Source organism: Lithobates pipiens, unplaced genomic scaffold (genome assembly GCF_037356315.1).
Source record: "Lithobates pipiens isolate NorthernLeopardFrog02 unplaced genomic scaffold, aLitPip1_a1.2 Scaffold_19, whole genome shotgun sequence".
Taxonomy (NCBI): Eukaryota; Metazoa; Chordata; class Amphibia; order Anura; family Ranidae; genus Lithobates; species Lithobates pipiens.
Genome location: NW_027507764.1, coordinates 323,476,192 through 323,548,280, shown reverse-complemented (window position 1 = coordinate 323,548,280; position 72,089 = coordinate 323,476,192).

Here is a 72,089-nt window from a genome sequence, read left to right as displayed (position 1 = left end):
GTCCCGTTGGAAGTTCGTCCATCACTACTGCAGACCATTCCTGTTGTTCTGTTCCTAATATACTACAGGCAGGCAGTTTATTCAGTTAGCTGCAGTACGTATTGAATACTGTATCCTGTGCAGCTAAATCTCACTACAGACTGTTCCTGTTGTTCTCTTCCTAATATACTACAAGCAGGCAGTTCATTCAGTTAGCTGCAGTATATTCAGAATCAGTATATATACATCCCAGCTTTGTGCAGCTACATCTCACTGCAGGCCATTCCTGGTGCACCTATTCAAATACATTACAAATAAATAAAATATAGTATGTCTGGAAGGCCAACAAGGAGAGGCAGACACTCACAGGCCATTAAAGAGGGCAAGCAGGCTCTGTGTCTACAGCCAACATTGCTGGTCATGGACACGGTGCACCCTCAGCACGTGGCCGTGGGGCACACTTGTCCTTTTTTTCAGCATGGGTCAGTATTGAGCCACAGCATGCAGAATAGTTGGTAGAGTAGATGACCAAGCTGTCCTCATCCTCCTCATCCTCTGTCACCCAGGCCCAGAGTACTTTGGCTGCCAATGCAGCTGCCAAAACGGCCTCTTCCATCGGCTCAATGTCATGAGTCACTACTTCCCTAGCCCCACCATCATTCCCTGAGGAGTTCCTCGAACTGTTTGATCACAGTGTAGGGCACATGCTGCAGGAGGATGTGTAGCATTTTGAAGGCTCCGATGATGGTACCCAGATTGAGGAAGGCAGTAACGTGAGCCCAGAGAGAGGGGGTGTCCAGGAAGGACTTCAAACTAGCAGTCATGTTCCCCCAGCTGCAGCTTACTGCCAGGTTTTCTCCAGTGATGAAGAGGGAGGAGATGATGAGCTCCACATGTGCAGAGCACGTTTTTCGAAAAGTTCTTTGGTGTGGGCCTTTTTTGACAAGTGTGCATTAGATTGCACCATTGTTGTTTGCAACATATGTCTGAAGCGTATCAAGCATGGCCAAAACAGCAGCCTCTTGGGCACCACATGCTTGACAAGACATATGTCGAACTCCCATGCAGTCCATTGGCAAGCGTACTTAAAAGACCCACACCAAAAAACAAGGTAGACCTCTCCTTGCTCAACATCAGCTGGGATCTCCAACCCCACTATACCTTCAGTTCTCTCAGAAACCTGCACTGAGAGGAATGAAGGTGTAGAATTAGGTGTGCCAAGTACATGCGGGCAATCTACTATCACTACACCTACGTCCAATTGTAGCAGGCAAATTTCCCTACCACAGTTGTTAAACTGACAAAAGAAATTTGGTCCCAGCCATCCACATGCCCAGCTGCTGAATGCAAGCTTGGCTAAATTGCTAGCACTCCAACTGCTGCCTTTTCAGCTGGTAGACTCTGCCCCCTTTCGTGAATTTGGGTAATGTGCAGTACCTCAGTGGCAGGTTCCCAAATGCGATTCCGGCTCTCTACTGGCATGTGGAAGGCAATGTCTTGGCCTCGCTGGACAGGGCGGTCAGAGGTAAGGTGCATATTACCACTGGCTCACAGTCCAGCAGGCATAGACAGGGATGTTGCCTATCTTTCACTGCACACTGGGTGACAATGCTGGGAAGGATGCAGGACAGGGTGCAGTATTGTTGGATCTTGTTCCACCACCATGCCTCCAAAATGCTACTAGTGGTGATTCTGACACACCTCTCTCCTCCACTCCCTCCTCTTCATCCTCCATGGCCTCTTCCTCTGTAGATTTGTCCTCTGGACCAGCGGTCCTCTATAAGCGTTCAAGGGGCTACGCAAGAACTCAGGCAAAAAGATGCCATGTGGTGGTTGAGCTGGTGTGCTTAGGGAACAAGAGTCACACTGGGGCAGAGATTCTGTAAGCTCTGAAGGAGCAGGATCAGAGGTGGCTGACGCCACGCCAGCTTCCGGCAGGAATGGTGGATTGCGACAATGTCACCAACCTCCTCTCCGCCCTCCGATAGGGACACTTCCCCCCATTCCCTGTTTGGTTCACATCCTTAATTTGGTGGTGCAGTGGTTCTTGTGCAGGTACCTGGGCTTACAGGATCTCCAGAGGCAGACCAGGAAAGTCTGTGTGCATTTCTGCCAGCCATATAATGCCAGTTCTCGGCTGGCTGACCTCCAAAAGGAATACAACCTGCCCAAGAACTGTCTAATCAGTGACATGCCCACCAGATGGAACTCAACGTTGGCCATACCGCAGCGGCTGCACATGCAGCAGAGGGCCATCAATGAGTATCTGTGTGACTATGACACCAGAACAGGGTCAGGGGAGCTTGGTTTTTTTCACCATGCAGTGGCTCATGATTAAGGATGATCATGGATGCTCCTGTCACCATTTAAGGAGGTCATGAGGATGGTGAGCAGTGACAGTGCATGCATCAATGATACTGTCCCTCTTGTCTACCTGTTGGAGCACACACTGCATGGAATAATGGACAGGGAACTTTAGGCAAAACAGAGGGAGGAAGAGGAGAACTTCCTTACCTCTCAAGTCCCCCTTTATCCAGACAGTGTTCCTGCGGGCCCGCCAATCACACAGGAAGAGGAGGAGGATTGTGTCAGCATGGAGGTGGAGCCTAGCACTCAGCATCAGCAGCATTCTTCAATGGATTATTTACAGTCCCCAGAAACCCATGGACTTGTACGTGGCTGGGAGGATGTAGCTGCAGATCAGGTTGTCCTTAGTGACCTAGAGGACTCCGGAGTGAATGCTTCAGCAAATCTATACTGCATGGCCTCCCTGATCCTGCAAAACCTGTGAAAGGACCCTCGGATTTGTGGTATCAAGTAGAGGGATCAGTGCTGGCTGGCAACCCTCCTTGATCCATGTTACAAGGGTAAGGTAGTGGAACTTATCCAGCCATCACAGAGGGAGCAGAGGATGAAACATCTTCGGGAGAACTGCAGTAAGGTTTGTGCAACACGTTTCCAGAGCCTGGGAGGTTACATATTACTGGTCCTGGACAACGTGTTGCTGAGGCTTCAGTAAGTCACAGAAGGAGTGGTAGAGAAGGTGGCCATCTGACAGATGCGTTCAGACAATTTTTTAGTCCGCAGCCCCAAAGTCTGATCAGTTCCAGCAACCATCGCCAGCGTCTGATTTATATGGTGCAGGAATACCTAGGGGCAAGATCAGATTTGGAGACCTTTCCAACCCCAAATCCTCTGGATTACTGGGTCTTGAGGATGGATCACTGGCCAGAGCTTTCACGGAATGCAGTTGAGCTACTGGCCTGTCCTGCATCCAGCACTCTTTCAGAATGCACATTCAGTGCTGCTGGAGGCTTTGTAACCAATCACAGAGTGCGCCTATCCACTGACTTGGTTGATCGGCTCACCTTCATAAAAATGTATCAGTCTTGGATCACCAGCTACCAAGCACCTGATGCTGATGCAACCAAATATTTTTTTTTATGAATGTGAGATCCCTTCAAGGCTGCCTATGCTGATGCTGAGTGACTATCATATTCCTCCTCAATGTTCATGTTGATTAGCTTTTAAGAACATTTTTGGTTCTGGGCACCACCACCAGTGGCTAAGGCCCAATTTTTCTGCCCATGTTTAACAGGGGCATGTAATTGCAATTGTTGCTGTAATATTTTGTAGCAGGGCTTTTTCCTGTGTTTAACTAGAGTATCTGTGAGGGGTTGCAGTGTTGTGGCACAAGCAGCAGTGCCTAAAGCCCAATTTTTCTGGCCCTGTTCAACGGGGGGGTGTAATTACAATTTTTCCTGTAATATTTTGCAGCAGGGCTTGTTCCTGCGCTCAACTAGAGTATCTGTGAGGGGTTGCAGTGTTGTGGCACCAGCACCAGTGCCTAACGCCCAATTTTTCTGCCCCTGTTTAACAGGGGTATGTAATTTAAATTTTTTTCTTAATATTTTGCAGCAGAGCTTGTTCCTGCGCTCAACTAGAGTATCTGTGAGGGGTTGCAGTGTTGTGGCACCAGCACCAGTGCCTAAAGCCCAATTTTTCTGCCCCTGTTCAACGGGGCGTGTAATTATAATTTTTGATCTAATATTCCACAGCAGGGCCCATTCCTGTGCCCACCAAGAGTAACTGTGAGGGCTTACAGTGTTTTAGCAACACCACCACACCACCACCAAAGGCCCAATGTTTCTGACCTTGTTCAACAGGGGCACGTAATTGCAACTCTTGATATAATATTTCACAGCAAGGCCTGTTCCAGCACCCACCAAGAGTAATTATGAGGGCTTACAGTGTTCTGGTACCACCTAAAGCCCACATTTCTGCAGAGTATATAGGACAGACCCCTACTTTCAAACATCTGACTTACAAATGAATCCTACTTACAGAGGGAGACAACAGAAAGTGAGAGGAAATCTACCCCTAGGAAGGAAAATTCTCTCCTGTAGGAGTTACAGGTAATATGGGAAAAAGGTGTCTCCTCCACTGATGCTTTATCACCAATCCTTGTTTCCCTAAAAACCCCAAATTTTCAAAATCCATTTGTCATTGGGACAGAAAGTGAGATGAAATCTTCTGAATAGGGGCCCAGACAGCAAAACAAATGTTACAGGGGTGATGATAACTCTTCCCTATGTTTTCCAAAAAGCTTAAAAATAGAATTCTTTGGCTGGAGCTCCACTTACAAAATGTACCTGTTCCAAATTACAAACAGATTCAACAAGAACAAACCTACAGTCCCTGTCTTTCTAGGAACTGCCCGTATACTGCTGTTCAGATTATATAGGGCCTGGAGGCCCCACGCCTTTTCTTTTTTTTTTTGGTTGTGGGGTTCCCCTTAATATCCCTACAAGACCCAAAGGGGCTGGTAATGGGCTGGGGGGTTACCCATGCCATTTTCTCAATAATTTTCATCCATATTGCTGGGACCAGACATTACATTACAGCAGCAAGCAGTTTTAAATTACTTTTATTCCTTTAGAAATGTAATTTTGTGCAGGTACTGTTCTAAACACGGAAAACATGCAACACTTTACAGGCAGACTATAGACACCCCACAGGTATGATGTTTAAAGGAATATTTCACTTTTATTTTTTCAGTTTAAGCATCATTAAAATCACTGCTCCCGAAAAAATGGCAGTTTTTAAAACTTTTTTTGCATTGATACATGTCCCCTGGGGCAGGACCCTGGTCCCCAAACCCTTTTTAGGACAATAACTTGCATATTAGCCTTTAAAATTCACATTTTTGATATCTCATGTTCGAGTCCCATAGACTTTAACGGTGTTCGAGAGTTTGCCAAACTTTCGGTCTGTTCGCATGTTCTGCATGCGAACTGAACCAAGGAGTGTTCGGCTCATCCTTATTCTGCAATAAGCTAGACTGTATATGGAAGTTTAAAAGAAAAAAAAAATAGTAGAATGAAACTGGGGGTGGGGAAAGCACAAAGGCAGGAAGCATAAAAACACATAGTAAGAACATTACCAGCAAACTATCACTAAGAGGAAATGAAGTTCTACTCCACAGGTGGTCCAGGATAATTGCTAGAATCCCTAGGCTGTTTCTATTATATTCTCTTCTTGTGAGTAGGGAAGTTCATGGGAAGTATGCAACACTGTAAGGGCCAAACACATTAGAGGGAGACCAAAAAAAGCCAATATTAATGACATCAAACAACATTTAGAACCTATGCTAAATGCATAATATCTATTAAAATTATCTAAAGTCTCTGCTATTTTCTATTAATTTGATCTGTCCCAATAATATTCTCCAGATCTAGCCCTTATTCAGTAAATATGTATTATATTTCTTTTAGGTTTTCTTCATTCTGTGATGTTTACTGTAATACCTACAGTATATGTTATTTACATAGATATCTTTAATTAACACATATGCTAGTCTACTGATAGATGGGGTTTGCATATTTCATTAAATGAGATGGAATTGGCTTTCATATTAAGTGGAAGATGAGTTATAATTCATCTGCGTGACACATTGTTCATCATTGTAATGAATGTATACAATTAAATTCAAAGATATATTTTATTTATAGGCAGAGCCTGGTGATTGAGTCACCCACTGACATTGCACATCTCTTGATTTGTTTAGTGAACTCATAGTTATAGCCATAGCTCATAGTCATAGTACTGGCTGTTTCCTATCTACTGTGTATCGTTCCCAGACACTTTGGGTGTTCCCCCTTTTCCTGTTACATGTTTTCTAATGTACCATACGTCAAATATTTAACAAGGACATTATCTTGTAGCATGCGTAAAAAAAATACCTATTTTCTGTTCCAGAAAAATAGCTACCCCACACCTCTAATCTACAGTAATTGGTCTCACTTTCGGACATGCAACAAAAATATGTATCCCATTTTCCTGCATTATATACCATGTATTACTATTTATTGGTATTACTAATGATTTTGATTTTTAAACATATTGACTGCAGAAAGTTGGATTAAAGGCCTCCAGCATTTGAGAGCCCATTTCTCTAAATTACAACAGCAAGGCACATTCCTCTGAACAATTACTGCATATTTAATAGGAGTGGCAATCTTCTTCACCTAGGAATGGCACCCACTACGTGAGAAATAACAACTGAAAGTGTGCATTACTTTTTTCCTAAACACGACAGTATATATATTTTTCCAAAATAATACCACTTATAAGGAACCTATGTTAAAGTCTTCCTGCGGTTACAATTAATTTACTAGCAGATTTGTGACTTAACCATCCAGCATCCATCTTGGGTGCTTCCATCAAGATATATAGCTTTCTCCAGTCTAGACCTAGGAACCAGATATTATAGCTGAACATCCAAGACTAGCAGGCAATAGCTTAGATGCAAACTGAAACCCTTTATTGTAAACTCACACAGAATTTATATACTACACAAAAGAGCTTGATCACATTATGCAAACAGTAAGATAATTACCAAAGCTAGGGAATAACCAACATAAACATCAGTCTAATTAACATGAACTAATTAACCAACTAGTTTCCTAAACAAAGGTGCAAGACCATTCAGCACAAAGCCTACCATCCCGGATACAAATGACATTACACATTATCATAAGCATAAATCCATAACATCCCACGATTCAATAACAAGGTACAGTGGTCTCAATAAAAATCACATCTCCAAGAGATGATCAGACAGACAGAAACAATAGTTAAAACAATTAAAAATCATAATGCACACCTTTGAGGCACACTATGGGAGAGACATTCTTAACAGAAAAAATACATAACACCCTAATAAACATACTATAGGAGGAGATACTCACTATCAGGTTGCTTTGAGCTCATCATATTGACATCTGCTCTGAATCCCACAGTCTAAAGCAGTCATTGCTAGTTCGGGCATAGAGGCCCTAAATATGTATATGGGTCCTCTGGTTCATAGAGTCTGTGTTTGGGGAAACATGGACTTGAATCTGAAGCAAGACCACTCTAAGGGTCCCCCAGGCTCACACCTCTCAAAGAGTAGTGTTCCTTAAAATCCAGGGCCCATAGTTAGTAGGCAAGAGGTCACCCTGCAGCAGGGGCGGACTGACAACTCATGGGGCCCCCGGGCAATAGGGGATCATGGGGCCCCCTTTGTCACCACCCACGCACAAGCCACACCCTCACAAAGCCCCACATATATATTGCACTGTTACATTACATGCATTGGTCACAGAATTTCTCTACTGTATGTTCAAAATAAATGTTTAAAGAGTTAAGAAAATAAAGAACAATAAACACACATATAACCACGTACATTTTCTGTGGGGCTGCGTCTCCTGTGAGCAGAATCATGTACAGGTACGGTACTTCTACACTTGCGGGTCTGTGCACTGTTTGACCCACTGCCATCTTGATTGGACACACCGAGCGCTAATTAGTGATTCTGCTGCACCCAATGTCCACTGGGTCCAGGCGATCATTTCCATCAGAGGCAGAACGGTGGTCTGCCGATGTAAACAAGTAAGATCGCCATTCTGTTAGTAGGGAAGACCGAGATACTGTGTGTCTGCTAAACAGGAACACATATATGTTTTCCCACATTTAAAGCACCTCCCCCACACAGTTAGAAAGCACTTCCTAGGAACACATTTAACCCTTTGATTGCCCCCTGGTGTTAACCCCTTCCCTACCAATGTCATTAGTACAGTTAACCATTACTAGTGAAAAATTCTATAAAAATATCCCATAGTATATTGGGATTTTTACCAACATGTAGAAAATACATATTGGCCTAAACTGATGGAGAAATTAGATTCTGAGGCTAGAGCCCATAGCAGCAAAGTAAAGAAAGTATATATAATATCCACACACACACACTGCAAAGGCTGCGGACATGGTACAGGGGTCAGAGGCTGCAGACAGGGTACAGGGGTCAGAGGCTGCGGTCATGGTACAGGGGTCAGAGGCTGCTGTCATGGTACAGGGGTCAGAGGCTGTGGTCATGGTACAGGGGTCAAAGGCTGCGGAGGGGTCTTACTAGGCTGTGATGAGAGGTGCGCGCCACTCCTGAAACCTCACAAAGTGCCACTGCTGCCTTACATTTAAAAATGGTGCCGCCCGGTGCCATTATGTCACTGCGCATGCATGTTTGAAAATGACTGAGCGTGTAAGGGCTTGCCCACGCGGCGGCAGTGCATGTGCAGAGGACACTCCAGCCCCCCTCATCATACCATACAGGGTTAATGTTACTTTATGGTATGTGATGAGGCTGGAGTTTTAGAGGAAGAGAGCAGTGCAGCTGGCTGGAGCATGAAAACAGCAAACACAAACACACTGCAAAAACTGTCTTTATCTTAATTTCCTGGAGATGGGCTGCATTGTGGCACCACATCCTTTGCTGTTATTGCGCAAATTCATGAATATGTTAGAAATATACTGGGACTTTTCAGGTGCTACAGAGATATTCTACATACACATATATTAAAAAGAATTATTTTAATTCTTTTTAAAATAAGATTCCAAATTCTGAGCTTCTCACGGGCCCCTTACTGGCCACGGGGGCCCTCGGTCGGTGCCCGAATGACCTAATGGTCAGTCCGCCCCTGCCCTGCAGTCCCCTCTTACAGCCCCTGTCTTGGTTAAGTCTATCACACAAAAAAGACTAGTATACTACTGCTAAATGTAATATTACTGTGTAGTAATTTATGACAGTAGACATGGACAGCCCCTGCTTTCAGGAAGCTGTCCCTGGATAAAGAGTGGACAAAAACAGCACCTTCTAAGTGTAGCAGGTTAAGTACTTGAATGAATGAAAAATATAGATAACACATACAAACAAGTGTTATCAATATTCGGCCGGATCACACACAGACACGAGCCAGTTACAGCAAGCCATCCACACTTCGCATTAACCTGGGACAGAGTGGATGCCTTATATATAATGCTGTAATATTTTGCTAATTTGTTAGTGTTATCTATATTCTTTGTTCATTCAAGTACCTAACCTGCTATACTTAGAAAGTACTGCTTTTTGACCCCTCTTTTCCTTTCAGAGTCTCTTCTAGCTTGTAATAGCCAACAGCCTCTAAGGATAGCAATATTGTTATCCTTACATGGACTTATGCTTGATTTATTGCCCCTCTCAGTGACCCCATTATAATTATTATATTTTTTAACATCTTTTTAACCACTTTTTTTTTATATATATACTTTATTTAAGGATTGCGGTTTGTACAGAAAGGAAAAAAAAAGAAATCAAACAAATTATTTAACCATTTCCAGTACTAGGCATTAATAACAAATCGTCAATCATATTTTGTTTTCTGCATAGATGAAATAACATCCCAAGTTCCATTAACAAGTTGCTTTAAAGCAGGAAACTATGGTCCAGGGTATCCCCTACCACCTCCGAAGGTCAAACCAGGATGGCAGAGGAAACCCTCACCCAGCAAAATACATAGTTTTGGGACAATGAGTAAGATCATCAAAGAAAGGCCTACTTTAAGGGACTAAGCTTGAACCTTATAGTACATATGGGTTATCATTTTCAGTACTAGAACTACCACGATCCAGGAGGGTTTTCTTATTTCAATAAAAATAGGGTAGACTTCAACGATGGTGTCAGAAAAGGAAAGAAGAGAAAGGAATGAAAGAGGGACAGTGGAGAGGAAGTAAAATATAAGAAGGGGGGATGTGAGATTCCGACAAGGCCGTTGACCCGAGACTCCAGCTTCTCTCAAGACAGGGTATTCTATTCAGATGTAGGACTTATATTCATCCAAAAAGCAGAATAGGTTCCAGTGTGCACATCGGGTGTTGTGTTCCTCCTCCCTTTCCCCTAGGGCAGCTGTCAGTTGTTCCATCCACTGAATATCACAAACCCTGGCAAACCACTGTGACATTGTTGGTGGGGACTGATGCTTCCATGCACTGGGAACACATGCCCTCGCTGCATTCAAGAGGTGCTTCAACAGAGATTTGTAATAATGCCTGCAGGACATGGGAGTTTTAGGAGCACTGCTGCCAGGTTGTCCTGCAGGGTGACATCCGTGAGCTTGTGAATGATCTGTAGCACTTGTCTCCAGAAGATGGTCAAGACTGGGCACTCCCAGAAGATGTGGAGTAATGTGCCAGTCTGTGTACCACATGTCCAACACAGTGGACTATGTCCTGGGAATGTAGATGCAAGTAAAGAGGGGGTCCTGTACCAGCGCATCAAAATCTCATAGGTGATTTCTTGGTACTTACTACACAAAGAGGACTTATGTGCAAAAATAAGTATGCGATTCCCTTGGTCTTCGGTAAACGTGGTGTTAAGATCTCTCTCCCACTTCCTCAGGAATGAGGGGTCCTGTTGGGACGTGAGAGCAAATCAAATGTTATAAGAAAGAGATAGGGATTTCTGCATAGGCTCATCTCCCAGACATAGTTCTTCAAAGGACATTGGCTGTCTGAAGAAACCGCCGACATCCAGGAGGGACCTAAGGAAGTGAGTGAGTTGCAAAATCCTCCACCTGCCCAAAAATGGAGGAACTAAAGCCTGTATATATCCCTGAGGGGTCACGCCACTCTGAGGGTCCTAAGAAAGAGGAGGCTCTGACCAAGCTCTGGTCCGGAAGGAGCCTAAAGTATTTATCAGAGTTGACGGGTAGACCAATTATAAGCATTAAGGGAGAGAGGAAGCTGAGCGTTTCGGCCATTTTGAAGTATATGCCCAACTCCTGCAAAATGGGCTCAATTAGTGGATGTGGGGAGGAGAATCTGGAGAAGCTGGTCCCACTCCAAAGCATACTCTCAACTGGAAATGGCACCATTTCCCTTTTCAAGCAGACACATAGCTTGTGGGATTGGTGTCTGCACCAGTCCACAACTCTATTCATGTGTACTGCCGTATAGTACAAGGCTGGATCGGGGAGGCCAGCCCCTCCTCTGAGTTTTGATCGCTGCAATAAGGATCTTGTAAGTCGTAAAAGGGTTTACCCTGCCATACATAATTAATGAAGATCATACTTAATTTGTGAAAAAAGACCTGTGGTACCCTGAACGGCAGGGCTTGTAAGAGGTAAAGCAGCCTCGGCAAGATGTTCATCTTTAAAACATTAGATCTACCAAACCATGAGACCGCCAGGTTCTTCCATCTATCTAAATCTGAGGAGAAGATGCTCAGGAGGGGTTGGAAATTGAGTTGTTAGATGATATGTAAATTAGAGGGAATCTTAGTGCCTAAGTATTGAATGGCCTGTGGAGACTACCGGAAGGGAAAATTGCCACAAAGGCGGGCCTGTGAGCTAGGAGTAAGAGAGACGTTAAGCGCTTCTGATTTTTGCATATTAATTTTGAAATTTGAAACATCACCATATTGGCGTAGTGCCAATAAGAGACCGGGAGAGAGGTATGCGGTTGTTTATTATTTTGAAGGCGTTGGAAGCCACTCCGTTTACCCTAGCCAATGCAGTAGGGGAAGGGTAAATGGCTGATATCTATGATAGCATAGAGGCCAGCATACCAAGGTGTCGCAGGGTGGCCAGGAGAAAAGTTCTATCCACCCTGTCAAACGCCTTTTCGGCATCTGTGGACAACAGAATGAATGGGATATTGAGGTGTTTAGCCTTTGCCACCACATCTGTCATTCTTATTGTGTTATCCCGTGCCTCTCTGTTGTGGATGAAACCAGCCTGGTCTAAAGGGATTATGCGTTGAAAGACAGGACCTAATCATTCGGCCAGGATTTTTGTGAACAGCTTAGGGTCACAATTGAGTAAAGAGATAGGCCTGTAGCTTGAGCAAAGGAGTGGATCCTTCTCAGATTTAGTGATAACAGGGATGCTGGCCTGTAAAAGATCCGGAGGCATTGCGTGGTTGTCTAATAATGCATTAAAAGTAGAGACAAAATGAGTTGCTGGCTGGGCTTGGAATGTTTTGTAGTATGAAATTGTGAAGCCATCAGGGCCAGGCGCCTTCCCTTTCGGAGATCCCTCAAAGTATTTGTGAATTCTTCTGTTGCTATAGGTTGCGAGAGTAAGTCTACTTCCTCTTCATTAAGAGAAGGCAGATGTGCAGCCGCAAGGTAATTCTCTATTGCTTCCAGTCTATCTTGGGGCCGGTCTCCCGGTGTGTGGGAGTGCAAGTTATAAGGGGCTTCATAGAAACAACAGAAAGATTCCACTTTTTATGTATAGCAGCGCATGCACATTTTTTCAGAATATGCGTAAAAGTTCAGTTCAGTGTTCAGAAGATAGGGTGCTTTGTTCAATCGACTTGCGTTTGTGATTAAAACACAGCTTCCACCATACAGATCACCACTTGTGGTACCAAGGCCGACCCCCTATGGGAATGCACTCACCAAACGTATGAAACCAATAAGCCTTCAGAATGCCATTGCAGTTTTCTCCTTTTACAACCAGTTATCTCCTTTGTGGGAAACGGCTTTCACATATAGGAAACAAAAATGCCCAGACATAGCATAATACTGTATAACAATATTTATTATGTAAAAGCAAAATCCATATATGCGTACCAAGTAAAAAACTGTTTAAGCGTTTAAAAATACTGTGCCTTATTCCGCTGTGTTGAATCCGTCCGAGGAGAACCGACCGTTTACAACGTGCACCTAAAAGTGTGTGCTTCCGTATTTCCTCGGATCGTTGGAACGCAGGGATTGAGGCGCACTTGTCACTTCCGGTATAGTTACGCACTGACGCGTTTCGTCATTTCCGACTTCATCTGAGGGCGTAGCTGTAGATACCGGAAGTGTTCTTTTATTACCATCACTAACCAATCAGAACTCAATGCAACATGATCTGCGGGGCACCCCACCAATCGTCAGCCACCCACAGGACTTAACTATACCTCAGGTGGCCACGAACGGTGCAGACCCATCGCAGAGTGCAGTAATCTGTAGACTCATCTGCACCGTATTTAGAACAATATGCATCAAATACAATGTTACAATCATAAATATACACTGCATAAAATACCGAACCACAAATCGATCGTAATCAAGGATAATTGAGAACAGTTATACCTGAGGTATAGTTAAGTCCTGTGGGTGGCTGACGATTGGTGGGGTGCCCCGCAGATCATGTTGCATTGAGTTCTGATTGGTTAGTGATGGTAATAAAAGAACACTTCCGGTATCTACAGCTACGCCCTCAGATGAAGTCGGAAATGACGAAACGCGTCAGTGCGTAACTATACCGGAAGTGACAAGTGCGCCTCAATCCCTGCGTTCCAACGATCCGAGGAAATACGGAAGCACACACTTTTAGGTGCACGTTGTAAACGGTCGGTTCTCCTCGGACGGATTCAACACAGCGGAATAAGGCACAGTATTTTTAAACGCTTAAACAGTTTTTTACTTGGTACGCATATATGGATTTTGCTTTTACATAATAAATATTGTTATACAGTATTATGCTATGTCTGGGCATTTTTGTTTCCTATATGTGAAAGCCGTTTCCCACAAAGGAGATAACTGGTGATAAAAGGAGAAAACTGCAATGGCATTCTGAAGGCTTATTGGTTTCATACGTTTGGTGAGTGCATTCCCATAGGGGGTCGGCCTTGGTACCACAAGTGGTGATCTGTATGGTGGAAGCTGTGTTTTAATCACAAACGCAAGTCGATTGAACAAAGCACCCTATCTTCTGAACACTGAACTGAACTTTTACGCATATTCTGAAAAAATGTGCATGCGCTGCTATACATAAAAAGTGGACTTTTTAATTTTTGTTTCATGTTTTATGTATTTACGATATATTCTTGGTTTTTTAAAGCAGCAGCTGTTTGAAAGATGACACATTGAGTTAATATTGTAGTTAAACACCCAGGAGCGCAGAGCAGTGTGCTATAGGGGTCGGCGAGAATTAGTGTTTTTAGCACAACTTTTGACAACAGAAAGATTCCGCCATCTCTGCTGAATCATAGATTCTGGTCCCTGTGGGGGTGGACAAGGCTGGAATATACGTTGGATTCTTTGGCGTTAGCCAGCGTTCTGCTGTACTTGTCCCCATATTTGTAAAAAAGGATCTACGGGCCCTTAATAGTCTGTTCTTCAATTGGAATAGGGAGTGTTCCCTGATTTGTTCTTGGAGGTTAATTGCTTCTGCTTCTAATATCCTGACAGGGTGAAGTTTGGGCCTTTTTTTCACAGTTTTGAAGCTTTGCGAGCAGCTCAGACAGCATCTTCGCTCTAGCCACTTTAAGTCTGTGGCCATGTTTGATGAATATTCCTCTAATGTAGCACTTATGTTCTGCCCAAATAGAGAGAGGATTAGAAACGGAATCTTTGGGGGGCGTGGCTACCGCGCTGGTGGATGGCAGCGTAGGTGCAGAGCTCCGCTCCAGCGACGGGATTTCAGACGCACTGTGGACTCCCTGGCCGGCGAAAACACACGTCCACACTCCGGATCACCCTCTCGTCCTCCGGGGATGTCGCCGAAGAGGAGAGGGACCGGGCAGCCCAAAAAACTGCCGGATTTCTTCCCGCCCGCGGCCCGCGAATTCAGCCAAGATGGCGCCGGCGGCAGCACGCGCTCTTCCCCGGGTCCTTCCTCGGCCTCCTCGGGGAGCCCAGCGCCTCTGGACAGACAGGGAAGGCGTTCGCCAGGGACGTCCACGCCGATCAGCAGCAGCCCAGCGAAGTCCAGGCCCAGACTCTCAGGGGAAGCATTGCAGGTGAGCGCTGAGCAAAACTCCTCTGCTGACACTAGAGAACTGCATGACTTTATAGCAGAGTTCCCTGCCACCAACCAGCCTGTATCTGAGTCCACCATGAGGGACATGTTAGTTTCCCTGCGGGCCTCACTTCACAAGGACTTTATGCAATGTGTCAGTAATTTCAAGGCTGAGGTGGGGGCACTGGGAGGCAGACTAGATCATGTGGAGCAAAAGATGGGGGACTTTGTCGTTGCGCATAATACTTTAGTTGATGCACACAATGATCAAGCTGAGGACATTGCGTGGATTAAATCCAAGATGGCCGACCTGGAAGACAGATCCAGGCGCAATAACCTTAAAGTCAGAGGGATCCCGGAGACCATCCTCCCCACCCAGTTGGCCCAATACATTCAGGACCTCATGCGGACCCTGCTGCCTGACCTGTCAGATCAAGATGTGCTTATCGACCGTATTCACAGACTGCCCAAGCCCTCTCACCTACCAGACAATATTCCGCGGGACGTTCTCATGCGGATCCACTTCTTCCATGCCAAAGAGCAACTTCTCTCGGCGTTCAGGAGGGAGACCCAGCTCCCAGAGAAATTTTCCCATTTGCAGCTCTTCGCTGACCTTTCTCAGTTTACCTTACAGAGACGCAAAGCCCTTCTCCCAGTTACTAAAGCGTTACGGAACCATGGAATCCCATACCGCTGGGGATATCCTTTGAAGCTTCTTATTACCCATGAAGGTAAATCCTCGGTGATATCCACGCTACAGGAAGGGCTCGATCTGCTACGTTCTCTGGACATCATCCCTGAGGAGCCAGCAGCACCGCCGGCCTCTTCTCCTCCTGCCCGGCTGGAGAGCCAAGGAGACTGGCAGGTGGTCCATCGTAGACGCCGGAAGAAAACCAAAACCAGAATCCCGTGAGTACCTGGCTGCAACTTACCACCTGATATTGTTTTCCCGGTCGCTGGAGGTCATCCAGCGCTCTTCCTTTCTTACCCCCCAAGTAAATGGGCATACATAGTGCCTTCGGGTCTCGTTTGAGATCCCCTTTTTTATTGACTCCTGTTTTGCTTTTTTGTTTCATGTTTTACCATTTTTACTTACTGCCCTGTTGCAGTTTCTCCCTGGTCCGTCGTGGTCCGAAAATTTCTGCACCGACAAGTTTTGACCCACAAATGTCCTTTCCTGCTTACCCTTGGAAACCTGTCCTTCAGAGATTCCTGGAGTACCACTTTGTATGTGATTGCTTCCTCCCGCATATGCATCTGCTAGTTGTCTTCCATGCCGCTTAAGTTAGTCTCTTTCAATGTCCACGGCCTCAACCATCCAGTTAAGCGAAACTCCCTGTGGACGGAGGCACAGAAATTGGAGGCAGACGTTCTTTGTGTCCAGGAGACCCATTTTCTTAACAAGGCCACTCCGCGTTTCCAGCACAAGAACTATCCACATGTTTTCCTGGCATCTGCCTCCGAGAAGAAAAGAGGAGTAGCCATTGCTATCAGAGACTCAGTGGCTTTCTCCCTTACTGATATTTTTATGGACCCCGATGGGAGGTACTTGATACTACTAGCTGTGCTAAATGATAAACCTTACACCATAGTCAATTTGTATGCACCTAATGTACACCAGTTGAGATTTCTGCATAGACTATTTCGTAGAGTGAATAAATGTCGTAAGGGGTCTCTGGTGGTCTGTGGAGACTTCAACGTAACGGTCGACTACGCACTGGATACCACATCCAGGGCGCGTCGACCTCTGTTGAGGCTCCAGCCACTACTTGCTGCTGAAGATATATTTGATGCATGGAGATGTCAACATGCGAGTGAAAAAGATTTCACGTTCCACTCCGCTAGACACAACACGTACTCTAGGATCGATCTGATCCTGGTAGACAGGTTGTTGCTACAGGCGGTGTCTTCCTCCACCATCCACGCCATCTCTTGGTCAGATCATGCTCCTGTGTCTATAGAGGTGGTGGAGGAACACACTCCGCGCTCAGCCTTTATCTGGAGAGCGAACTCTCAACTCTTTCAAAATTCCTCGCATGTTGCCACCATCTCTAAAAATCTGGTGGAATTCTTTAAAATAAATGCTCACTCTGTGAAGAGTCCCTCTACCCTCTGGTGTGCCCATAAGGCTTTTATGCGGGGTATATTGCTCCAACTCTCCTCTAGAGACAAAAAGGCTAGAACCCAGAAACTGAATGATATCCTGGCCGACATTCGGTCTCTGGAATCCTCCAACAAGTCCGCGCCGAATTTCGACACGGCCCATAAGCTTACTCAGCTTCGTGTTGAACTTCGCCGTTTACTGTTGGCCAGGTATGACAAATATGTATATTCACTGAAACTGTCTCACTACTCCTCTAGTAACCGTGCTGGAAAATATCTTGCCAATAGAGTGAGGGCTGCTAGGATTAAAGCTAAGATCCCCTTTATCTATCACCCACTAGACAAACAGAAAAAGATTAACCCGCAAGAAATTGCGGATGCCTTCGCTGATTACTACTCCTCTTTATATAATTTGAAGCTTGATCCCGAGACCCCCCAACCTACTCCGGAGAGTATACAATCTTTCCTTTCCTCAATTAATCTACCCTCCCTTACAGACGACCAATTGGCATCTCTAAATCTACCGATCTCTCCTGCAGAAATTATGAAATGCATTAAATCCTTACCCTTGGGCAAATCTCCAGGACCGGATGGCCTGACTAATGACTACTTTCGTACATTTGCGGACCTTCTATCTCCGGTACTCTCGGATATCTATGCGGAGGCATTCTCTTCCGCATCATTCCCCCCAGAGATGCTTAGAGCCTACGTAGTTACGATTCCTAAGCCAGGTAAAGAACCTAATACCCCCTCCAATTTTAGGCCTATATCCCTTTTAAACACTGACATCAAAATTTATGCTAAAATTCTTGCCCAAAGACTCCTCCCCTTAATCCCCCAGCTGATTCATCCGGATCAGTCGGGGTTCACACCCGGTAGGCAAGCTTCAGACGCCACTAGACGTGTTATAGGGGTTCTCCAATTTGCAGAAGCCCGTTGAACGCCTTCTCTGCTCCTTTCTTTGGATGCGGAGAAGGCGTTCGACCGGATCCATTGGGGTTACATGGACGGGGTTCTTCGCAAGTTTGGCTTAGGAGGACCGTTCCTCTCGGCCATCCTTGCCCTATACTCGGCCCCCTTGGCACAGGTTTATACTTCCAATATGCTATCCTCTCCCTTCCCCATTTCCAATGGCACCAGGCAAGGGTGCCCACTATCCCCTACGATTTTTAACCTCCTTATCGAACCGCTAGCAGAAAAAGTCCGCTCTCACCCTCTAGTCACAGGTATTCCCATGCAGGAAGGACCACATAAAATCAATCTTTTCGCTGACGATATCATTCTCTTCCTGACTTCCCCAACCTCCTCCCTGCCGCAGGCCCATCAGATACTTCAAGACTTTAGCCAGATCTCCTACTACAAAGTGAATTTTTCCAAGTCAGTAATACTTGATACCGGCCTTAGACCTCATCTTCGGACACAGCTGATGTCCACGTTTCCATACAAATGGTGTGACTCTACCATCCCCTACCTGGGCATAAATTTAAGTGTATCAGCTAGCCAACTAGCGGAGGCTAACTTCCCTTCACTTATTGACAAACTTACGGTAGAGGCTAATAGGCTTGCTAAATATGAGCTTTCATGGTCGGGACGATTGGCCTCTTTCAAGATGCTATTACTCCCTCAAATTTTGTACGTATTTAGAGCCTTACCGATCTCTCCCTCTAGGAAGCATTTCTTAAGCCTCAATCTCCTGCTGAACAAATTCATCTGGAGCTCTAAAAAACCTAGATGTCCCAAAACACTTCTACTGAAGCATAGATTGGCTGGGGGTATGGGCTTGGTGGATCTAAAAGACTACTACCTAGCATCCAGGTTGGCCCAGATCTCTCACTGGTTCAACTCGGACACAGAACCGAAGTGGTGCTGCCTCGAACGAGCCCTTACTCCCACCCGCGATCTAAAACTTCTTCTTCTCACCGACTCGATTAAGCCCTGGCCTCGCCAGTCCCTCCCTCACACAGTTTGGGCTTCCTTGCAAGCATGGCGAGATCTTCTTAGGTCCACACCTCAATCTGACAAATTGATCCCCCTGCCCATTCCCCTAGTGTCCTTAGAATCTTTAATTCCCAATTTCTCTGTTAAAGACTGGACCAAGAAGGGGCTGCAGTCGTTGCAGGATCTCTTCCAGGGCCCCTCCATGATCCCATACCAATCCCTACGAACACAATTCCAATTACAGCCCTCCGACATATACAAACACTCTCAAATATCCCATTTGCTCCGAGGTGGTGGTCTCCCTAGTGTTTCGGTGGCCGAGCCTCTCTGGCAGTTCCTTAATGCTAACCCCCCTTTACCTAAAGGAATTTCCCTATTTTACAACTTCCTACAGCAGAAACGTGTTTTTAACAAATCTCGTCCCTTCCTGCGCTGGGAGGAGGACTTAGGTTGCGCCTTCTCTGAGGCGCAATGGAGTCAGGCATTCAAAGCTAACTACAAGGCCTCCAGGTGCGTTGGGCACTGGGAATTAGCCCAGAAGATTGCCCTGAGATGGTATCTTACCCCCTTTAGGATCTCTAAATTTGGCCTGGCTGAGTCCTCCCCCCTGTGCTGGAGGAACTGTGGAGAGGTTGGTAATCTACTTCATATGTTCTGGTCCTGTAAACACCTCCGGAGCTTTTGGAATACTATTTTTAGAGCTATCTCTGATATTACAGGTCTCCTCTCTACCCCTGAACCAGGTTTGGCAGTCCTGAACCTAGGTATTGAGAGATACCCGCCTAACTTTAGGACTGTTGTTTCCCACATCCTCCTGGTGGCTAGGTCACTGATAGCGAGATTCTGGAAGAACGACCAAGCCCCCAATGTTTCTGAGGTATGGTCGACCACCTCCCTACATTATTCCTATGAGCTAATCTTGGCCCTCAGAATGGGGAAAAAAATTCAGTTTGATAGTCATTGGCGAATTTGGAACGCTTGGTTTAAGAATACTCACCTTCTGTAAAATCTTATTCCTATGTTTCTCTTCACTCTAGCGTCCAATTATTCTTGATATACTATAACGCTCCTTATTGTAATATACACTTGTTTTTATATAGGTCTTCCTTTTCGGACATGTATCGGACCAACCATTCCCTGTTCTTTATTGTTTTGTTTATTGTTATGTCTTTCTTTTTCTTTTGCAGTATGTCTATAACCAAACTCTCTACTTCCCCCTTTTGACTGATTGTACTATGTTATGTACTGTTGGGATAGTTTGGGAGAGTCTTTAACCACTTCAGCCTCGGACCAATAAATACCTTAAGGACCAGAGGTCTTTTTCCAATTTTGCACTGCGCTGCTTTAACTGGTAATTGCGCGGTCATGCAATATTGCACCCAAACGAAATTTGCGTCCTTTTCTTCCCACAAATAGAGCTTTCTTTTGATGGTATTTGATTGCCTCTGCGATTTTTATTTTTTGCGATATAAATGGAAAAAGAGCGAAAATTTTGAAAAAAAATGATATTTTCTTCTTTTTGTTATAAGAAAAATCGAATAAACTAAATTTTAGTCATACATTGAGGGCAAAATTTATTCAGCCACATGTCTTTAGTAAAAAAAATGTCAATAAGCGTATATTTTTTGGTTTGCGGAAAAGTTATAGCGTCTACAAACTAGAGTACATTTTCTGGAATTTACACAGCTTTTAATTTATGACTGCCTATCTCATTTCTTGAGGTGCTAAAATGGCAGGGCAGTACAAACCCCCCCCAAATGACCCCATTTTGGAAAGTAGACACCCCAAGGAAACTGCTGATGGGTATGTTGAGCCCATTGAATATTTATTTTTTTTGTCCTAAGGGATTGAATAATGACAAAAAAAAAAAAAAGTACAAAAAGTTGTCACTAAATGATATATTGCTCACACATGCCATGGTTATATGTGGAATTGCACCCCAAAATATATTCCGCTACTTCTCCCGAGTACGGGGATACCACATGTGTGGGACTTTTTGGGAGTCTAGTCGCGCACGGCATCCCGAAAACCAATCACCACCTTCAGGATTTCTAAGGGTGCAAATTTTTGATTTCACCCCTCACTACCTATCACAGTTTCGAAGGCCATAAAAAGCCAAAATAGCACAAAACCCCCCAAAATGACCCCATTTTGGAAAGTAGACACCCCAAGCTATTTACTGAGAGGCATGTTGAGTCCATGGAATATTTTATATTTTGCCACAAGTTGCGGGAATATTACAAACTTTTTTTTTTTTGCACAAAGTTGTCACTAAATGATATATTGCTCACACATGCTATGGGCATATGTGAAATGACACCCCAAAATACATTCTGCTGCTTCTCCTGAGTACAGGGATACCACATGTGTGGGACTTTTTGGGAGCCTAGCCGCGTACGGGACCCCGAAATCCAAGCACCGCCTTCAGGATTTCTAAGGGCATAATTTTTTTATTTTACTCCTCACTACCTATCACTACCTATCACAGTTTTGACGGCCATAAAATGCCAAGATGGCACAAAACCCCCCCCAAATGACCCCATTTTGGAAAGTAGACACCCCAAGGAAACTGCTGATGGGTATGTTGAGCCCATTGAATATTTATTTTTTTTGTCCTAAGGGATTGAATAATGACTAAAAAAAATAAAAAATAAAAAATGTACAAAAAGTTGTCACTAAATGATATATTGCTCACACATGCCATGGTTATATGTGGAATTGCACCCCAAAATATATTCCGCTACTTCTCCCGAGTACGGGGATACCACATGTGTGGGACTTTTTGGGAGTATAGTCGCGCACGGCATCCCGAAAACCAATCACCACCTTCAGGATTTCTAAGGGTGCAAATTTTTGATTTTACCCCTCACTACCTATCACAGTTTCGAAGGCCATAAAAAGCCAAAATAGCACAAAACCCCCCAAAATGACCCCATTTTGGAAAGTAGACACCCCAAGCTATTTACTGAGAGGCATGTTGAGTCCATGGAATATTTTATATTTTGCCACAAGTTGCGGGAATATTACAAACTTTTTTTTTTTTGCACAAAGTTGTCACTAAATGATATATTGCTCACACATGCTATGGGCATATGTGAAATGACACCCCAAAATACATTCTGCTGCTTCTCCTGAGTACAGGGATACCACATGTGTGGGACTTTTTGGGAGCCTAGCCGCGTACGGGACCCCGAAATCCAAGCACCGCCTTCAGGATTTCTAAGGGCATAATTTTTTTATTTTACTCCTCACTACCTATCATTACCTATCACAGTTTTGACGGCCATAAAATGCCAAGATGGCACAAACCCCCCCAAATGACCCCATTTTGGAAATTAGACACCCCAAGGAAACTGCTGATGGGTATGTTGAGCCCATTGAATAATGACTAAAAAAAAAAAAAAAAAAAAAATGTACAAAAAGTTGTCACTAAATGATATATTGCTCACACATGCCATTGTTATATGTGGAATTGCACCCCAAAATATATTCAGCTACTTCTCCCGAGTATGGGGATACCACATGTGTGGGACTTTTTGGGAGTCTAGTCGCGTACGGCACCCCGAAAACCAATCACCACCTTCAGGATTTCTAAGGGTGCAAAGGCCATAAAATGCCAAAATAGCACAAAACCCCCCCAAATTACCCCATTTTGGAAAGTAGACACCCCAAGCTATTTACTGAGAGTCATGTTGTCTGAACGAAAAAAAAGAGATTGATCGGTGGGTATGCCCACCATTAGATACCTCCCTTCATCCACCCACTTCTAATGATGGACATACATGCACCATTTATATATGCCGAAGCATGGGGGCATCCTCCCGCAAAAAAGTTATGCCGCGTACATACGTTCAAACTTTTCCATGGGCAAGCCCCCTGTCGGAATTTTGACCGTATGTACGCGGCATTAGGAGCAAAATCACTCCTCCACCCCTTATGCCCCCATGCTTCGGCATATATGCTCTTTTTTAACTGTGGTGGTGAAATCACCGCCTACAGCACTGGAGTCACGGCTTTATGTATCGTGGGAGCAAACGCTGTTGCTGTCAAGATAAATAAATCCGCGCTGCAGCTGAATGGCGTACCTGCTAAGCAAATTATGGTTAACGTTAAAACAAAGTAACATCCCAGTAAAACCTTACCATACCATACCTGCAAAGCAATTGCCAAAAAAAACAGTAAAAAATAAAACATTTTTTAACACAACCTGTGCCTAAAATATATATATGCCGAAGCATGGGGGCATCCTCCCGCAAAAAAGTTATGCCGCGTACATACGTTCAAACTTTTCCATGGGCAAGCCCCCTGTCGGAATTTTGACCGTATGTACGCGGCATTAGGAGCAAAATCACTCCTCCACCCCTTATGCCCCCATGCTTCGGCATATATGCTCTTTTTTAACTGTGGTGGTGAAATCACCGCCTACAGCACTGGAGTCACGGCTTTATGTATCGTGGGAGCAAACGCTGTTGCTGTCAAGATAAATAAATCCGCGCTGCAGCTGAATGGCGTACCTGCTAAGCAAATTATGGTTAACGTTAAAACAAAGTAACATCCCAGTAAAACCTTACCATACCATACCTGCAAAGCAATTGCCAAAAAAAACAGTAAAAAATAAAACATTTTTTAACACAACCTGTGCCTAAAATATATATATGCCGAAGCATGGGGGCATCCTCCCGCAAAAAAGTTATGCCGCGTACATACGTTCAAACTTTTCCATGGGCAAGCCCCCTGTCGGAATTTTGACCGTATGTACGCGGCATTAGGAGCAAAATCACTCCTCCACCCCTTATGCCCCCATGCTTCGGCATATATGCTCTTTTTTAACTGTGGTGGTGAAATCACCGCCTACAGCACTGGAGTCACGGCTTTATGTATCGTGGGAGCAAACGCTGTTGCTGTCAAGATAAATAAATCCGCGCTGCAGCTGAATGGCGTACCTGCTAAGCAAATTATGGTTAACGTTAAAACAAAGTAACATCCCAGTAAAACCTTACCATACCATACCTGCAAAGCAATTGCCAAAAAAAACAGTAAAACATAAAACATTTTTTAACACAACCTGTGCCTAAAATATATATATGCCGAAGCATGGGGGCATCCTCCCGCAAAAAAGTTATGCTGCGTACATACGTTCAAACTTTTCCACGGGCAAGCCCTCCGTCGGAATTTTGACCGTATGTACGCGGCATTAGGAGCAAAATCGCTCCTCCACCCCTTATGCCCCCATGCTTCGGCATATATGCTCTTTTTTAACTGTAGTGGTGAAATCACCTCCTACAGCACTGGAGTCGCGGCTTTATGTATCGTGGGAGCAAACGCTGTTGCTGTCAAGATAAATAAATCCACGCTGCAGCTGAATGGCGTACCTGAAAACATGAAAAATGGTTAACAATAACACAGTAAACAGTAAAGTATAAAAAATTTGAGAGAAGAGAGAGAGAGAGAGAGAGAGAGAGAGAGAGAACAATAAAACGACAACTATTTTTGGTTTTTATATTTTATATTTTTTTTGGTTTTTTTATTTTACTTTTTTTTTTTTTTTTTATACACTTTTTTTTGAACTGTAAACTGTAACTGTAACGGTTCGGGTCTCTCAAAATGCGATGGCATCTTGGGAGACCCTGTGTAAGTGTGCCTAGCCTGTGAAATGCTGTACCCTACGCTAATACTTCACTAGTGAATGGTAGCGTTCAAAACACTCACCCTGACAAAGACCAGGATTGCCAGGACAGCGTGGACAATAAGAACGGGTGTCACGCCTATATCCGCGCTTGCTACAGACACGACATCTTTTTTGGGGGGCTCGTTGGGTAGGGGTACTCGGGAGGACATAAGAATAATGCCTCTCATACAGCCGGCTTACTGCATTTGGTTGGGAATGGTGAGGTACAGAACCGTCTGGAAACAGAAGCTCTGTGACAACCTCTCTTTGGAAGAAAAGAAAGGTTAATGTTCCGCCTGAAGCTTTGTATAGCACAAAAGCATTCAGCAAAGCCAATTGAAATAAGTAAGCAGACACTTTTTTGTACCAGCGTCTGGTCTTACGGGAAGTTAGATACGGCGCTAACATCTGGTCATTGAGGTCCACCCCTCCCATATTTTTGTTATATTCGTGGACACAGAGGGGTTTCTCCACAATACCAGTTGCCGTAGAAATTTGGACCGTCGTGTCTGCATGAAGGGAGGTAAGAACGAAAACATTCTTTATGCCTCCACTTCATAGCGAGCAAATTATTACACCGATAGCAGGCTCTCTCCCCCAGCCTAAGACGGGAATCTACAAGCCGCTGGGGAAAGCCCCGGCGATTAGGTCGCACGGTGCCACATGCTCCAATCTGATTATCAAATAAATGACTAAACAGTGGCACGCTGGTGTAATAGTTGTCCACGTACAAGTGGTACCCCTTTCCGAATAAGGGTGACACCAATTTCCACACTATCTTGCCAGCGCTTCCTATGTAATCAGGGCAGTTCTCCGGCTCTACGTAACTATCTTTACCCTCATAAACCATAAAGCTCCATGCATAGCCTGTGGCCCTGTCACAGCACTTATAGAGCTTGACCCCGTATCTGGTACGCTTGTTGGGAATGTACTGTTTGAATGACAAGCGACCAGTAAACTTAACCAGGGACTCATCAACGCAGACAACTTTTTGGGGAGTAAACAAGTCTGCAAAACATTGGTTGAAGTGGTTTATGAGGGGCCGAATTTTGTAGAGCCGATCGTATTCAGGGTCTCCACGTGGACGACAAAGTTCATTGTCACTGAAGTGCAAGAACCGCAAGATCTGCTCGTATCGTGCCCTGGGCATGGAGTTAGAGAACACGGGCATGTGGTCAGCCGGATGTGTGGACCAATAAGCCCGCATCCGCATAAATTTATGTGTGCCCATGTTGAGGGAAAGGCCCAGAAACGACTTAAATTCGGAAACCGTAACTGGTTTCCAATCTCTGGCAAGAGACGGCAACTGGGGATTAGCGGCGATGCGTTGACCAGCATATAAATTGGTTTGGTCCACAATAGATCTATAGAGATCTTCCGTGAGATACAGAGAATAAAAATCGAGTGGCGTAAAATCATCTGTATCCACCTGAATACCGGGTTGGGCAGTGAATGGGGGAAGTACGGGTTCTGCAGAAGTGGTGGGCACCCAATTGGGATAGGCGAATTCTGCAGGAAGGGCACTATGGGTACGACGGGCCTGTCTTTGTCTTCTTCTTCTTGGTGGCAGCGGGACACTACTTGTGCTTGCCACCTCGCCAGCTTGAACTGCACTTATGGGACTCGCCACGTCACCACGTGATACTGCAGTGCTGGATGTACGTCCAGGGTGTACTAGGCCGCTGGTGCTTGCCAGTTCACCAAAAGGATGAGCGGCGCTAGTACTGGCTCTATACTCCATACGAGGGACTTGCGGTTCCTGCACCTCAACAACATCAGAAAATTGGGGTCGGGTACGCCTGACAATAGCAGGGACCTCTTCTTCGTCGTCAGAGCTATCTGACATGGAGGCGCTGTCCTCTACAGGTTCGTATTCTGAGCCTGATTCTGACAGATCAGTGTCTTCCTCTTCACTATCTGTCATGCTCAGAAACGTGTAGGCCTCTTCACTAGTGTACCTTCGCTTTGCCATTTTGGGCTCTAAATTTAGGGGTACAGTAGTGAGACTCACAGGTAAAAAAGCACCTAGCCTGTCAGCGACTGTATAAAACGCTACCAAAAAAAACTGTTAGCGATCGCAGGGATCAGGCCTGACTCTGCGAACGCTGCAGTTATGTGTGTTGTGTTTTGTAAGTGACAGTGATCGATCGATACTGCACTTGGGTGGGCTGGGCTGGGCTGGGCTGGGCAGAGGGGCAAAACGCAGGTGCTAGCAGGTATCTGGGCTGATCCTGCTAACAATGCGTTTTTTTAGAACCCTAAATTGCTGGGCACGCTAGTATAGATCTGATCAGATCAGATATTGATCTGTTCGGATACTATACCACTAAGGGAGGTGTATGCTTTGCGCGTGGGTGTTAGCGGTGCTGGCACTAACCTAGCACTGCCTGGGGCGACGCAGACCCTTTCTGACCCTAAAACCAAATTTATATCACCCGCCGGGTGATCAGGGGGTTAAACCTTTATTAGGTAATAAATGGCGGGTGCCCTGATGCTATAAAAAGCGAACTACCAAACCAGCGTCACCCGTAACACTTATACGGTGATCACTGGTGAAAGGGTTAACTAAGGGCAATCAGGGGTTAAAACCTTTATTAGGTATTTATATGGGGGTACCTGAAGCTTTATAAAAAGCTGACGGGGAACCTAAATAACTAAATAACTAACTGGCTAACCAGCGTCACCAGTGACACTTATGCAGCGATCTCTGGTGAAAGGGTTAACTCTAGGGGCAATCAAAGGGTTAAAACCTTTATTAGGTTATATATCGGGGTACCTAACGGTATAAAAACCTGGCGTTGAACCTAAAAAAAAAACTAGCTTCCTAGCGGGACCAGTGACACTATTGCAGCGATCAGAAAAACGATCGCTTAGTGACACTGGTAAAAGAGGGTGAAAGGGTTAACTGGGAGGGCAATCAAGGGGTTAAACCTTTATTGGGGAGGGTAGGGGGCTACCCTGGACCTAAAGGGGCCTAACACTAGCTGCCCTGACACTTTTTACAGTCACAACTGACACTAAATGTAGTGATCAATAAATAAATGAACACTGCATTAGTGACACTGTGACTGGGGGGGGGCGGGGGGCCGATCGGGGGGGTGATCGGGGGGGGACTGGGGTGAAATGTGTGCCTGTGTGTACCTATGTGTCAGTGGACTGTTGGTGCACTTACTTGCGTCTTCACTCCTCGCTGCCCGGTTCAAAAAGACCGCCACGAGGAGTGTGACATCACTTCCTCCTCCTGTGTTTACATTTTCACAGGGGAGGAAGTTCGTCACTGGCCAGGAGCGATCGAGAGGCGATGGGCGGAAACCAGCGGCCATCCCCTCATCGCCGATCGCTCCGGCACCGAAAGGGACCGCCGTATCAAGCGGGAGGGGGTCCGATCGGACCCCCCACCCGCTAGAAGGCATTCACGTACATTTACGTGATTATGCCTGCCTGTGCCATTGTGTTGACGTACATTGGCAATACGGCGGTCCTGAAGTGGTTAATGACTGTTTATCACTGTACTGTATATTTTCTGTGAAAACTTTTCAATAAAAACTATTTAAAAAAAAAAAAAAAAAGAAACGGAATCTTTGTTTCTCTTAAAGAAAAGACTCAATTCTCGTAAGATGTCAGATTTAATTTCATAGTCTTAAATAAGAGATTTGTTTAGTCGCCATGCAGCTGATCTGGGTGTCATGTGTTGAGAGGTCAAAATAATGGAGATTGGGTGTGATCTGATAATGCAATGTGACCAATCTGGGCTCTAGAGACTAATGGGATCATGTCATGTGAGACTAGGAAAAGATCTATCCTAGAATACGAGCCATGTACCACAGAGAAAAAAGTGTAATCTCTCTCATGTAGATGGAGGATACGCCAAATGTCCACAAGACGGTGAGAATGCAGCAGGTCCTTAATTCGGTTTCAGGCTCTCAAAGACAGGGCTGAGGAGCCAGTTGATGAGTCTTTGCGGGAATCGATGGAAAGATTAAGGTGTCCCCCTATCACCAAGGTTCCCTTGGCCAATGAAGCCAGGGCAGCTAGACATGTTTCAAGTACCAGAGCTGATCCACATGCAGCAGGTACAGATTAGCCAGAGTGAAGGTTTGCGATTGTACTGTGCCTTTGACAAAAAGGTATCTACCTTCCTGACCAGTGAGAAGATTCAACAGCTGCCAGGGTACAGTTTTGGCTAGGAGGATACACGTGCCCTTTGATTTTGTATCAGGCGACACACTGTGATTTGCTATTGCTAAATGTTAAGTGTGGAGTTTTGGGATCTTATCTGCTCTAAAATGAGTCTCTGGTAAGAATACCACCTGGGGTCTTTGCCTCCAAAGTTCAGTGAGACAACTGGACCGTTTTTTTGGGGGATATTTAAGCCCTTTACGTTCCAGGACACCTACTCCAGGAGGCTACTGACTAATTGGGCAGCTATGGCCTAGTGGGGGAGGAGGCAAGGCACGTCAGAGGTAGGGCCCCCAGAGCGCCGGACCTCCTCAACAACTGCCTGCAGATGGCAGACTCAATGGGCACCGCGTTACTATGTTAAGCTTCTCTGTAGGGAAGTAGATCAAAAGGATAAACTTGTAAAATAAACTTTAACTTTCCAGAGAATCAAATGTGGTTATAAAGATGTAACATTTATCAACAACCATATAATACAACCCTCAATGTATTGCTTAGCAAGACCACTCACTCCCAATGAGCCAAAGCTGCTGAAGAATTCGGTCCTGTCTTGGAAAACCTTTGGGCCTTAAAGAAAAAAATGGGGGGGGGGGGGGAATCATCGGTAAAAAAAAGGTAGGGGATGGGAGAGAGGGAGAGGGAAAGGGGACAGGAGGAAGAATTTTTTATAAAACATGGAGGGGGGGGGGGGGGTAGGAGGGGGGCCAAGTGCAGTAAGATCCACTATGGCACACACTGTCATATCACCATGCAATAACATAACTTGAAAAGTGTATAAAAAACAACATACCAGAGCCCTTGGCCAAACGGAGAGGTCCCCGGGGAGGTGGAGCCACATTAATTAGGAAAAGATTTTGAACTAATTCAGCCCACAAATAGGCATATGCTCTATCTGCTCCCCAGCTGTCCCCCCCACTCCAGGGATAACAGGAGCAGCAGCCTGCATGAGCCAACCTCCCTTTCCTGTAGTGTCAGCCCACATGACAGGCAGGGACTCAGTATTTAGGGAGCCCTCAATTGAACTCCCATGTGGTGTCCATCCCCAGTCCATAGTAGCGGGTCCAGCTGGATCCGGCCATTCTCCATGTAGGCCTCTCTACAAGGCCAGCAGATACGTCTACGGGATGGCACATCCCCACTCGGTAAATCCAGTCGAGTAACTCCCCGGGCGCGTAATCTCGGAGACTGTGGCTATCAGGTCAAGAAAATCCAGGGCCACTTCTAACAAGAATCACTATGCCCTTAAGCCAATAATAAATGGACCAGCAAAGAAGGTGCAGTGTAAAGCAACACTTACAGCCCGTTCACACCTGAACGTTTTGTAGCCCTACGCCTGAAGCTACAGAACGCTGGAGGGGAAAAAATCCATTATTCTCAATGGAGATGGTTCACATCTCCACTCCATGTCGCCTGAAGCCCTACGCCTGAAGCTCAAACAAGTTCCGGACCCTTTTTTGTCGCGCGAATTGGGCTGATTTGGGTGTTTTCATTCCCATAGAAACTAATGGAAACGCTCGATTCGAGCGTTTAGCGCGACAACGAGCGTTTCTACGGGTGTTTTGACGCTGTATCTGCTCAAGAAAAAATAAGCAGATGAAAAATATTTTTCCTATTGGCTGAAAAAAAACGCCGAAGTTAAAAAACGCTCGTTGTCGCGCATTGTAGTGTGACAAAACGCTCGTTGTCGCGCGTTGTAGTGTGACAAAACGCTCGTTGTCGCGCGACAAAACGCTGGTAAAAACTTTCAAACACGCTACGCTCAGGTGTGAATGCAGCCTTACACGTAAAGGAAGACTCACATGTCTCGGGTAGTCTTTTACCTGAAAACAGTTCCAGTCCAAAATGCTCATGCCTCACTGCCCTGGGGAGCTTGTGGTCTTCTGCATTGGGCTCGATGGTTGCGCCAAGACCTTTGGGGTCTAGCCGAAGGGTTTGCTGGTGGGTTATCATTGCTAGTAGGAAGAACAAATACTAGCCAGTTGGGTAGCGATAAATAAGGCAATCCGAGGGAGCTGAGGAAAGCAGGGACATCTGTGGGGTGCCGAAGGGTATATGAGTGGTCTTCCTTACGTGCAATCAGGTGGAAAGGGTGCCCCCACTTGTAGGTGATCCCCTGTTCATTGAATCTCTCAAGCAGGGGCTTCATGCAGCGGCGCATCTGGAGGGTCCTCCAGGACACGTTTGGCAGGGGGTTAATCTGGGTGCCATCAAAGTTAATATGTCCTCTGTGTCACGCCTTTTGAAGAATGTCCTCTTTGACCGTATAATTGTGCAAGCAGTAAATTACGTTTCTGGGTCCGTCCTCCACAGAACCTCTATGGCCAAGCTTTCTATGGACCCTGTAGATTGCGACTGGCATCTCTGGTGGGCGCTCTAGGCAGTTGTTAAATATGGCAGTCACAGTCGCCTTGAGGTCATTCTGTCGGGTTGCCTCTGGTAAACCGCGTATTCTTATATTGCGCCTGCGGTTAGGATTTTCCAGGTCATCTATTATGAGATATAATTGTGCAATCTGGTCTGTTACTTCCTCCTGTGTGATTTGAAGGCCAAACACCTCTTGGCGGAGGGCTGAAGTGTCAGTTTCCAGTGGGGAGACTCGGGCAGTCACTTCTGTTACCTCCTGCTTAATCCCCGCAATTTCTCTGCCCAGTGCCACCTCAATTCTGGCTGCTACAGAGTCCAAATCATCTCTGGTTGGTAACTTTTGCAAGAGTGCCCGGAGTGCCTGATTGTTACAGAGCAAGGAAGAGGGCTCCTGTGGGGACAGTGTCTGAGGAGCAGTACCCAGATGCTGCACAGGAGGTAGCGATGTGCCTGGTAAGGAATGCTTGGAGGCCTGGGTGCCTCGTGGGGCCCACTGTATTGATCTGCTGTGCTCCCCTTCTGGGCTGCCAAGTGGTGTTAGGGACAGAGAGCAAGGAAAGCAGGGGGAGAGATCGCTAGGTGAGGAGAATGGAAGCATGTCATTGCTGTGATCGGGTCTCTCATCTCCTCCCACAGGATCCATCTTGGCTGGGTCCATCCTCGTGGCTGATGCCGACGCCATCTTGGCTGGGTCTGGAGTTGAGGCTGGATCGGTACCAGGAACTTCTCCATTCGGGCTGTGGAGATCCCGAATCGGTAGAACCACTTCCCCGGTTAAAGGTGCAAAGCTGAGAAGCCGGAATGTGGGGTAAGTCTGCGCTAGTGAGTTGCTAGGGAGCCGTGGGCTGGGAGCCCCAGGAAGATGCGTCTTTACTCTTCCATGCCGAGACCAGCCCCCTTAACCACTTTTTATACTATTGCATAGCCAAATCCAGAGTGCACCATATAACCCCGTTGTTTGTATGGTCTGCATAAAAATTGTCCTCCACTGTCCCTGTGAGCTGTGTGATAATTTGCATACCTTGGAACCTGCTAGATAAGAAGTGCTGGAGTTTTTGTCTTGACACTGGTTGTCCAGTTTGATAGTTAAAACCTCTGTCTGCAGCATGCCTTAGATATTTGTAAACAAAGCAAAATGTGCATGTTTACCGAACGTGCTTTTTTTTCCATAGTACCTGTCACTTGAATAGCTGTACAGGGTGAAATTGTGAGTCATTTTCTTCTCTGCCAAAGCACCCACTTTCTTCATATCTTGTGACTGCACGTAGACATAGCTACACTGCTCACATGTTCAGTAACATGTGTAAGCAAGAATCTGTCCACCCAGTAGACACAAACCTTAAAGATGAAGATGATTTGCAACTGGATTAATTTTTTGCTAGAACTACATGCACAGTTAAACTAATTATTGAAGCTTGAAGATAATTATGAAACAATCAGGGCAGAAATGTCAGAAATGTTTCTGATCTGTGCAATGTATGACTCTTGCTGATGAAAGTTGCAATGATAGAGATTATCCAAAGGTTCACATGCAAAACTAGAAGTAGCATATGAAAACTGTAAGAGATTGTTAGCTCATAATAGCTTGCACTAAAGCTAAAGCTGCAAAGGCTGATGAACCTGCAAAGGCTGATGTTGTATTGCATTCAGAGGCACGCTGCCACTGAAGAACAAGCTTCCCAAGCAGAAATTTGCAAGTTGCTTAAGCATGCACACAGGCAAAAGCACTGGCTGCCCAGGTAGAAGCATAAGCCATAAAAGTATATGTGCAAGCTGCACAAGGACAAGTTGCTCAAACACGTGTTCAGTCAGAACCAAAAGCTTCAAAAGTACAAGTGCAGAAAGCAGCACAGCTAACAATCCTCCAAAAGAAAAATAAGCAGCTGTGGATAAGCTCAGAGTTTTGGAATATGCTGTAGAAAAAGAAGAAGTCCAAGACCCTATTTTTTTTTTAGCCCCTGATGGTCCTTCAAGATGGGTCTGGCTTTATCCTAAGCCAGAACAATGTTGACACAATTATATGAATTGTATAGTTGGCTACAGTATGCACCATCCCTTACATTATAAATACACAGAGAAAAATATTTTTAGGTGGGATTTTTGATGCACAGTTCAATTAAAATTCCAATCACTTTATTGCAAAATATGGTATATACCATTAAAAATTCTATAAAATCATATTAATAGTCTCCAAAGTACCTAGTTCCTGTTTGCTGTGAACTTACTGAAAAGGCATCTACCACTGAGCTAGACATCCCCCAATGTCACAATATATATATATATCTATAGCTATATATATGAAAAACTTAAAAGGTATAAAGGGAATGAAGAAAGAAACACTGAAGATAATAACTGGAAATAATGAACATATAAGCAAGAAATCAAGAAAAAAAAAAACAATGCAATGTGCATACAAGACAGATATTTAATATATATATGAAAACATATTATTTAAAAACATATACAAATTGTATCTGCTGGGAAAAAAAAAACAGGAATATGAGTCAATGTGTTCATTTACTGTATATCAGCATCAATGGTGTATTAATAGCATAGCATATGGTTTAAGGAAACTGATTCTAAATGTCACACATCCTTAAAGTCATAACAAGAAAGAAAGACATTCATTTAAGGAAGAAGTCCACATTCCATCTTTTATTAAGACTCAGTAGGATTCTAATTTTCAGAGTGAAGATCCAATTTTCTTAATATTCTCAAATGGTATATCTGTTTTCTTTTGACCTCAATGTAATTTTGTTTGTTTTGTTTGTCACAGTAACAACAGGAAATCGAGCCACAGCAATAAGACCCAATAGTAGTTAGCCAAGTGGATTTGGAACTTTAAGACACAAATAAACTAGTGAATAAATAGTTACCTAATGTATAAAACACATCTGCTAGAATATCTGCAACCATTTTGAAGCACAAGAATAAGATCTTTATCTGCATATAAAATGGCTAAATATTTTTTTTTATTATGATGGTTATCTGTTTATATTCCCTAGAAAACCTGGTGACAAAAGTGACGGGGCATTATTCGCTGTTGCAGATTTATTCTTACTTCTTAATAAAGCATCCCTTTGTTTGTCAGACGCAATGTGTTTGCCCCTGTTGTTTTGCCATGCTTTATATACATGTTCCTTTATTCTATTTGTAATCTGCAGACATTCTTTTTCTTACCAGGTCTTAGTTATTTAGACACTGCACACAGTGTTAGCCAAACATTATTCAGGAAAAAATGGGCAACAGTGGCTTCCTAGTACTGTGGCACAAAATGTCCTTTCCATTGTTTAATTTCTTTTAAGTTCATCAAAAATTAAGAACTAAGAATGAACAAACTTTTTCAACCTATACCTAGCCCATCAACTAAAAGAAGAAAAAAACCTCACTACTAAATACAGAGACTATAGAAATGTTAGCAACAGTTAAATAACGCAAAAAAATCCAAACTCCTACTGTGTTAATCACAACAAAAAACACATCCTCGTAGAAAGTGTTGTGCATGCAAATGAAAGCCCTTTGAAAAACACAAAGAGTTTTGAAGGAACATAAGATTTGTTTCATATGTTTCACATTTATAAAGATGTTTTCTAGAGACTGCAGATTACACCTAAGTGTTCAAAAGGGGATAGGGGTAGGCATGTATCAGCTTTAAACTGAGGTCCCCTTAAACTGAAGATCTTACAACCATGCAAGATTATGGAGTGGAGAGCCATGAACAGTTACCTTCAATGATCATATCCTATTATAATGAGATATATCACAGATGATTTTTAAATAAAACAGTCAGGATGTACTGTATGTGGTATTAAATGACCAAAGCAATAATTCCCCTGCAACATTAGAGTTCTTAACATGTTTGCGGAAAACCAAGATGTATGTTGTTACAGACTACGTGCAGGGTATGCTCTGGTATAGTAGAAACTACAGTAAGAAGTGTTCCTGCTGATGAATTCCTTATTTTAGATATAAAAGAAACTGAAGGAATGTTTCCCCCTATACTCACTGAATGCAACCAGATATCACAGAAGAAGACACTGGAATATGTACATTGCATATATGACTTTAGATGTTTAATTATTCACACTAGAAAGCTGGGAAGGAGGAGTTTAAACTCCTAAACGCTTGGAGGATTGGTCACCAGATATACTTTGTCTTCACTCACCTGGGATCTGACTATACAAGCCCCAGTGGAGAGGACTAAAACTGGAGACAATTGGCACTACTAATTAAAAGACGGATATTCTCTGAATCTGACCCCTGGAATTGTACAGAGTGGAGCCTGAAGCTGAGGGAGCTGTGCCGGTACACCTTTAAGGGAGTGGACTTGCCCCTGCAGGTGTGTGAGGATCCGGTGAGTAGGGACCCTTGTGGGGGAGCACTCGGGTCACCTGGAGATTTCATGAGCATGAAAGTCACTTTATAAACATTTGTTGGATTTCTTGCACATTAAGGATTACGTTTGTGGACATAAACCCTTTTATTTGCATATAGACTGGTCACACTTTTTGCCTGGGATTTCTGCCTGCTTTTTCTGTTTTTTGTGTGTTATTTTGCCTGTTTTTGGTCTCTTTGAGCATATTTGAGGTGCTAAAGATTATTATTATTTTTGCAATTTTTTACGTAGGTTATATACGTGCACCTGCATGTCAGTCATTGTAGTGTCTGAATATATTGCACTGTATAGCACTCATGTGGTACACATAAGCAAGTCTTTTTAAATTGAGCACTTTTGACACTTTATAACTATCTGACTCTATAAACAAGTGATTATCTATGATTGGTATTTACACCATATATTACTGGAGACACATAGTTTAATGTAAAAACACAGCCACATAGCATAGCACATGCACTTTTTTGTGGATTTAGTTTACACTACTGCAAATTTGATACCCTCATATATACACTTTTTTTTAGTAATAAGCACATACATGTTGTGTACAAATTTTGTGGTCTTTTTCACTGCATGTTGAATAATTTTCAATTTTCTCTGTAATAAACATATAGCTCTATGCGGTTCAATTAAAAAGACCTAAGGTATAATAGCAAGATATACGCCCATATAATAGGTAGCACCACTGACCCCATTTTAGTATAACCCTATGTATGACTTTAGGGTTTCAAGACAGGTCTACATAACACAATTGGAAGATTATGCCAAAATCATGATTCTACTGGAAAGAGACATACCAAGAATCCACAAGGTACAAGAACAGTGCACAGATGGTCTTCACAATGATTCTTATGGTCAAAGTATCTAACTATACTGAGCCATTATCCGTGCTCCTCACTGTAGTATTGTTCAGAGAATCCAAGACATCGCCTTTGTATCTCAAAACCTATGCAATGGAAGCTAAAAAGAGATACTTACTCTGATTGTTGCAATCATTGTTGCAGCTTTCCATATCTGCATAGAAAACAGATCCAGATCTGAGGCTTCCCTATGGACCACTGACACACAGTTGAGCCTTTGTATTTCCTGTTTCCTGTAAGTGTGATTTTATCTGTGCCATTAAAAGCTATCTCTAATACTACACTTAGATGGTGCTTCCTTTTCTACCTTCTGCTTGCCTAAACACAGAGCCAGCTCTCTGAGGACATCAGCCACCATTGATATGCCATGATTAACCCTTGAACTATTTATGGACGTATTGCTTATTTATCAAAACATTTTAGCCAGTGTGTGCACGTATGTGCTTGAGCTTACAGTTACTACCACCTTACACAGTCTGGAGAGGTGTACAAAGGTAGCCTCAAGGTACATGGCTACCAGAGGGTTAACTCGCTCATAGTAGTCCAAAGAACTGAGCAGGTCTCTAACAACATAGGCAACAGTCAGCAAAGGGAAAAAATTAAAAAGGGTTCTGCCAGAAAAAAAGAAGGGAAAAAAGGAGGATCCATCAGGAACCACAAATGCAGTGTTTACTAGGCATGTGCAGAATGGAAACATTTGTTTTGTTTCATATATATCCGTTATGTTACTAATTTTGTTTTGTTTTGGAATTCATTTAGTGTGGTTTTGGAATCCGTTAAATTTCATTTCGTTTTCATTAAATGGTAGGAGGTTTGCGAGCAGAGCCAATAGCAGGTGGATGTGCCTCTGGAATGATACCCCAGCTTTGAAGGAGTTTGAGCCCTTATTCCAGGTATATGATTAAGTATGACATGTTATTGTAGGTAAAGCTCAACTGAGTGTGGTACTAATATTGGTAGATATGTTTATTATTCTTTAGGGTTTTAGTTATAGAATTCAGGTTGTGACGTAGTTGGAGGGTGTACTGAGAGAAGTCCGGAAGGACTTGAAGGTTTGTGGATTGTGTCGGCAACTGGTCAATGCGGCGAAATGCCTCCAATATTTTTTCTTTAGCCTGGAAGGAATATTTTCATAGTAGAATGTTGCATGGCACCCCAGGTGGGAGGAAGGACGGTTTTGGGATACGGTGTATCCTATCAATAGTTTTGGTCAATTTTGAACATGATGGGGTAGTTGTTTATACTGATTCTGGGATAAACTGATTTTTAGATTGTTGCGGCATGGCCTGTCCTCCAGGTCAGCCACTTTTGCCTTCAAAAAAGCCAATTCCTTTTGGTGTTCTGCATGTTATGCTTACTAGAGCATTGAAAGACATGGTAACTTCACACTTTTTGTCTTCCATATGACCTACCCTGCCTTCTACTTCCTGCAACTCAAGCTTACACTGAGTGAGAGAGGACAGAATATCAGATTGCATAGGTGCCCAAAGAGAGAGCAGCATTTCTTTCAGAGTGGTATCTGAGACGGGCTGCCTTGTATTTGGAAAGGCTGCAAATGGGTCTGCCCACACCAGTGTCAGTGAGCAGATTGGACTGGTCAGTACTTATGTCCATCAAAGGCTCTGCCTCCCATTCATCTGAAGGGTCCGATCTTCCTTGGTTAGATTTGGCTGGACTTAGGTGGATGGGGTAGACAAGCCAGAAAGTAGGGTGCCTCCACTGTGCCCCAGATCATGTTCTCCATCATCTTGTAATGCAGTGGCCGCTATAATTCTAGGCCCGGTGCAGGAGCCTCGGTCTCCATTGCTTATTTGTTGGAACCCAACCCGGGTAGGAGGAAAGAAGCTGGGGATTTTTGTCACTGGCATCTTGTCTTGGCAGCACTGCCTCATAATGATTAGAGCAGAGGGTGGGCAGCACTCAGTGGAAGGACAAGAGGTAGCTGAAAATGCTCCAGAGGCAGCCGTAGATGTAGTGATACCCAGGAGCCAGACAGAGCTCTAAAGTCATGTGGCCATCTTACCAAGCGGTTGCTTTTCAATCATCCCCTATGGAGATTTTTAAGTACTGTAATTAATTTGTCACCATTCTATGGGCATAACCAATTTTAGAGCAAGACATGTTAGGTATTTATTTACTTGGCATAATTAACCAAGCAATTAGGTATTATGGGTTTTTGTGTATTCAAATTCATGAAAGAATATTTTTACCAAAAACATTGTGTTTGAAAAACTGCTGAGCAAATATTGTGTGTCATAAAATAATAGCAACACCCATTATTTGATTCTCCTGAGGCTTTGCTTAAAAATTATTTAATATTTAGGGCGGGTATGTTCAAACTGCGACCCTCCAGCTGTTGCGGGTCTACAAATCCCCTTTAAGCATTGCAAAACTCTGACATTCACAGACATGAGTAGGCATGATGAGAATTGTAGTTCTGGAACAACTGGAGGGCCATAGTTTGAAGACTCCTAGTTTAGGGGTTCTAAGTAATTTTGTACCAAAAAAAGCTGATTTTTACACTAATGTAAGAAGTGTCACAATAGAATTGGAAAGCAAATGATTAAAAGCACCAAAGTATGGGGTTCAATAGATGGGAGTTTTAAAGAATCCAGAAAAAACTGTTATGATATTATTTGTAGGCGGGGAAGTGTTGGGGTCGTTTTTAAGTCATAAACAATGTAGTACTCCATAAAGCAATATGCAATTTCCTTAAGGTGAAATATGTTTGTCATAGCACTAGGGTTAAATAAATTAGCAATTTTGGCTTTTGTTTGATGGGCTTTCAATTTGCTAGAGAGAAGTTTAGCTGTCGTATTGCCTTGAGAGTAATAAATAGTCTTCAATATCTTCAGGTGTTTTTCTTTGTCTAATACCAAAAAAAAGTCTGAGCTAATTTCTGCATTTCTAAAGTTCTAAAGTTACAGTAAACACATCTAAGTAGATTACAAAGAAATGAGAATTCACCCATGTTAGGAGCATATAAATGAACGTGGTTGTAAAGGCAGAAGGTTTTTTATCTTAATGCGCTCTATGCATTAAGATAAAAAGCCTTCTGTGTGTATCAGCCCTCCTCAACCTCTTATTACTTACCCCATCTCAATCCAGTGTTGTTGCACAAGAGACTCTGCTATCCAGTGAAGCACCATTTGCTCCTGCTTCTAGCAATCAAAGCCAGTAACCCAATGAGGAGAGAGAGGAGACAGGGCTTGGCCACAAATCCATGTCTGAATGGACACACAGAGCTGCGGCTTGGCTCGGGTGCTCCCATAGGAAGGTTGCTGTGGGGGCATTCAACAGGAGGGAGGAGCCAGGTGCACCAAAGAGGGACCTGAGAAGAGAAGGATCTGGGCTGCCCTGTGCAAAACCCCTTCACAGAGCAGGTAAGTAATACATGCTTGTTATTTTTAACAACAACAAAAAATTGACTTTAATATCACTTTAACTATGGTATATGTGATGTTATTTAGGTCACGGATCAATATATATACAATTTGAATCTAATACACTGTCATTCAAGAAAGAAAGAAACTGTATCCTTTATAGCAATGAAGACCCCTTCTTTTGTAACCTCTTCATTAGCAAAGAACTTGTGAGGATTATAGGATTATACTTCTGAGAACATTTTGGTGGTTTTGAAGCATGAAAGAGAACTAAAACAATCAGCAAACAACAAATAGTTATACAAATGAAAAAAATGTGAATTCCCTCACAGGATAGCATTTTTCTGCTACATGCAAATAGGAGTTAAAGATGCATGGAGGAAGAGAAGTCCTTAGTAAGAACAAAAGTTACAGACAGTGTGAGTATTTCTTTAACATCTTGATCCTCATACCTTATTATATTGCCAAAATGGAAAAATTCCTGCCCGGGGAGGATTTAGGGGAATGAGCCTCATTATCAGTAGTAAGAAACCCTCAGCTTTGGGCTAGGTGGAGGTCCTCAAGCACTGATGTAATGGCATTAGTAGGTCATTCTCTGGAAATTACGAATTTGGTAGGACACCCCCCCCTCCCCCCTGTATGCTTCTTTTGTTGTTACATAGAATTTTGTGATGGGCACCAGCTGTTTTTTGGCAAGGCTAGTGTGTTGTGAGAGATCAGCATATAGAATGATGCCTGCATAGGTATCAGGTAGTGGAGAGATGTGCCAGGAAATCTGTATGAGCTGTTCCTTTACAAAAAAAAGTAACTTCTGGCTATAACATTTCTTGACAGTCTCTCTAGTAAATGGGAAGGTTTTGGGAGCCTATGAGCCCTGTCTACCACTATTTCACTTTCTGAAACTGATGACAGCAAAGTGGAAATAAGTTGCTGTGCAAATATTTTCAGAACAGCAGGAGGCATAGTTACAGTAATCACCTCTAATCGTAATATTATTCCTGCACCACCTGTCCTCTAGGTTCCCCATCTTGAGCTTCAATTTTTGTAGCTTCTCCTTTTTAACAAATTCCCACATTTTGTTTTCAACATGATTAATTGCATCTCCAATATCAGAATTCTTACATTTTATTGGCAAAAAAAAAGATTATGTCTCTGTGTGGAGTCCCTCTCAGGGACAAAAGCATGTGCTTGAGGGTGGTGTCAGAAATAGGTTGGCCCATTGTGGGATCCACACATTCTCTGGTGTCATCTAGGGAGCTTTAATTCAATCTGTGCTCACCTGCATTAGGCTGTAATGATGTCTGCTTTGGTCTGTTCTTTTGAGGGGTGAAGGTGATTTTGTGTGCTGAGGGTGCTGTGGTGCCAGTTCTTGCTAGGAGAGATTCTGGCTGAGAAAGAGGCTGATCTGATAGAGGCCATGCCATCTTGGGCTGGAGAAGTGCTGGTGAAATGAAAGAATTTAGTTAGCTAGCAGGGACCATTTTGCACCTTCCCTTTTATTATGGCTGACTCCTTGCTAGTATGCTGTGTCACAACCATTGCTATGACAGATTCCCACTGCCCTGAATGAGATGCTTGGGCTTGAGAAGCTCTCTGGAAGCTAAGTTGTCTTGTGGCTATCTTCCTGGCTGCCAGCCACCCCACCTTCCCCCGCCTCCTCTTAAACATAAAGAATTATGTAGGATTTTTTTTTTTTTGCTGGAGTTTGAAAAAGAGCATTTAAAAAAGTAAGCTGTATATAAATATGTTTTATAAGTATAAGTTATAATATTGTATATGAATGGGGACATGTAATAAAAAGTAGATGGTATGGCAATTTGGCTGCTAAAGTGGAAATACACTTTCAGTCCCCTTTCACACCAGGACGTTTTGCAGGCGCTATAGCGTTAGAAATAGCGCCTGCAATCCGCCCTAAAGAAGCTGCACCATTGTGTGTAGTGTGAAAACCCCGAGGGCTTTCATACTACAGCGGTGCGCTGGCAGGACATCAGAAAAAAGTCCTGCCAGCAGCTTCTTTTCAGCGGTGAAGGAGCGGTGTGTTTACCGCTCCTCCACCACTGTTCCTCATTGAAATCAATGCAGCAGCGCTGTAATGCCGGCGGTTTTAACCCTTTTGCGGCCGCTAGCGGGGGTAAAAGCGCCCCGCTAGCGGCCGAAATGCGATGCAAAGGGCAGTGTGGTGTGAAAGGGTCTAAGGCTGACATGAAATGAACCACAGACATTAGAATGAATTAGAAAAATGTGAAATTAGAGAAAAAAATCTGAAAAAAAGTTAGACTGGGAGATTATTATTTAATATCTATGCACAACCTATAGTTTTTGAAGTAATTACAAAGATACATCATATCAAACAGGACATGAAAGAAATACAGTCTAATACAGCTCTAGATAATTCAAGGTTTAAACAGTAGTAGTGAACAGTTATACAACCCATAAAGTGCATACATTCAGTGATGGTAATCGAGAAAAAAGTCCAAGGCATTGGGACCATGGAACATCCTTTCTTACATTTTAACTAATGGTACAATTTCTGCATTTAGCCACTGAGACCAAAAAATAAATAAAAAATCTAATTGCATATGGTGTATCTTGTGCACTATACACCTATTTAGTTCCTGCAACTGTTCCGTTGAAATGGGAGGGGGTGGAGAGTTACATTTGTTAGTTAACATTCTACATGCAGTAAACCATGACTTAAAGACTGCTAGGGACTCATGTTCATCTAAAAAAGGGAAGTCAAAGTTTTCCAAAATGTAGGTAACGGGGTCAATTTCTGGCAAGGTGCACATACTGTTGTTAAGTTGTAATAACCCCTGGCCTGTACCTTTTAGGTTTTGGTCATCAGCATGGGAAGTGCATCAAGTTCCCCTGGGGCTAACAACAATTGCTGCAACAGGGTTAGAGCATAGACTAATTTTTTTGAGGAATGACCATACCGGGTCAGTGCTGTCAGTCCCTTTGTTTACATTCAGTTGTCATCAGGGAATCCCTAGCTAAACGTTAAATGGGCCCTGGCTGGGATGCATCAATTGTTGCTAAGAAGCTGGAGGCTGATGGCTTCCTCACAGCCCACTTGAACAGGAAGCTAACACATTTAGCAGAGGTAGTAATACTGGCTAGAGGTACGCACCATCTAATTTGCCAGTTCACAAAATGCCAGACAGTTATAGTTCAGACTGAACTCCACCGTAAACCAAACCCGAAGCTCATCCCTATTGGTAACCAAACACATTTTACTCCTATAGTAAACACACAAGAGTTACAGTATTCACTTTTTATTTCACTATTTATTTTTAATGCATGCAGTTTTCTATTGCAGGGGTCTCTAGACTTACTAAACAAAGGTATTGTTTATTGTACTTCAGAATTTAGTGGAAATACAGTATTCCTGGCAACAGTGAGAGTAAACATCGCTATATTTGGTGTTAGGGGGAGGACTAAGTGCCCCATTGTTGGGGCCAGTGGGAGAAATGGTTTCCTATTGTTGATGCAGGTTGGCAGAATAGTATCTGGTATCAGTGGGTTGCAAAGGACCGCATTTGTTCCCGGGGCTGGAGTTTAAAGACCACTGCCCTACTGGATATATTAAGTAAACGTTACATTGTTTTACATTGTTTTTAAGGACAGAGTAAATTCTTGGTCATTTGTTTTATTATGAGTTGACAAATGGACAAAACTGCTGTTTTTTTAATCAAACTTAACTAACGCAACTTAACACAATTTTTTTTTTTTGCGCTTTTTTAATTGCTGATTCCTTTTCTAGACACTGTAATCCCTTCTAACTTAGTACTTTGTTCTTTGTGCACTCTGCTGCAAAACTAAAGTGTGGGATTCCCCTGTAATAGCCATACCAAACCCTCATGGAGAATTAGAATCTGCTATGATTATAAAAGGGAACTCTGTCAAAAATGAAAAGCCGTGTAGAGCTCCTCTTTACTATAACAGGCACTCATCAAGAAATAGGGTCTCATATGAATATATAACGTAAAATTGTCACACAACGAAACTATCCAATCTGGACCATCACCTGGGGTTATTGTCTGCTATGATTCTAATGGGTATCTCTGCTGCAAAACTATGGTGTGGTGTTCACCTTTAATAAGCATAACAAAAACTCATCCAGCATTAGTGTCAGATATGAATATAAAGGGGAGCTCTGCAGCTCAAAAAAAATTGATATTCATACCTGGCCTTCATCTAGGGTTATCGTCTGCTATGATTATAAAAAAATAAAACCTGCGTGGGGTTCCCCTTTAATATCCTACCAGACCCTCATTCAGGAATATTGTCTAATTTGAATATAAAGGGGGAGAAAACTTAAGTTTGGTTTTCCCATTTAATGTCAATAACAGCCCTCATGCAGAATCAGGGTCCCCTATGATCATAAAGGGGAACTCAGTTGCAAAAATACAGTGTGGTATTCTCCTTTAATATCTATACCAGACCCTCATCCAGCCTTAGTGTCTGATATGAAGATAAAGGGAAACCCTTCACCAAAAGTAAAACAAAGTGTGAAAGAGGAGAATGACGATCTGACTGGAAATGAGAATGGGTACCTGTCAAAACCAAGTTCCTGTTCCCCACCCCCCAAAAAATTAATACCATATGTGGCAGAGAAGGAGGAGGAGGAAAGGTGCAACATCCTCTTTTAGGTGAAGTTCTGCTTTAAATTACAATGTATAGCAGTGGTCTCCAAACTGCGGCCTGTTGGCCAGATGTGGCCCTTTGCTTGCCTTTTCCCAGCCCTTGGGACACCATTCCTCCCTTTGACATCAACAATGGGGCATTATTCTTTCCACTGACACCAATGATAAAGCATACATTCTTACTCTAACATCAAAGATTGTACACTATTCCTAACACTGACAGCAGCAATGGGGCACTGTTCCTCCCACTGACACCAATGATGGGGCGCTATTCCTTCCATCGACACCAATGATTGGGCACTATTCCTCCCACTGACACAAATGATGGGGAACTATTCCTCTCCCTAATACCAATGATTAGGAACTATTACTCTTCTACCTAACCACCTGGATGCTATGTAATGTTTCACTTCTACTGACCACCAAGCCTGAAGCATTATCTACCCCAACTGTCCATAGTCCAGCCCCTAAAGTCTGAAGAATAGTAAACTGAAGATTTGAAGACCCCTGTTGTATAGAGTCATACAATACAAATCATATCTTCAACTATTAATAAAAATGTTTCTTTGTTTACAAAATGTTTTATTTGGCACAAAAGGTGGTACAAAAAACTTTTGACATATGCCATAGAAAGATATAATACAGGTATTTTATATCCAAGATAAAACAAGGAAAACGTTTTGATATATAACATAGGATGTTATAATATTTAAACTTTATATTATTTTAAATATATAACTCTATTAAAGCTTTATTGATATATGTTCATAATATTGTTATTCAGCGTTGAAAAAGAGAATAGAATAATTTTGTCATGGTTCCCATTTTTTGGTATAAAAATGATTAGTATTGTGTCTTGTATGGAATAATTTTTCCAAAATATTTATATTATATATCCTGGTTTCCAGGTGTGTTAATGGAACTGATGGTGATTCCCGTTGATATGCTATTAACCAGTGTTTTGCTACATATATTGTGTGGATCAATCTCATATTATGGGGAGTAAGTCCAGTGATAGAGGAAAATAATAAACAGTTGTGTAGCGTTAGATTAATAGAATTATCAGAAAATTTGGAAGCAAATGTTTCTAATTGTTTCCATATAGGTGTAATTATCTTACAATTCCAAAAAATATGCGAGAGTGAACCCATAGAGTTGCAACCTCTGAAGCATGTCTGGGGAGTTGTGGGGAAAATAGCGTGAATTTTGGTTGGTGTATAATACCATCTTGTGAATAATTTGATTGCATTCTATTTTACTGTGATCTGGTGTACTTATATCAATTAGTTATGCAATTGTCCCAATTTTCCATTGTATACATTATTTCACATTCTTGTTCCCATTTATGCATATAGGGGAGTTTGTTTTCTTCTATATTATTTATTAAATTAGAGTATATTTCTGAGATTAGTCTTATTCTTGGTGATTTTAGACAAATACTTTCGAAGAATGATGGAGGTTGTGCGTTTGATGTTAAAACAGTGTCTAATTTGAAGAAATGTATTAGACTTGGCATTAGGAATCTGGTGTTTAGATTTTTAGTGAGGAGAATGAGGTAAAATTGTTGTTTTCTATAAAATTAGAGAGATATATAATGTTGTTATTCATCCACCATGAAAAGTCTCCAGTATTATGTGTATAAAGGGGCAATTTTGAATCACCCACAAAGGAAGCTTGTGAAGGTGTATTAGATAACAATTTATATGTTTTGTTATGTAGATTCCATGATTGGTATGAATGTGCTACTATTTGGTTGAGAGTGTGCAAAATATGAATTGAAATCTTATTTCCCCATAATATTCCAGAGATAGAGTATGGAAGGATTGAGTCTTTCTCAAATATAACCCATGGGACCTTGGGGTTAGGAATATGCCATTGTGCCAACTGTGAGCATCCAGCAGCTAGATAGTATGACCAGAAATCTGGAAGGCCAAGTCCTCCATTCTTTTGTGATTTAAATAGGACTAATTTTGATAAGCAGGGATGAGAATTTAACCATATAAACGTATTAATCTCAGTTTGAAATTTAGTGATGAGTGACTTATTTAGTCTAATTGGGAGTGCCCTGAATAGATATAATAACTTTGGTAGAATTGTCATTTTAATTGCTGTGATTCTGCCTAAAAATTATATTTTGAAAGATTTATATATTTTAAGCATTGATCCTAATTTTTGCAACATTGGTAAGTAGTTTTTTGAGGTTAGGTCATTAATATTTGGGGTAAGAAAGATACCCAAATATGGGAGAGATTCTAATGACCAGGTAAAGGTAAATGAGCACCGTAAGAAGTCAAAATGGGAAGGTGGGATGTTTATTGACATACCGATTGATTTGGAGACATTCACTGTTAGGCCTGAAAGTGATGCAAACGTTTTGAGGGTATGAAGAAGTTTGGTAAGGCTATATTAGGTTGTGTGAGGAACAAAATCATATCATCTGCATACATGCTTTATTTATAGGCATTTTTATTAGAGTTATAACCTTTTATGTCTGGATGTAATAATATTGCTGTGGCTAAAGGTTCAATCGCCAAGGCGAATAGTAGAGGTGATAAGGGACATCCCTGCCTTGTACCCCTTCCCAATTTGAAAAAAGTCTGAATTACAGCCTGGTAGTCTAATCCTACTAGATGGGTTATGATAAAGTGCTTGAAAGGCATGGAAAAATTCACCTTTGAATCCATATAATTTTAGTATTACATAAAGAAAATTCCAAGGTTTTACTGTCAAATGCTTTATTAATATGAAGGCTAAGTAATAGGACTGATCTAGAGTTAGTTTGCATCTTGAATTATGTTTGTTACTAGTCTAATATTGTCTGTAATTTGTCTACCTGGCATGAAACCTGACTGATAAGGGGAAATCAGGGAGGGGATTATTGAAGCTAATCTATTGGCTAACAGTCTACAAAATATTTTAAGGTCATTATTATTTACAGAGATTAGCCTGTAATTTTGGAGTAATGTATGGTCTTTGTTAGGTTTTGGGATAAGTGACATATTTGTGAGTAACATTTCTTCTGGGAATTGATCTACTTTAAGAATGTTATTGTATAATTTGGTTAAATTTGGTATTAGAAGATGGTGATGTTGTTTATAGTAAAAAGAGGAAAACCCGTCTGGATGAGGTGTCAATTTTTTTTTTAAGGGATTTAACTATAAGGAGTAGTTCTTCTGTGCATGCTGTATTTAATTTGTCTATTTGTATTTGGGTTAGCTTTGGAATAGGGAGCTTATCCAACCAAGATAGTGCTGGTGAAGGAATGGACAAGGTGGTTGCTGAAAGAAGGTTTGAATTGAATTTTTTGAATATAGACAGAATTTCTTGGGGGTGTGTGATCAGTTGATTTGTATTGTTTTTAAGTTTATAAACATGGGTAAGTTTTATTGATTGATTTAGTTTGTGGGCAAACATTGCAGAATACGCATTGTTAGATAGGACACATTTTGCTTTTGGCTAGCAGAGAGCTTTTTCTGCTTTAAATGTAAGCAATGAGTCTAATTTGTTTCTTTTTTGGGAAATTATTTTATAAGTGTTTGGGTCATGTAAATTTGTATGATCTTTATATAGGTTGTGTAGGTCTTTTGTGAGAGAATAAATTTTTCCCATTTTTTTTTATTGCATTGTGCTGCCTGTTTAATGAGGTGGCCTCTCATGACAGCCTTATGGGCAAGCCATATTGTATTTGGGGTGATATCTGGAGTTGAATTTAGTGCAAAGTAGTCTTATTTTTGATGTGATTTCATTTTGGTGTGTGGGGTCAGTTAATAATGATTTGTTTATTCTCCACGAATATGGAGTAGGGGTGGGGCCTAAAAATTGAGTGCTAAGAGTGATGATATGGTGGTCTAACCAGCAACATGTGTGTATTCAGGCATCATAGGAGTTGGCTAGAATTATTGGAGAGCAAAATATGTAATCTATACGTGAATATGAATCATGTGGGTGGGAATAAAAAGTATATTGCACCTACATTTAACGCTCTCCAGGAGTCAATCAGTTGTAGGTCATTCATGTGTGTTATAGTCGTTTTTGAAAAAAAATTTGAATTTAGGTTTTGTTTGCTACAATCAAGGTTAGTTTGATATGCTGAGCTAAAATCTCCACCCAAAATAATATATGGTGAATGGTATTGTTGGAGTGAGGAAAATTCCCGCTACTTTAGTTTTAGAGGAGGTTGAGGTATAAAATAACTGGTTAAAAGCTTTATGAAAAATGTAGGGTGGTTGTCTTTCATGAAGTGCGTAGCATTAATATTTTAGGATTTCATTTTTTGTATTGTAAAAAGGCTTTCTTCCTTTTGCATGGTGAATTGAATCCTTGGACATTGAGTGACAATATAGTGATAGTCATGGTGTTAAAATCACATTTTGGGGTTCATCAGGAAGTGAAAATAAGTGATAAATTGTGTGGTGATAGGTCTGTAAATGTCCTATTATTCTAAGAATAGAAGAGGTCAGTGAGGTGTATAAGGATATAATAAGACCCATATTAATTAATATTCTGTGCAACTTTTGGCATAGCGAAAGGGTTGTACCAAAAAAATAACTTTTCTTAATTATAATAACTGCATTTGGTGTAATTTTAGTTATGCGTAACATATATCTGTGGTAGAAAATCTGTATGGGGTTGGAGAAAATATATTTTTTCAACAGACAGTGAAAAATAGTGAGACCTAAAGCTCTGAGACTTAGTCTAAGAAAGCATTTAACAGAGTTTATGAACAGAAAAATAGATAACAAAAAAAAAAAAAAAATTAACAGAATAATATTCTCTGGTATGAGAGTATGCGCCGACTGAGTAGGGGTAAATCATGTCGGCATACGGCAGGTAGCCACAAATATTATCATTAGTATGAATATCTGTGTAACACTAAGACCCCTTTCACACTGAGCCGCCACCGGCTTCACCGCCGTTTTAGAGGCACTATTCAGCCGCTAGTGGGAGGTTTTAACCCCCGCTAGTGGATGAAAAGGGGTTAAATCCACCCGCAAAATGCCGCCGGAGGGACGTTTTGCCGGCGGTATTGCAGCACTGCCCCATTGATTTCAATGGGGAGCAGCGGTGGAGGAGCAGTGAGTTCAACACTCCTTCACCGCTCCAAAAAAGCTGCTGGCAGGACTTTTTCAAGTCAAGAAGGCCTCATTTAGTCAGGACCTCCTGACCTTCTGGGATAGTGGTGGCAATGTATGTTGTGCCATTGTGAGGTATAATTAATTTGAAGGGGAATCCCCATCTGAATTTAATTCTTGCTGTGGAGAGTACAGATGTGATTTCTCTCATTTCCTGTCCAATGTTGCTTGGGTGATATCTGAATAGATCTGCAGCTGCGTTCCGTCTAATGTGTTGTTTCTGATGCCATGTGCGGCTCACATTATTTCTCCTTCGACTAAAAAGTCTTTCATACATAATATGATATCTCTGGGTGGTTCATCGGGGGGGGGGGGGGGGGGGGGGTAGCTCTTAGAGGCTCATGAATATGACCACATATGAAAGAATGTGGGTCCTGATCTGGCAATATCGATTGGAACAATTTTGAGTATGCGATTCTGAGGCTCCTCTTATTCTAAGATTATTCCTTCTATTTCTATTGTCCAAATCGTACACGTGGGCTTGCAGTTGTGTAAAAGCAGAAGAAAGTGTTTCATGCTCCCTAGAGAGATCATTGAATGCGATGGCTAGTTCATCATGCTTGTTTTCCAAAAAGTCTGCATGTGTGCCTATGGCTGCAAACTCTTGAGATTACATGTGGATTTTTGTATTTCAGATTGGAATTTAGGGAATAGTTTGGTATATAGAGTATCTAAACCAATGTCCAGATCAAACATTTTTGATAGAGGAATGAACTCACTGCTTTTTGTTGTGGAAGAATCCAGTTGCTGTAACTCACTAGTAGGAGAAGGGGAGGCAGATGTGGTGAGCTGAGAGCCGGTGCAATTTTTCTCCATGCTACTTCTCTCCTGGGATCTCAGAAGATAGTGTGTGAGTGACTTTTGGCTGCCCCCATGCCTTCTTCACCCTGAAGGAGGCACAGCTTCTTAGAGTAGGGGTGATACTTTTTGATGCTTTTTGCAGCGGTTTTATGCCCCTAGTTCCGTGGCAGAGAGCCCTGTGTGCCGGAGCTCTCCTCAGATGTGACCGTTCCACTACATGGCGTGCAAGCCCCCCCCCCCCCACAAAAAAAAATGCTGTTTCTATGTTAAAAAGAATGAAATCGGACCAGAAAAAAATTATCATGTAGTCAGTCTTATCCGTGTGCGCTTTATGTCTGGGATTACAGGTTTCTTGTCCAGGAGATGGTTTGTATGGTTATGGCTCCTGCTTTTTCCCTACCTACACAATTACATTTCACCCCTTTCACCACCCACATGAAGGCCCTGAAACACCCACAGTAACCCTAGGAACCATCCACTCCCAGAACTGGCACAAGTGATTCCCATAGCCCCTGAAACCAGAGAGCTTCAAAGGATCATGAAAGATGTAGTATCAGGACTGGCAAGAGAAGGAGGCAGAAAATCAGATCCCCTTGAAATTCAGGAGGTGTGAAATTGCAGACACAGAAACTTGCTGCATGCAACTAGGAGGGAAGTTGTACACAATCTGACAGTGTTGCTTTGATTCATTTACATACACAATGTATATGCTGTTCTGGGGAGGAAAAACTGGAGTTCATCTTTAACACATGATCTGGAACTATTCTAATTAGTTCCTGATTATTTTCATAAGAAGAGGGGATGTCATCTGCAGCATTAATCAACATACTCATAGCCCTTGGGAATTGTGACTGAGAATGTTACAAATTAATTATACTATGCATTTTGTTTGTATTTCTACATAACTGTGTTTACTGCAGTTGCGTTAGGTAAAAATGTACATTACTGACTAAATCATCACTTTTTTTTTTTCATTCATCTAGAAATATTGACTTAAATATTCTTAAAAATATGTTTTTTTGGTCATTTAATTTCACCAGTTAAACCATACAAATGCAGGACATATTAGTGAAGATGGTTTTCTAGATTTGAACTGATAAAACACTACCTGTAAACTGTACATCCTTTGAAACTGAAAAAAATGTTACAAGCTTACTAAAGCATTGTATTGTTTTTGATTGTAGAGTATTTCTAAACATGCATAGAAAGAAATTGTTGCCTGACAAAAAAAAGCCTTGGAGCGATCGTTTTATAATCTCACATTGTTCAGACGTTTGTTTGCAACAGCGATCCTCAAAAGGATGCCACCATTAAAAAGAAAAAAAAAGATCACATTCAGTACTTTAGGGGAGATTTCCCACTAACAGTCTGCTGACAGTGCAAACTCAAGCCAGTATTGTATTGCCCAACATAAACTGAACAGAAATAAATCTTGTAGAGTAACACCATAATCTAAAACTCTTAAGAAAATACCACAGTCATACAGCTGTGTGTGTTAATGCAGTTTGCATTGTAATTCAATGTTGCACATTAGCTTTGCTGGCATTGCTTCTTAAACTTTCTTTATAATAGCCTCTAATTTGTTTAAAATCTTTATCTTCTATCACTTACATCTCTATTACTCTTGCTAAATACTGAATACCTGATACTTTATAATTCTTGTAACATTCATCTAATTTTATTTAAAAAAAATAATATACATATATATATATATATATATATATATATATATATATATATATATATATATATATATATATATATCCCATATCCAGCTGAAAAATATTTCTAGTTAGATGTTCAACTGTATTAATTCAAATCATAACACTAAGTGTAACTATCAAGGGTCCTTTAAGTCTTCAGGTACCTGGCATGTACAAAATTAAATTTAAAACATCTGCTATAAAAGTATTTGTCATATGGTAGCCCTTAGGAAACTTTTCTAAAGCACAAACGTTGTGTATTGCAGGATCCTATTTTCAAACTGAAATCGTGAATGCTATATCTTTGCTCACTAAAAAAACAGCCTCTCTTTACATCTGTCACTATGTAGTAATGATTATAAAAAGGCTGTGTTCGAAAGGTTACTTCTGCTAGTACTTTCAGAACAATTAAAAAAGTTTTAATTCTGAACAAAAACATTTCTAAAGGCCCATACACACGATCTGACTTTTTGAAAACAAACATGCAAATTAGCTGTTTTAAGGCAACATACAACCGTGTGTACACTCCATTGGACAAACCTTTTCGGTTTTCATCTGGCTGTTGTTAGCTGTGTGAACGGACAAACTTTCTGGCAACAAAAGTCAGATGGAGCAAACTCTGATCATGTGTACAGAAAACCATAGGACATTTGTACAAAGTACAAACACGCATGCTCAGAACCAATGCAAAAGATCAGACAAAAATACAGAAGTTGACCCCAGGTGGCTGTAAATCGCAGAAAAACCATGTTATTTGGTGAAAGTTGGCTGAAAAAGTCCTGCCGTGTGTATGCAATACAAGTTCTTGGCCGAGGCCCTTTGTACAAAAATCCATGGGAAAGTTTGTACAAAGTCCAATCGTGTGTATGAGGCTTAAGTTAAAGAAATGCAATTAATAGTTACCTAAATTAAATGTGGGAGAAGTCACTGTAAGAATCCAACAAGAGAATTATTAACAAATAATTTCTATTGTTACCTATGTTTACTAGATATACCCAATAAGATTCAGGGAAACAAAAATAGAATATACAAATACATACCTAAACAATGTCTGTGAAGGTTTTCTTTTATCCATACCATGGTATATCAGGTAGTAGCGTTTCTTCATAAATTTGGACCTAAATGTATTCTGCTTTATTTCTGTTTTAACATATATTCTATTTAGTCTATGTGAAAGTTATGGTGTCTGCAAATGATAATATAATATATACTGTATATACAGTATTTTGGATAAATGTAGGGTGTCCCACATACCTACCACTCCAGTTGTGGTACCATAAGCTGGAACTCATCCACAGTTCCAATAGACAAAAAGATACATAGCAGCTTACTTACTGGTAGCACAGAAGTTACACTTTGTACATTGTTTTATATATTTTGTAGAGTCCTCTGTGCAGCTTTCCAAGGGGTACTTTGTGTAGTGGAGGCAACTTGGAACCTTTTAGCTTGCTAGGTTAGTGCCTTGTGAGGTGTACTAATCTTTTCAGCCAGAAAATGTTCTCTTGTTGTGTTACATCTGCCCACTGTTGTACAGCCATCACCTTCTCATGATAGGCTTGTGATTGCATTTTGGCCAGTGCTACCTGAGTATCAACCTATAATATCCCTTCATTGCCAGGCCATTTTTCAGTTTTTAGGGCTGTGATAATGTAACTAATTTCCCGTACACACGATCAGACTTTCCGACAACAAAATTGTGGATTTTTGTTTGAAGGTTGTTGGCTTCAACTTGTTTTTTTTTTTTTGTTTTTTTTCACACAAAGGTTTTTATTGATCGAACAAAAAAAGAACAAAATACAACAGAGTAGTATGAAAATTGCTTATACAGGGTACATATTGTGTACAAAATCAAAGTTATACAGGGTATATATTCAGTTGATATTGCATAGGAAAAAGGCAAATTGTAGCTTCATTGTGTTCTTATCATTTTTTGGGAATTTTATTGTAGTGCAAGAGGTATTGTGCAGGTTCGAATTTTAAGATTTCTGAGGTTACCAAGATAGTGATTTCATGAACTGTCTTCCTAAAGTTTTGGATTAATGGGCAAGACCACCAAATGTGTATCATCAAGCCCTCCTCGTTGTTACATCTCCAGCATCTATCCAAGACCTGAGGGTAGAATTTGTGTAGTAAGCTGGGAGTCCTGTACCATATAGATATAATTTTAAAGCCACATTCTTGAGTGGCAACATTTAAAGATCCTTTATGTGTGTATGTGCAGATAGTTTCCCATCTGTCTTGCATACACACGGGCACACAAATGATGGCCAACAATTAAGAACGTAGTGACATTCAAGATGTACATGATATCTCCATTACAAACGCTAGTTTTACAAGATCAAGCGCTTCTGGCTCGTACTTGATTCCGAGCATGCGTGAACTTTTGTGCGAAGGACTTGTGTACACACGATCGGAAAGTCGGATAACAAAAATTTGTTGGCAGAAATTTTGAGAACCTGCTAGCCAACATTTGTTGGTGGAAAGTCCGAAAACAAATGTTTGATGGATCATACACACGGTCGAACTTTGATGAACAAATTAAAGGCCATTATTATAATGTGCGGGTCATACACAGAGAGGAGATAAGGTGAAGCCATTAATGACAGATCAGATACAGTGGGAAGATAGACATGAGGGGTGTGATTTTCAGACATCATAATAAGGGAGTTGAAGACTAGGCTTGTGCAATTTGTTTCGTATCGAATTGAAATTCGGCCGAATTTTGCATCTTTCGGACATTCGGATGCATCCGAATGCCCGGATAAAAAAATAACGAATAACAACGAATACGAAAGAAATATAACAAATGAATTCAAATGAATTCGACATGATTCAGTAATTCTTTAAAGATCTTTAAAAATCTAATGAAACAAAAGGTCAGCTCAGTCCAATCAGCTAATTAATTTTCTTTTTAAGTGCATTCCTGAGAACTGAGTTAGAAGGGTGTTGTATTGTATTTGAGCCGAGGAGAAGAGACGTTGTCATTGTGTGTGTTAAAAGATTCAATAAACAAACGACTTTCCAAACTATGAATCATTATCACGAATGTCTATACATACATAAATAGCGAATTTCAACGAATACGAACGAATGAATTCGACACTCTACGAATAAAAATGAATTATCCGAAAACGTATTAACGTAACATAACGAATATAACAGAACGAAATGATGTATTTTACGAATGACAACGAACCGAAACTAAACACATTTTTTTCCGTTGTGCACAAGTCTATTGAAGACCTTAACCACCAACCCTCTTAATGACCAGGCCATTTTGTGCGATACAGAATTACGTCACTTTAACTGACAATTGTGTGGTCATGCGATGTTATACCCAAACAAATTGATGTCCTTTTTTCCCCGCAAATAGAGCTTTCTTTTGGTAGTATTTGATCACCTCCGCTGTTTTAATTTTTTGCGCTTTAAACAAAAAAGGCTGATAATTTTGAAAAAATATATTGTTTACTTTGTGCTATAATATATATCCAAAAAAATATATAAAAAACAAAATGTATTCATCAGTTTAGGTCAATATGTATAATGCTATATATTTTTGGTAAGAAAAATTACAATAAGCGTATATTGATTGGTTTTCGCAAAAGTTATAGCATCTATAAAAAAGGGGAAAGATTTAGGGACTTTTTATTTTTTATTGTTTTTACTAGTAGTAGCGGGGATCAGCAATTTTAAGTGCGATTGCAACATTGCAGCAAACAAATCTGACCCTAAGTGACACTTTTTGGTAACCAGTGATACCAATACAGTGATCAGTGCTACAAAAATGCACTGATCCCTGTATAAGAGGCACTGGCAGGGAAGAGGTTAACACTGGGGGGGCAATCAAGGGGTTAAGTGTTCCCTAGGGAGGTGTTTTTAACTGTCAGGGGGATTGACTGACTGGGAGTAGAGAGAGATTGCTGTTCCTGATCACAGGAACAGCTGATCCCTCTCTCCTGCCCTGTCAGAAAGTGGATCCACCTTTTTACAGTCCCCATTCTGCCTCTCTTCATCGCAATTGCAGTTAGCTGATGGACATCAAGTCCACCAGACCTGTGGGAAAGCTCCTGTGGTGCGCCTGCAGTATCACATGCACAGACCGTCAGTTTGCGTAGCCGAGCCACCTTGCCCCAGTATATATGTGGAAGGCGGTTGACAAGTGGTAATATACAGGTCACAGACAGAATGGAGATCCGATGTACAGATCACATTTACAGGAGGAAGATGAAAAAATTAACCTCTTCCCACCCAATGGCATTCCTGAACATCCTTGGGTTTCAGTGGTTATACCGGGATGATGCCTTCACCCATAGGCATCATCCCAGGACCGTTTTGTTCAGTTAGCAATTGTGAGTAAAGAAGAAGTGATCTGAGTGGCTAATTAGCCACTCCATCACTTATGTGGGTGGGACTCCCTTCTGCCGCCACCGCCTCTCCCGAGCTCTCTATTCCCATTGTGGAGGCCGGGAGCAATATGGCAGGCGACAGTGGCCACTCTGTACAGAGAGAGAGAGAAACTGACATTGTTTCCCTCTCTCTGTAACCCTAGAATCCAGTAGCAATGAGCAGTTCATCACTTCCGCCCCTTCATTTTTCTGGCCACCAGCGGCTGAGATCAGTCTGATTGGTTACATGGGGGGGGCACATCTCTCCAAAAACGAGGACCTGCCATGGCCCATGCTATCACAAGGGGTGTTGTTCATGATAGCATACGTTACTCGGGTATAAATATGTAAATGATGATTGAACCACACATGTGAGGTATTACCCGAACACGTGACATAAAAAAAATTGCAACACCCATCATTATATTCTCTAGGGTCTCTGCTAGAAAAAATAAGTAATTTTTTAGCAAAAAAAGTATAGATTTTTACATGTAGGAGTGAAGTGTCAGAATAGGCCTGGGAAGGAAGCAGTTAAAAAACAAATGATCCCAATGTCAATTAAATCCCTTACCGGGAATCGGCTGTTTTGTCTGTTCTGCTACTGATAAATGATGTATTAATTCATTATTACCTCCCCTTCCTCCATCAAGGGATCTTAAAGGCAAATGGTACAGTGTTCATATATGTGATCACTGTGATGACCAATCAAAAGGTACAGAGCTACCAGGATTGTCTTTGTACACCATGTCTGTAATCTGTGCCATCAGATGATGGGACAATGGGGATCTTAGCATAAGAAAAACTATTCTGTCCCAGGGAGTGTAAAAGGAAATGGGGGCACACAATGAGACTGATGGGGGAAGCAGTTTAACCTTAAACTGCATAGGGGATTCCTCACAGTTAGGGCTATAAGGATGTGGAACTCTCTACCATAATTGGTTGTGGCTGCGAGGAGTATGGATATTTTTAAAAAGATACATACACAAGGTCGGACATTCTGACAACAAAATCCATCAGATTTTTTCCGACAGATGTTGGCTCAAACTTGTCATGCATGCACACGGTCACACAAAGTTGTCGGAATTTCCGATCGCCAAGAACGCGGTGACGTACAATGCGTACAATGGGACTATAAAGAGGGCAGTAGCCAATAGCTTTTGTCTCGTAATTTATTCTGAACATGCTTGGCACTTTGTCCGTCGGAATTGTCTACATACAATCAGAATTTAAACAATCAGATTTTGTTATCGAAAAATTTTAGATCCTGCTCTCAAATTTTGTGTGTCGGAAATTCCGACGGATAAAGTCAGACGGAGCCCACACACGATCGGATTTTCTGACAACAAGATACGATCGCACATTTTCCATTGGAAAGTTCAACCGTGTGTAAAGGGCATTAGATGTACATCTTAAAATTCAAAACATACAGGGATATGGAAATCATTATAGACACTGATACACATACGTACATACAGGTTGAACTGGATAGACTATTGTCTTTTTTTAGCCTTATTGACTATGTAACTATGTAAAAGTTTAAGTTAAAAAGGCAATTACACATCAAAATATGCAATGTCACAATGCAGTGTTGCTGATGCTATCCAGGAAAACTGTGCTGTTTTGTAACATCCCATACTGTACAGTTTAAAGGCATCTCCCAAGCATGCCATAAAGATTTCCTCAGGGTGCATGAAACCCTTAGGGTGCTTTCACACTGAGGCGTTTTGGCGGCACTATTTGGCTGATAGCCATTGCTTTTAACCCCCGCTAGCGGCTGAAAATAGGTTAAGATTTCCCGCAAAGCATACGGCACTGCCAATTGATTTTGATGGGCAGTCGTGCTTCAGGAGTGGTGTATACACCACTCCTACAGCGCTGCAAAGATGCTGCTTACAGGATTTTTTTTACCGTCCTGCAAGCGCACTGTTCCAGTGTGAAAGCACTCGGGCTTTCTCACTGGAAAGACAGGAGAGGTTCTTTACTGGCACTATGCAGGCGCTATTTTTAGCACTGTAGCACCTGTAAAGCACCTGTGTGAAAGCAGTCTTAGCATTGACAGTAAGAAATGTCAATGTTTGTATGTGAGGTGTGTGTTGCTATTGTAGAGATTGAACCAACCCGACATGTTTATTGGTATAATCGCACTGTTGGTTGGCTTCTATCCAGTTAGTGTCTTGGAGAGGTGACTTGGTCCAGAATGAAGAAGCCCGTGAATTTGACTGTGGTAGAAGCCTAGAAAAAATAAAAACAGAACAAAACAATTTAACAGTTAGATAAAAAGTAAACTGAACCAACAAACGGTAAACGAGTGGGTTATGAGTAGATGGGGGGGGGGGGGGGGGGGGGGGCGGGAGTAGGCCTTAGTGAACTTCTGCATGAACAGAGATGAAATATAAAACAAAATACAGGCCTCACTAAGCGTAGTTGTGCTTGCGTACATTTTTAGCCATCACTAAGTGCCATTCAGTGCCCCCAGAGGATGAGGAAGAATTATAGGCAGTCTCTGGCAGGATATTCCAGGACTTCAAAGAGAGAGACCCCTATCCAAAGAGTCTATCACATATCTGCAATTCTCCTTCGTGATAGTGATTTTAGTGGGTAGACCCATCTGTAGGCAATTCTGTGGTTCCAAAGGACTTTGGTTATTGTGTTAAGATTTTTGCATTTTTTAAGTGTATACTGGGATAAGTCTGCATCAAACTGAAGCTCTGCATATTTTGCGGGTGTGAGCTCCTATCCTATCAATCATGATATCCATGTCATTATGCTCAGGAATCAGAGCCTTGAACATTGGTGGCAAACTTGTGAAGTTCAGCTCGTGGTATAGGAATTCAGGGTTTCAGGAATTCCTTTAATTTTTAGATTGTTCCTCCTAGACCTGTCTTCAATGGCTGCTTATTTAGCCTTAACCCATTCCATGTCAATATCCTTTGCTTTATTTGCATCTACAAGATAATTAATGGTGCTAGCAAATTCTCCCATTTTTGTTTCGATGTGGCCTACTCTGGATTCAACAGCCTGTAACTCTGTAGTGAATTTCTGCATACATCATGTCTGCACGAAGGGAGCTCCTTAAGGATGTAAGCCTGTTCTTCAGGACTCTGTCCCCTACTGGCTTGTTGTTAGTGGGGAATTCTCCTGATCAGAGTCAGTGTTCTGAGTGTTAGGGCTCACTTCAATCCTCTGTCTTGTCCCATCCACTCTGGCTTTTTAAGGGCTGTCAGACATTGGAGTAGAGGACAGAGAGAGAGGGTTGTGGGGAGGGTTAGTTTTGTGAATGGTGGAGCCTGTTGCATTGTCTTGAGTAGGAAAGTGAGATGTGGTGAAAGGAAAGGAAGCTGGCACCATCTTGTCTTCCCCATGCTGCTGCTGTTTAAAGAAAACAATCAGCTTCTGGAGTTTACACTCATCCTTTCGCTTTCTGGACATGATCCTTGGGTGCCTAGGAGCTGGTCCGTCACTGTGGGGTGATAAAATCTGGCTGTTTTTTGCTGCTGTGTCTCCTGTATATGTAGAGCTTCTCAGACATACATCGCTGTCCATGGCTGGCCACACCATTAGGACTGATTTTTTTTATTGTCACTCTTGCAGTTATATTATCAGGATCTTTATGGTATACAATGCTGCATATTTTCTTGCTTTCTTTTTCTTTCTTTCTCTTACTTTCTTTCCATGCCTATTTTGGTAATAGTTTACCATTTTAGCTAGAATTTAGTATCAACGTATGCTTCCCTCCCCCTCTTTTAGACTTCAGTGATGTGATTTTAGGCAGGACTCAACAAACGCTCTGTGAGCCAAAACCAGGCAGATTCACTGATCTTACAAACCCTGGTGCCACTCTGCTGATTGATATGTTGGCCACAATATAAGCCTAACATCTGGTTTCTCTTCAACAAAGCACCCCTGTGAAAAAAAATAAAAACTGCCTGGGTACCTGTTAGAAGTTCTAGTTTTTTTTAGACCTATTTTGTATATTTTGCTGTCTAAAATTATTTAATATTTTGACTATTTGGGTAAAAGTAATTATCTTCATTTTATTATCCAAAGTTTTTATAAATTTTGATATAAGGAAACACTGATATATTTTAACCGAATCCCATTATTATATCTGCTGATAAGCAGAAGGAAAAAAAAGTATTTAATACCAACTTTTAAATGAAATCTAAAGCTAGACAGTGTAAAACAGAACATAATAATTCAATCCTCTAAAGCAATAGATATAAACACAGGAACAAATCTGTAAATAGAGAGTAGGTTGCTGCTTTTAAATCGTCTTTGTAAAATGCATGTACTGTATATATCTGTGTAGAACCTAGTATTGCAACTTTTAATTGTTAGTGTTCATTAAGATTCATTAAGCTTGCTATAACCTAATAAATGACACAAATGTAATATTAGGCTCAATTAGTCAAATGGAAAAGAAACTCATATAATTGGCTTTGCAATGAGATTCTCAATAAAAACAAAAAATAAATGAAATTCAGGCATCATCTACTGACCTTGGCTTGTTTTTCACAGCTGGTATAAATACATTATCTTCTTAGTGAGCATACAATAAATGGTTTTGCCACTGATTTGATATCACAGTGGTGTAGGAGGAATGTGAGTAGGTTGATTTAAGATTAAGATGCTGTGCTTAAAAGAAAATACCAGCTGGACAGTGATGATAAATTGTTTGCTCTTGGTAATGGTCAAACTTTAATACTGTTGGCTTGCTAGTCTTACTTATATTTACATGTGGGGAAATAGAAATATTCAAAACTTTTTGCTATACTCATTATCAGTTTGGCAAACACAGCTGAAATGAACTCAAGCATGCAAAAGGCAAATCATTTTTGTTGCTATTTTATTCAGTATGCTGAACATTTTATTACAAATTTCTAGTATTTATATATATATATATATATATATATATATATATATATATATATATATATATAACATTAAACACATTACAACAATGAACACATTGGACATCAATAACAGTATGGTGCATTACTCTTTGGGGCACTGTTAAAGGCCATATTACTGTTTTTGGAGTAAAAAAAAAAATGGGGCAGTGCAGAGCTCTGTCCACCTGGCTGTGCCATTCATTCACAGAGTTCTGTGAATGGGAAACTACAAGTACTGACAGCCTTTGTGGCTTTCAGCTTTTAGTTTTCAATGAACTACCAAGATGATGTTGAGTGCTCCGGTAGTCCATTGAGTCTTCTCGTCAGTGTGTATCTGCCTGCCTGTAGGAGGTACGAGCAGACACATACAATACGACTCCATTCATATAGGAGCCACATGCGGCTTACAGCAGGGGTCTGGTGCATGCTGATTCATTGTTTCAGGTCCAATTTCAGCTCGAATTCGCACTTGAAATGGACCAGAAGACGCAGAGTGTTTTTTCTGCAGAATGCGCCGGAACCGCTGCGGAGATATGTGAACCAGTTTCATAGAGGGATAGTCAAAATCTCCTGCTATTGTGAATTGGATGCAGGGATCCTCCATCCAATTTGCAATGGTGTGAACTCAATCTGCTGATCATGGGTGCAATGCTTTTCAGGCTCCTAGTAGAAAAGTAAGTTTACCTGCAAAAAGATGTGCATTTTTTTTTTAAATGGTGAACTTATGATTTAAAGTGCCCTTGTCATGAGAGAAAAATGTTCAACTTGCTCAAAAAATTATAGTTATCTGGCATTAATGCTTATACATTTGATTTTGACACTTTCATGGGTCAATTATTGAGTTAACTACAATTACTTTTAGCTTGCTGCAGCCATACACAATCAAGTAACTAGTAGTTTAAGAAGGGAGTTGAACATATTTCTCCTATGACAAGTGTCCTATAAATGGCAGCTCTTGTATCTCTAACAGGACAGGAACACTTTCAGGCTGATCTCTGGTCTTCCCCTGACACCACCTCTCCCCCCCACACACATAAACCGTATAAATGTAATTTTACTGAATTAAAGCAGCAGTCAGATGATGCTCAAGTCCAGAATCTTCTCTATTCCTTGGATTAAAAAAGAGTCTTTGAGTGTCTATGTCATTGTCTGTGCATTGTTGACACATATTAGTGTTCCAGTTGAGGAGTCCTTTCAGAAGAGAAGTGGGCAGCCATAACATCAGCATTAAAGTGGTTGTAAACCCTTACAACCAACTTTGACCTACAGGTAAGCCTAGATTAAGGCTTACCTGTAGGTCCAAGAAATAGGAGATATTTTCTGAAAAACAGGAATCGCTGTCTATGGCGCATGCGCCGTAGATAGTGGCGCGCAGGCGCACTGAGCGTGCCGCAGTAAACGGTGATATGCCGCGAGTGACGTCATTGCGGCTCAGACGAATAACAGCGCCGGAGCAACGAGACCCACCAAGAAGGTGGAGGCTCTAGACTACAGGGGACAGCGGTGACTTCGCTGGCTCCTGTGTCAGGTAAGTGACACATAATGGACTACTATGCGATGCATAGTAGTCCATTATGCTTTACCTTTGCAGGGAATCAAAGAGGAAGTAAACCCATCAGAACGAATTAGAACATTTTAAAGTCAGACAAGGTTAATTCTGGTTGGTTACTGCACTTAAGAACTAACATTAAGCAATCAGTTAACCACTTCGACATTAGAGCAATTTTTTCATGTTTTTGCGCACATGTAACAATTAGCATTTTTGCCTATAAAATAACTTAAATGCCCATAAATTGTTACATTTTCTGAAAGCAGAGAACCTGCTGAATAAAAATATGATATTTTTCTGTGACACAATATTTGTGCAACAGTTTATCAAACTCAAAATTAATTTTAGTGCATTCAAACAGAATATAATACCCAATGTAAAATGGGGTTGGGTGAGTAAATAGAAAAAAAAGCAACAGTACCCAAAAATCTCAATAAGTGACACTTTAATAGCCTTTACTAGTCATCAGTTTAGAGCGAACAATGAGCTCTGGTGTGAGAATCATTGCTCTTACTCGGATTTGCAGTAAATTCTCACATGTGTGGTGCGATGGCGGTTTACATACATCCACACACCCTGGGTATGAGTTTGCTTTTGCAGCTTTTTGTGAGGCAACAGGGGTTATGCTTATTTTTTTAAACATTTTATTATAATTTATTTTTTAATTTCACTTTATCGCTATCACAAGGGTTAACAAATGCCCTAGTGATAGCGTTGAGAAGATGACCGGTACTCTTTATTCTCACGTGCCCTCCATATCATAAGACTGAGCAGATATCTGCTCAGTAAGCTTCTCAGCATGTTATTCTGGCTAGCGAATTGAAGCTCTGAAACTGAAAAAAATCATTGTTGCTTCCGGTTTCCTTCAGTAAAGAGTAAATCAAAGCACAGATGTGCCTCAGATTTCTCCTGCTCTCCATCTTTAAGTCGTGCATGTGGTCCCAGCCTCTCTGCAACCACGAGGAAGGGGAGCCTGGTGGGGCAGACACTATGCAGCCTGTACTGTGACAGCGATCAGTGGTTGACAGCCACTAGATCACTTTCAAGCCAGGAGGCTGGCTGAACAAAACAGCACAACTATACCCTGATAGAGACAGTTGATATGCAATCATTGCAAAACATCAGATCTTCTCAAAGATGCAAAATCTGAACAAAGGCAGAGTAGTGTTAAAATGTTATAAAGTATATATATATTTTAATAAAAATATAAAAAATAAATATTATGCTTACCTGCTGTGGACAATGGTATTGCAAAGAGTGGTCCCTTACCCTCTCTTCTGAATTTCCCTGCCAGCTACAGTATCTCCACTCCTCCTCTCCTGCATGTGCATGAGCTGTGTGCTATGGGAGCACATGTGTGGGCATGCTCCCGAGCCAGGCTGTGTACATCCATAGACCTCATTTAATCATTTAAGTTTTACCTTACAACCACTTTAAGGTATATCAATAAAATCTGTCTCTGAGTGTACAGTATGTAAAGGCCCAAGCTCAGCATTAATAGAGATGGAATTAAATGCAAAGACTTTTAGGTACCAGCGTGCTCCTATAACCAAATGTTTCCTAAACTGTAAACCAAAATAAAAGTTACATGTATGCTATTAATCTAAGCCATGCAGAAATAACTTTAATTGTTAAGAATTCAAACCATTTCTAAAATCATTTTTTTGGACACATCAAAATATTTCTTGAACACATATAAAATATTCTTTTAAGGCATCTTTGTTACCAAATGATGCCTGTGCTGAAGTGCTGTATTTAGAAGATCCTTATGTAGCCAGATATCTATCCAGGATCAATCAAACACATTTCAAAGCATTGTGGAAGTTGCTGATCAAGTGGGAATTATGTTATCTGCTGCAGGCTCACTTTATAGTTTATATTTATGTTGCTGTTGAACATTGCATCAGCAGATTCAGTGCTTAGACCTCAAATTTTATACAGTAGAGTGGACAGCCCATTCTTTCTTGATTAATTACTGTGGCCTCGAAGGCATGCAAACTTGTTTTAAAGAACAGTGATTTGTTAAGTGTAATCTAGAAGCTTTATTTAGTAAAATATATGAAAGCATATTCTCATTTATCAAATAGTTATTTTTTTTATTTTTTATTTTGGCGTATTGAACAGTGATGTTAAAATATCTGTAAAATAAATAATTTGATAAACGGGTTTTAAATTGTTTGTGGTTTTTCATGTTTTCAAATGCAAGAAAACCAAGCAAACAAACTTGTACAACCTCAAACAATAATGACGTCGAGCAAACAAAGCAACCTTTTTTTATCAGTACATTTATCACCTAGTCAGAAAAAAAAAATCCACTGTCTTATAATTTGCATTAAAAACAGTTTTTAATTGCACAACATTACAAATATATTGTCTCTTTAATTCCCCTCTGTAAAGTGCAGTCCCACTCCCAACCCTAATCTATGAGATCCTCAATGTTGATGCATGTAGATGGTGAATAAATTATCCCACTCTACCTCATAATGTATTTGTCAAAATGATCAAAAAGCTTTGGTGCATTATCCCATAATGCCTCAGCAAAGTATACTGACAATCTTCTGTTGGGTGGCCGCATACAATCTGATTGTGTTCCCACAATGTGAAATCAATAAAAATGTGAATATTGTTGTGCCCATACTCTTATTTCCAAGTGCTTTTAATATCATGCATGAATTATTTAAAATAAATCCCCAGATAATCTTCAAACAATTAAATTGTTTATACTGTGATATTCTGTAAATTTTACATAATACTGTGACATTACAGCAAAAAATTAAGTGAATAAGCAACAACAATTCCTTAAAATTTCCTTTTTAAATCAATAATATTGCAGTGAATCCATGAACAGATATGTCCCACATAACCACTTCAGCCCCAGAAGATTTTACCACCTTAATAACCAGAGCACTTTTTGTGATTCGCCACTGCGTCAGTTTAACTGACAATTTACACGGTCGTGCGACATTGCACCCAAACAAAATTGACATACTTTTTTCCCACAAATAGAGCTTTCTTTTGGTGGTATTTGATCACCTCTGCAGTTTTTTCTTTTTTGCGCTATAAACAAAAAAAGAGCAACAATTTTGAAAAAAAAACTCTTTTTATCCTTTTTGCTAAAATATATATATAAAAAAAATGTCCTCGGTTTAGGCCTATATGTATACATATATATGCAAAAGGGGGGAACTTTGGGACTTTAAATGAAGCACAATTAAGTACCTCCATCCCGGTAATCGATACATGAAAAGAAGGGAAGTTTGGGACTTTAAATGAAGCACTTGGATAGTGGAGGAGAATTTTAACCATGTTTATTTATTATGTTATATTCATTAATCGATAAAAAACTATTTATTATAAATAAATCAAATTCATAGTATGTATAGACATCAATACAATAAAAACATGATATATAGTATCCACATATAGCTACACATAATAATAATAAATAAATTAATTAGGTAATGTGGCATAATGATGCCTATGACAGCATGCCCGACATCGACAAATATATCCACATGGTCGATTTGCATCCAATAATTGTAAAACAAAATTCAGTTTATAGTAAATAGTCAAGAACTAATAAGTGTGGTTCCGTGTACAGTATAACTAGGACATCATATTAAAAATCTCTACGTGTTTCGTGGGTGTCTCCCCACTCATCAGGAGCTGATGCTACCACAAAGTTCCTACGGAATAAAGTAGAAGATATATAAATAATGTACTGACCAATAAATAAAAATAGACTAATGAAAATATGATACCAATAGGTAGTTTGGCCAGCGCAGACTCACCAGTCCGGGCGACAAGTGCAGCGCGCGGCGATGGATGCTGGGCGGGCCAGGAGCACACTCCCTCCACGGGAACTGAGGCGGGAAAGAAATGGATGCGATATCTGGCACGGGAAAAAGGCACGAACTTAGGAAAGTGTACCCAAGGGTGGAAAGTGTAGTGATTATTGTAAACCAAATATCTAAGGACAAGATTGGTGATTATAGGTATGCACAAAAATGATGTTGTAACGAAGGAATTGAAAATAAAAATAAGCCCCAAAGTAACCTAAAAAGGTGATGAGCAAAAAGCAGTGTGATACTATGTTGTGGGTATGTAGAAATGAATATCATATTGATAAAGTGTAAGTAAGGGGGAATAAATTAAATGTGTACTACCTATTGGTATCATATTTTCATTAGTCTATTTTTATTTATTGGTCAGTACATTATATATATATCTTCTACTTTATTCCGTAGGAACTTTGTGGTAGCATCAGCTCCTGATGAGTGGGGAGACACCCACGAAACGCGTAGAGCTTTTTAATATGATGTCCTAGTTATACTGTACACGGAACCATACTTATTAGTTCTTGACTGTTTACTATAAACTGAATTTTGTTTTACAATTATTGGATGCAAATCTACCATGTGGATATATTTGTCGATGTCGGGCATGCTGTCATAGGCATCATTATGCCACATTACCTAATTAATTTATTATTATTATGTGTAGCTATATGTGGATACTATATATCATATTTTTATTGCATTGATGTCTATACATACTATGAATTTGATTTATTTATAATAAATAGTTTTTTATCGAATAATGAATATAACATAATAAATAAACATGGTTAACATTCTCCTCCACTATCCAAGTGCTTCATTTAAAGTCCCAAACTTCCCTTCTTTCCTATATGTATACATATTTTGGTAAAAAAAAATTAAGTGTATATTGATTGGTTTGCGCAAAAGCTATAGCATCTACAAAATAGGGGATAGATTTATGGCATTTTTATTCTTCTTCTTTTTTTTGTAATGGCGGCAAGCTGAGATTTTTATCGGGACTGCAACATTATGGTGGACACATCGGACACTTTTGACACTATTTTGGGACCATTGTCATTTATCCTGCGACCAGTGCTATAAAAATGCACTGATTACTTTGTAAATGACACTGGCAGGGAAGGGGTTAAATACTAGGGGGCAATGAAGGGGTTAAGCATGTCCCAGGGAGTGATTCTAACTGTGGGGGGATGGGCTTCAACCTACATGACAGCGATCACTACTCTCAATGAGAAGGAGCAGTGATCTCTGTCATGTCACAAGGAAGAACGGGGAAATGCTTTGTTTACACTTCCCCATTCTATGGCTCCGTGATACGATCGCCGGGAAACCAGCAGACATTGAGTCCGCCAGTCCCGCGGGCACGGTCACACTGTATGCAGCGGCGCACACGCGCCTGCTATCCCCGCCTCTTAAAGGGGACACACGGGTACACCCATTTGCGCACCGCTGCCATTGTGCCCAGGTATATTGGCGTGCAGCAGTCACCATGTGGTTAAAGTGCTAGTGCTTCAGTGACTCCAATGAAGATTCATTCCACATTAAAAGTGCTAAATGATTTGGTGAAATCCCACCACCTTCCACGCTATGTGCTACCTTCTCCTATTGACCTCTCATAACAGGTCAAGTGCTCGCAATCTCAGTTTCATTAAACATCTAGTCAACTAATGTAATATATTTATTTATTAACAGCATTTTCCATTTTATTGATCATATCTACGCCTCCCACAAACATTGCTGAAACCCATGCCCATATCTTGTCTCCAGTATTGAATATAGCTCTATGTTTTTGTGCAGGCACGGGTTGACGGTAGTCCTCTAAATGATTCATTGCTACTTTGTATATCCTAATGTAATTTTCCTTGACCACAAAAAGGGATGGCACTAATGTCCCAATATAGCAGGTACCATAACTATGGGGAGGGGGAAATCTACTTATAAGCCTTTTGACCACAGATAGGTAGTAAGGGTCTCTTAGTACATATGGTGTAAAAAGTCTATGGCCAGGGCAGCGTGCATACTCATAGTTCTGATAATTGTAACATTTGGCTGCAAAAACATTTCCCACCCTAGGATATGGCCACATTCCGGCATGGATTAGATAAAACAGATTCTGATCAAACTGGGGAAAATGATCCACTTCAGGTTGAGTATAACCCCTTGAGGATGCAATAGGAGATATACGGACAACCTGAGATTTATAGTTTTTGGGTGTATGTGTTATTCCTGTACAGTCCCTGAAGGCTAAAAACCTAATGACTTAATGAATTTACCATCTCTAAACAGGATGTAATCTGGGTTTGTCATATTTTCTATTCTGATGGCACATTGTATACCTCTTAACAGCGCTGAGCAAGGGAATATTCCCAAAGGCCTTCGGTTATATGATTTTTCAGAAAAGTAAAACATTTGTGGCATTTCTAGACATACCGGTATGTGGGCAGCTTTGTATTGTTTAAAGTGAAGGTAAATAGGTTTAATGTCCGGGGCCTGACTAAGGCTAATGCCTGGCTTTGTCCATAAGGATACAGTTTTCCAGGTGGTTAAATTAATGGGAATGGGTACTATGTGCATAACTTTTGAACTGTCTGGCCTATGTGAACAGATCCAGCAATTACTCAAGTTAGCCCTTATGCCCGCCATCATGTGTAATTTGTACAGCTGGTTTGAGGTGGGACACATATTCCATTTTCCTTGTACAAGAGACCATCTTGGTCCTCCTTTGCTCCGTACCTTTCCATGATTTCATACCAATCATCAAGTGCAGATTCTTGCAATTTCTTAATCAGTTCTATGTAATGGATGTGACTAAGGTATCACATTAAATTGTCATATGAGGTACTAGGTAGAATGCTAAAATGTCTATTTCAATATTTAATATCACTGTATAAGCTTATTAAAAACCTTAACTCTACTTCAGATAACCCCCCCCCCCCCTCTTCTTTGTCTCGAAGCCGAAATGCAAAGAATTATAAAAAGACTGTGCCACTTTTCCGAGAAGTGCACCCAAGACAGACATGACATCAACATCCAATGTCTCGTCTCGAAGAAAGTGGAAGAAGTTACAAAAATATCTAATATAGCTATGATCAATTAATAAAAACTTGCTAAATCAGCTGAAAGCATATATTCATACATTTGTTATAGTAATACAGCAATATGTCGCAATAATATGTTTTGCATATATCACGCCTTGCTTGTTTTTCTCCATGTTCAGCTGGTAAAATATAAATGGCAAAAAGGGGAAATAAAGTACAGAAATTAATTTTCACACTGGACAAACGGTGTCAGGGTGATTACTTCATAGCATGCATGCTTTATACTTAATGATTTGATCGGGGCAGATATAAAAAATACCAGACCTTGGTTCTGATCCAAAACACTAGGTGTATAGCTTTTGAACTGTCTGGCCTATGTGAACAGATCCAGCAATTACTCAAGTTACCCCTTATGCCCGCCCTCATGTGTAATTTGTACAGCTGGTTTGAGGTAGGACACATATTCCATTTTCCTTGTACAAGAGCCCATCTTGGTCCTCCTTTGCTCTGTACCTTTCCATGATTTCATACCAATCATCGGGTGCAGATTCTTGCAATTTCTTAATCAGTTCTTTTGCCTTCAGTATTTGTTCTCTTCTCTCCTCCAATCTGCCTTTTTCTTCTTGCTTTGCAAAATCAGTAAAAAGGGTCATGATTGCTTCCATTGGTGTTTCAGCAGTCAGCAGTCTTCATGGCAGTATGATCAGCCAGCTGGATTCCTTTTTCTGCCATGGTTTGTCCTCCAGTATGTGCCTTGACCTTCAGGATGGCTACTTCCTTTGGGAGGGTGACTGCTTCAAAAAGTTCTTGAACATATTTCCAGTTTTGAATTGGTTCTCCTGCAGCAGTTATTAATCCTCTGTTCTTCCATATGGGTCCATAATCATGGACTACTCCTAGTGAATACCTGCTGTCAGTATAGATGTTAGCTGATTGATCTTTTGCTGTCTCACATGCTCTGGTGAGTGCTACCAACTCGGCAACCTGAACTGAAAGTGATGAAGGGAGTAGTTGGGTCTCATTCACTTCCTCTAACGTTGTCACTGCATATGCCATCCTTGGGACTCCATCTTTGTACAGGCGTGAACCGTCTACAAACAGGATCAGATCAGGATTTTCAAGAGGAAAGAGATTTGCTGCTTTTCTTCTTCCATGAGTTCCAAGCAATTGTGGTCACCCTCCTCTTTGAGGTCTTCCTCTCTCTCTCTCAGAGAAAGCTGGCAGGATTGATTGTGGTGCATCTTTTCACTTCTATTTCACTGATTCCAGCAGGATTGCTTCATACTTGCTCAGCCTTGCTGATGACAAGTGTTAGGTCCTTGCTCTTTACAAGATTTCATTTGCTGCATTTGTTGTATAAACTGTCAGGGTCTGATTCATCCTTACAATGGCAACCTTCTCAACCAGTAATGCAGCAGCTGCTTTTACATAGGTTGGTGTTTCCTGGAGGATTGGATCCAGTTGTACACTTTCATAGGCCACTATGTGTGTTCCTGATGGTGACCTCTGTGTAAAAACTCCATTGCCTGTGGCTCCCTTAACAGAGCTATATAGTTGGAAGGGTTTGCTTTGGTCAGGTAATTTGAGGGCAGTTGCAACCTGGATATCAGCTTTTAACTGATTGAAGACATCCTCCACTCCCTTTGTCCGTTCAAAGTGTGTAGTCCGGGCAGTATACAAGGATTTCAACTTGGTGTTAGCATCTGGTTTCCATTATCTCATATATGACACCATCCCGATGAATTCTCTGATCTGCTTGTGATTTTTCTGCTGAGGCATTTTAGTTATTGTCCATTTTCTTTCAATGTCAATGTGTTTGGTTCCAGGGCCTAGACAGTAATCAAGAAATTTCACATGAGGTCTGCACCATTGTAGCTTTTGCTTTGATACTCTACAATTCCGTTCCCTGAGATATTTCAACAGAAAAAGAGAGTCTTGTTCACAATGTTCTTGTGTGTCTGCACATAGAAAGATGTTGTCAATGTACACCTTAATCTCTATGCCTTCATGGGCTGGTTGCCACCTGTTTAGGATTGTCATAATGGCCTTTGAGAATGCACTTGGAGATTAAATCATTCCTTGTGGAATTCTTGTCCAGGTATACATTTCTCCTTCAAACTGGAAAGCAAAGATTTCTTGGCTCTCTTC